The 72089-nt window shown below is 42.2% G+C and overlaps 2 protein-coding genes across 3 annotated transcripts in view; both read right to left on the bottom strand.

The window, feature by feature from the left end:
- ercc6 (excision repair cross-complementation group 6) overlaps positions 1-1327 on the bottom strand; it is a 23312-nt gene extending 21985 nt beyond the window's left edge. Inside the window, exons 1-2 of the mRNA XM_036547475.1 lie at positions 1260-1327; positions 1-322 (exon numbers count right to left, since the gene is read on the bottom strand). The exon at positions 1-322 is cut by the window's left edge and continues 85 nt beyond it. Coding sequence (XP_036403368.1) covers positions 1-313 — 313 coding nt within the window. The 5' untranslated portion in view covers positions 314-322; positions 1260-1327. The remainder of the gene's footprint in view (positions 323-1259) is intronic.
- A 47545-nt stretch (positions 1328-48872) lies between these two features.
- cxcl12a (chemokine (C-X-C motif) ligand 12a (stromal cell-derived factor 1)) lies at positions 48873-56401 on the bottom strand. 2 transcript variants are annotated; one of them, XM_036547408.1, is made up of 4 exons: positions 56234-56401; positions 53810-53927; positions 50767-50873; positions 48873-49123 (listed from the first exon to the last, which is right to left on the bottom strand). In XM_036547408.1, the coding sequence occupies exons 1-3, from the start codon at positions 56298-56300 to the stop codon at positions 50786-50788; spliced, it is 273 nt and encodes a 90-aa protein (XP_036403301.1). In that variant the 5' UTR covers positions 56301-56401; the 3' UTR covers positions 48873-49123; positions 50767-50785. The 2 variants fall into 2 exon arrangements, with proteins under 2 accessions (XP_036403301.1, XP_036403300.1); XM_036547407.1 differs by having other exon boundaries at positions 50790-50873; positions 56234-56392.
- Between the last annotated feature and the right edge of the window lie 15688 nt (positions 56402-72089).

Genomic DNA, 72089 nt, shown 5'->3' with positions numbered 1-72089 from the left:
CCTGCTTCAGCACCCCCTGCTCCAGCACCTCCTGGTCGTAGACGTCCACCCCCAGCCCCTGCAGCTCCGCGGCCTGAGAGCTGTGGGCCACCGCCTGGATCTGCTGCCGGTCGATATGGAGCAGGGCCTGGGGCTTCCGGGAGACCTCCGCCAGAGCGGCTGGATCCTCCCGGCTAGTGCCGGCCAGTGACGGGCCCGCGGTTGCCCCGTGGCTCGCATTTTCCTTCCCGAGCCCTGTCTCTCCAGGGGTGAGAGCACTGACCGGGTTCGGCAGGGCCGGGAGGTCCTGGTCTTCACTACCATCTACTGGCATATTTTATTACTGCAAACAAACACATGCAATACATCATCATCGTAGGTCTGATTAGCCACGCTGACTCCGAGAAAACATTAAGGACCGCACAGTAACTGGATGTTTAAACGAGTCACGTTAAATATAAAAAGTCACGTTAACATGGTACAGCGCCTTGGGTGTCAACTACTCTCACTTGCTACAAGCGACATACTGACATAGTGAACCACAGACTTGGATTAGGTAAGAGCTATTCACCACTGTCCAGGAGCATCAATGCAATCTTACGAAACTGCTATCTTCACTTAAAGATATGTTGTCACTGTACCGCCTTAATGGAGTCTCAACATGTAGCATTACTTTTACCTATTACAGCATCTTTATTTGAATAGAAAAAAGAAGCTCACGAAAAAGAGTGGGCTAAATTAAAGCCAGATAGAAAATCATTATCCGGCAAAGTTTCAAACCATGACATCAGTAAGACTACAACATTATAGATAATTTGTTAGCCATCTAACGTTCCACGTTTTCCCACTGTTATTTAGCCTAATTAACTGCATACTAGTATGACGAGCTCTCTAGCGACTGTCAGTTCAGAACTTCTTTCGCTAACGTCAGGATATATGGCTGGCTAACTCCAGAAAAAATCTAGCTACAAGAGGTAGCAAAGACAGCAAGCAAGAACTCTCGATAAATAGCTAGCAAATCTGCATTACAATGACTGCTCTAGCTAGTGTTAAACTATTACAAATTCATAAAGACTGAACAGCTGATGTTGGCTGGCTCAGCTCGCTATTGTTTTGTAAACGTGCTCAGATAGCTAGCTAACCAGATTCTAGCTTCTATTCTGGGCAGCAACATCCTCTCTAATCTATACCAGCGAGCTGCCACAACAACTTTTCACACGATCTCATTTCATCGATACGCCGTTGTCTAATGTTTCATTCAACCGTTCTTTCTTACTTACATATTAAGACGTTACACAACACATCCGTCTATAACATATACATAATCAATTACACACTCGTTTTCCGGTGTCAAACAAGAAGAAGAAAATAAGACGACAAAGTACGATGTCAATGGCATTACAATCGCAGCGCGCCCTCTAGTGATACGGAGACTATAGTGCTGACTTAGTGTCTACCGGTAGTCACAGCGTTACATACAAGGACTGTGTATCTATGCTTTCAGTGTAAATTGAAATGTTTAACATGGGCTAAGGTTTAATAACTTTTACATCACATCCTTAAATATGATCTGTGGAAAAGTTTCTTCAATTATGTTATTGCATAAACAACTGGCGCAGTTATGATGTCGTGACAGCCAGGTGCCTATGTGTACACCATTTAAAAGCAGACGTTTGCCCTCGTGAGATAATGTTCCAGCAATTACACTCTAGATGGCGCACGCAACCTTCTTAAGAAGTCAAACATTATTTCAAATTAAGTTTATTTAGAAGTGAAAAGTCACAATATAACCCGCCATGTAGCAATTCAAGCGACCAAGTGAGTTTCTAAACGTTCACATCAGCACAAAACGGCACTGTACTGACAATAGTCCAACCTTATTTGGGTAACACTTGTAACTGTGCGCCCACACCCTTATACAGGGCAGCAGGCCAAGACAGATAGTTTACACTGTACATGATTAAGGAGAGTGTAGTTCACTTATGTTAAAGTCTTTGTTAACAACAGCAACAAAACAAAACACAAATTGTAATGCATCCTGCGAAACTACATCTTTCAGCTTAGCTCAGTGCTGACATTTGAGAATGTCATATCTATCCTCCACTTCCGCTCCCTGTGAATATATCCCACGTTTGCCTACAGAGGCTTGATTTTATGCAATCACAGCAATAATCCTTAAGTGGAACTCCAGGAGGAAACATGATTTTAAAAAATGATTATCAATACAATAACAACCAAAACACCGTGGAATAGGACACACATTCTTCAGGCCTGTATATGACAGATTCAGGCAGGTCTGGGTCCAATGTGTCTTCAGAGGGCAATCGTGAAGTTGCATGACAATAACAATTTTTTATGGCCTGAGAATAAAAGCAATGTGAGTAAAATATTAGCCCAACTGGCTCTGCGTTATAATTAGGACAGGATGTAACTTGTCTCCTCTGGCTGGTAAGGTGCATTTGAGTTTTCACAGACCAGCTGGAGTTGGCTGTAGCTCACAGGTACTAATTACAACTAATGAAAGAACTCACGAGGGAAGTGGTCCACGAAGCACCGGGGCTTTAAATAATAATAAATGTCAGATGTGCCGATGCATTCAATGCAATCGGGTGGGTGGAGGGAGTTCCACTGGCAACCTGGATTCAAGTTCACCTTCAGACTGACAGATGGGTGCCGGTGCAAACTGCATGCACATTCTCTACAGGATACAGTCTTCTCAGCTTGGCGCAGTACATTGCCATTAATTGTTATAAGGGCTCTAATAACTCTGGCTGATATCTAACTACAAGAAGAAGGAACTTTCTGCCATACTGATGGGGTGTTCATCACAAATGTTGTCACTTTTGGAATGCCATGCACAAGTAGGTGTGAAAAGAGGCGACACCATCAGCGTGTTGGAACAGAGCAATTGTCTGTGCTTAGGTATGGTAGCTGTACTGACATTTCTTAGCATGGCAACAAGGCAACTGAGGGTAGTTGATTTCTACATGGGTGTAGCAGGATGCACAGCTTTGAGGCTCTACTTCAAAAGGCACCTGCAGTGGTTTTATATGAAATTAAACCAAATGGGAAATTAAAATGTGCTCATCTGACCATAACAACCTCAGCCTTTGTGACTGATTTGGGTCATTTGTTTGGAGAGTGCTTGGTATGTCCACATGAACACTTTCCATTGGTTTCATTTTCAATTACAGATGAGCTGTTTTCCACAGGGAACTCAGAATGAATTTCAAGCTCAGATAAGATGTGTGTAGAAAATGGTTATTCTAAGGTACACTGCAGATAACTCTGTCTCTAAATACAGCCCAAGATATTGATTTAATCAATAGATAAACTCTGCTAAAGTAATCATTCACTGTTGAGGAAAAAAAGGAAAACTGTCAAAGAATCAAAAGTCTCACTAGACTAACAACTGTATTGTCCTCATAGAGAGTGAATCTGAACTTCATCAAGAGAATGCAGTCATTCAAAAGGTCCCATGGTATTGAATCTGTTCTCATTCAACTGCATGCTACTCCATAGTGAAGTGCAGTAACCTGCACTGCAGGCAATACTTTAATGTAATAAGTATCCTATCATAATGACACATTGATCTTCAACTGCCTCTCACAGGAACCCCAAGAGTGAATATGACTGGGACAATTTGAGAGATAGAGCCAGTTTCAATAAACACAGTGTGTCAGTCTTCATGAATGGGCCCTTGTCCTTAGGTCCCCTCATATCTCAAACATGCTGAAGGGATCGCATGAATGGGTTTCTTTGGAAAAGCCCTGCTGCCTAAAATGTAAGAGAAACCAGGTCCCAAAAAGAGCAGGGATTTCATTAAGAGGCCTTCACTCCAGCCCTTTAATGAACTGGTAATCAGACGTTAGAAGCAGATAATCCACTTTGCCAATGTCTGCGCTTCCCAAATCACAGGATAATGCCTTTTGAAAGGAGACCAGGCTAATTCAATCCAGCGTAGTGCAAAATGACTCTCTGCACATCCTTCCCTGTGATGGCCATGTTTGGCACTCGCAAAACGTATGGAAGTCATTACTCCCCCCGGACTCTCTGAAGTGCCTGGCTCTCAGGTTCAGCTGACCTTAACACGGCCAGCCACTGATGATGCTATCAATTAAAATGACACGCCTACCTATTTTTTAGACATCCCTCTCCCAGGTTGCCTGCGTGGTCCCTCATTGAAGGGAGGTTGATGTGATGCATTTTAGTCCTTAAATGCTGCAAGATAGATTGCTAGTCCACTGGGGATTTTCAGCAATGCTCTGAGCACATGTGGTGTGAAACGTTTTATCAGCGTTCCTCATTGAGTGTCTGTTCTGAACAAGGGTGCAGAAAAACTACTGAAAAGCCCTCTGTTGGTTCTGTCAGAACATAAAACACAGGGAAAACCACTGTACTGCACTGTTTACTGTACCAAGCAGTTGTGAATGGGTCTAACAGAGGATGACATAAACACTTGTTAATTTTCAAATACTTGTTGTCTTTTTCCAAAAGACATGCTTCTAATTTCAAGCTTCATTTAGAAATAGCAACAAGTGTAGTGATAATTGCAATGTAAACTGCCCATAATTTTGTCCTCGAAGGCCTTGAAGGCAGTTGTCCTAACTGCAGTTGCTGCTGGTTAAAGTGGCTGCCCCAGCTGTAGAGGATTTCCATGTTCACCCATCTGCTTTATTATTTCTGCATGTTCTGATTTTGCATTCTAAAAATAAAAAACCAGGCACACCAGTTAAGTTGCTCTGCCTTCTTGGAGTCATTTATTTATTTTCAATTTGAAAGTAAATATGGACTTAATTTAAAAAATCTCATCCACATTTCAATGACACATTGGTGCAAAGGCCAAAGTCCTGACCAAACAATGTATAATTTGTTCAAATAAACATTAACTGTAAATACATATTTTACCATAATGCACTCACACCCGTTTGGGGAGGCATTAGCACAGAGACATATTGCAAGGCCTTTGTCATTACTGAAATTAAATCTATGAACAATTAGGGATGCTAACACTCCTTGCAATATTTTGAAGGGCCTCAGGAGTGGTTTTCTTTTAAAAAAGTATCAATGTTTAAAACATAGTTGGCACAGTTATTAAAAGTTAAAAAACAGTTAGCATTTAAAACATATTTGAAAAGATCACTTGAAAATAATTGAAATTTCAAAACTTTTCTGGAAAATTTTCAGTAATCATTCAATCAGAGTTTGCTATGTCGGATGCTTGCTACATCCAACAAAACACTTTCCCTGGGTTATATTGTCTCATAAAACAAAGGTGCATTTTAAGCAAAGGAAAATGGCAGGATGACGAGAATTCTAAATCCAGCCAGTGCAAATGGACAGGACCGGCGCTCTGGGGGTGCCTCCACCCCCAAACGGACCTCAGTGCACCCCCAGTTGTCTTCTTACATCCCGAAGTCTGCATAGTATTTATTACGTTTTTAGGACATGATGTGTTGTGCCCCCCATGGATTGCACTTGCACCCCTCTATATGTTCTCCTGGCACCAAGCCTGCAAATGGATGCAGCTGTCATCACTCTTATTTTAGTTTTTGCCAGGTGTAAGAGGACATCCATCTTCAGAGTACATGCTCTTGGCCAGTATTCCTCAGGCACATACCAATTCTCCATCTAACATCTATTTCTGGGTGTACAAAGCCTCCCAGGCCTCTACTCTCATAAACACCCCATAACGGGCCATTGGTTTTAATTTGACTGAAAAGCCTAGGTCCCGTGTAATGAGCGCGAGGGCAATCGGTTAGACCTGGTCATTAAGTAGGTGATGGGTGATCTGCAGGTATTGTAGTTTCTCAGTTAAAACACAGCGACACGCTATAGAGCGACTCCGGTAGTGGATGCCGCAGTGGAGACACGCGGCACCTGCGCGGAGACGACGCACTCGGCCGCGGATCAGGCACGAATGTCGGTCGCGCACGAAACCGGGAAATCCCCCCCGGAACACCGTTTCACGGCTTCCCCCCCCCCTCTCCGGATCCTTTAGACAGTAGGAGACCAACAAAAATATTTCTTCTGCATGTACGGTACGTGTTTCGGGCAGGAATAAAGGCCGGCCTTTGAAACTTTAGCCGGGATAAAGGGCAGCGAATACCATTTCGTGCAGCGCTATTTCGTCAGTCGACAGCAGCGGGGCGGATACGCAGGTACCGGGAGTTGGCTCAAATTAACTATCAAACAGATGATTAATAGCCCTATCAAACGATTCGCTCATCGTGTAGTTTAGATGGCAAGGCAAACCTGCTGTGAAACGTGTAAACTACTTCTCTCCTGTTTTTTTTTTTTTTTTTGGAACCTGTAGTAGTGCCTTGGCCTTAATTCCATCGCCACTATGAGCTACTGTGGCCAACATTCTGATGATGATTATTATTTTTATTTATTTCCTTGGCAGACTCTATTTTCCAGGGAAATTACAGAGCTTAAATCTTACATGTTATCCATACTCACAGCTGGATCGTAACTGAAGCAAGTCTGGTTAAGTACGCTTATCTTGTTGAAGAGTACAGCAGCCTACCATGGGAACTGAACCTGAAACAATCTGGTTACATGCCCAGAGTCTCGCCCACAGCTGTAAATTGTTACGATCATTTCAGAATCATATTCAGATAAAATCCGTACGGTCCCTGGCTGGTTCATTCATCTCTGAAAGGACACCGCAACCACTTATCTAAAATGATTATCAGTGTTGTTCCTTACGATTGGCATGTAGCATGCATGTCCAAATGACTTATATTGAATGAAATAAAATGCTATTCAAAGAAACGGCGACCAGAACTTCTGTTTTAGAAAAAGGACAGTATTTGAAAATTCGTTCTTTAAGGTTTTAATTAAAAATACAAAATTAAACTCGAGGAAAATTGTTTGTAAGGGTGATAGAAATTCTTGGCACGACCAACCAAACACTGTATTCTAGATTAATTTTCACATTATCTGAGTTTAATTACATATACTGCCTAGTAGACACTTTTTTTCAGCCATGAATGCCAGTCATTAATGTGATACCTGATACATAAAGCGACTTGGGACTAGAAACTTTTTACTTTAAAGTTAATTATAAAGGGCAGGCATACAAGCTGAAAGAACTTGTAATGGTTGTTTAGATATGTGCTGTTATATGCAATGTATTATAATGAATGGCATTTATGTTTCTGACTGAATACAAAGCAATACAATGCTGCATTTTTGAAGATAAAACTTAATGTGTGGTCTGTAACACAGTATAGTATTTATATATTCACATTCCTAGTGATTTGCTGCATAATCAGTCCAGCTTTGGTTATTGGTTCACACTGTGATATACAGTCAGTAGTTCCTTCACTGGTAGTGGGAGTGAGAACTGATGACAGAGTTTGCCACATATATCTGATCCCAGGTCAGTGTGTCACCATGGAGTTCTCTTGCCTTCACTATAAAGTGGCTGTGCTTTTGTCCAGCGGAGAAAAGTGCTAATTTATGTGCAGTGTGAGGTGTTCTGTACAGTATCCTTTCCCCTCATTCCTTCCCTGAAACACACAACACCAGTGTCACATACAAGAGATAATGTCAGAGAGGGCAGCACTGTTTTCTGTATCCCAGAACGCTTCTTCTCACCTTCCCCCTCAGGAATTTGCAGACTAGCACAGGGTGACAGGGTTAGAAAAACCTAGCAGAAGATGCTAAATAAACCGAAGAACAAAGTACGACCCTTGAAGCACCATGTTGCCGGTAAAGACTTCGGCTGCTCTGTGGCCGGCCGCATCACTTGCACGTAATCATTTTTGGAGCCAGTTCCAATATTCTGTTATTATTCCAGCAGGCGGGATTCTGGATTTATTGACTGACCGCTGAAAGCGTGACGGCAAAGACCCACACTCTGGTAGACATGAAATAACAAAAGGATAAGCATTCGAGGGAGGAAATGAAAGTCATAACTTTATATGCAGAAAAGCTAAAATATTTCCAAATCTAAAAGCTACCAAAGCTCATCTCTTATTAGGGCTACTGACAGGTTCATGTGTAAGCTGTCTGCGGGTCACCTCATATTTTTTTTCGGCCGTGAGACTGCCGTTGTGCTCTACATTGGTCTCTGGTGACGATGCATTTGAAAAGGCAACGGGAGAGGGTAGGGCTGAAATTTCGGCTAGCAGAAAGCGAAAACACCCATTAGGAAGTGTATCTGTTAAAGGATTCATTTTTCACGTTTGGTGCGGTTTCCTTCCTGAAATACATATCTGAAAGAAAAGCTGTGGAATTGTAATGAAGTAGATTTTTGATAGGGTTTATGAGCCCTGAAGAAGCAAATTTGATAGAGCAAATTTTCACACTATATGCATGTAAGCACTTACTTTATGTAATGACTTTAGCTTCAGAATCATTGGAAGGTACAAAAATGTAGCAACAATTATGGGATGTTAGTATTTAATTGTCACTTTGCAGATCTGTTGCGCATGTACTCTCAACGTATAACATACATATAATTGCAATTACACGGGTTGGTGACATTCCATTCCAAGTGCATCGGTGGCGTGTTGCGTATGGCAGGGTCAAATGTTTAGACATGTGGTTGAGTCACTCTTGGCACCATGATGAATGAGGTAGGCTCTGTAAAGTGTTTGACTTGGATGATTACCCCCCTCTCCCCACCCCACCCTACTCCCCCCCCCCAGCTTCTAAAAAAACACTAAGTGACTGGAGTAGTGAGCGCATCTGCTAGCAATTTGGCGCGCCGAACATGCATTGGTGCTTCCTCGCAGATGCGCCGGTGAGTGTGTAACAAGGCGCGGGTGCAAGCGGAGTTTCAGCATCAAAACACCTGCAGCAGCCGCAGCCGCTCTCCAGATGTCACAGCTGCGCATGTCTCTCAGAATGCAGCTGATCACGAGCCCACACAGCCTAGGGAGGGTGTTGTGGTTGGACATGCCTAGCACATATGACTCAGCCATATAATGGTTGAGGATTTTCCTTGGGACTAGTCTTCTAATGCCTTGATGTACTGACATTTTTTCCCAGAAAACTTTGCGTGTCTTCAAACTCCAATTGCATATCTGTGTTAAATGATAACTGTGTGGTGACAACAAATATATATCTTTTCAGAGAAATGCCTTAATTTTCCCTTTAAGCTGCTACCCAGTCCAGTAAGAAGAATAAGGAATGAAATATGACTAGCATGATTAGTACAAGTAGTAATCAGCATGGCAAGACATCTGGCTTGTGTGGTTTGTATGTGCGCGAGTGTGTGTGCACGTGTGTGCGCGGGTGTGTGTGTTTGTGCCTGTGTGGGGCTAGCAGTGCCGGCTTCGTGATGAATCTGCTCTGCGGACAGATGTGGCGTGTTGGACCCACTGGCAGCCCGAGGTTCAGGGTTCAAGTTACCGTTTCGGCGGAACACCTCAAACGGGAGATTAATAACCACAAAAACGAACACATTGCCGAAACATAACAGGCTTCTAGCTGCCGTCTCACATTTTGTCGGACGCTGCACAGGTCATAATGATTTACTCTGTGATACAGGGCTCTTTGTTCAGAAGGCCAAGGACTTTTGGCTCGTGAGGGGTGTGGTGGTTTATCAGTGCCAGTTGAGAGGATGCAACACTGCAGAAAGGAAAAGAGAGATGGAATTTTCCATCCACGTGTCTGAGTACTGCTCCCTCAACAGGACACTTGTTCTGTATCTCCCATGAACTGGTCAAGCATATAAAACATAATCCGTAACTGCCATAAATATGGGCAGCATTCAGTACTATACATCAGCACATAGTATTGAATGAACTCACATGGCTTTAGCTGAACCTCATCCCAGTTTGAGTACCTGGAGGTTTAAGCCTTCACTCTCACATAAGTCAAACTGTCCATCAAGCAGTCCTGTCCAAACCAATGGACAAAAGGGTTGTATTTTTAGCTTTTTTAAGCGTCCACTCGTCGAAAAGGATTCTGGATTTTATGGCCCTGTTGACAAGTGCTTTGTATTCCTGTCATAGGAAGCACACTTTCATTTGTCATTTTTCTTCTGGGCCACCATGGCAGTCTCTTGTCAGTGGTTTTGTTTTTCAGCATCAGTGCAGAGTGACCTCATTTTGACACCTTTATAGACCTCCCTGTCACCACAGTTCTAATAACAGATTTTTGTTTTCTGACCATGATGCACACAGATAAAGGACATGCAGCGTATTATTATCTTTGTACTTTGCAATGTGGAGGCATTTAAGCTTTGGGAATCGCTGTTTTAAAACCTGAATTATTGCAGATTGCAGTATTCTTGCGCAGACATTTAGTTTACTTTACGTTAAAACGTGTGTCCACCTGTGCTCGTTAATATATTGCTCCCAGAAGGAAAAACTGTTTCCAGCAGCCCCTGCGGCACATGCTGAAATCATTGATGGATCACCGTTATGAAATTCCTGCGAAAGAAAATACATTAGCGGGATTTTTTTTAACCATCATTGGTTATTGCCTGATTATTTTTGGCACAATATTGTGTCTCTTATTTTACGAAAGGGAAACCTTCCTGTCGACCGGGGATCTGTTTGTTTTCTTTAATAAACAGCCAGTCTGGAAATAATCCACTGGTGTATTTTTCTTTTCAAGTTCAGATAAACATATAATTACATGTATCCCCCATGTGGAGTGTTTTTCTAGTGTGATTATAGAGACCTGCGGTTGACCGTTTCAAGCTGACCTGAACTTTCAGGGGTCCGCTAATGGCTCCTATGCAAATGGAGGCATTCCTCACAGTGTCCATGCTGCGCTGTAAAAAGGGAAAAAAGTGATTTTAATGCATTTAAAAAGTAATCTGTAATCATGGTGTAATCCTCATGTAATTCATACACATTTCACATTCTCTGTGGATTTTTTGACACTTGTCAAATCTGAGTTGCATACTATGTGGAAGAACTGTGTGAGAATTCAGTGCTGAGAGAAGGTTGACTGATGAAAAATACTCCAGACAGACGTTAATTTCCCCCGTTGGAGTCCACTTTAACTGTCCCGTGTGTTACGTCGCCAGCTCCTTTGTTTATTTGTTTTCCCTTTCTATAATGAGAATGGCGTGGTCTGCCCTTGACTGACTTTGCTGAGTAGACACAATGTGCTTCCTTTAAGGAACACAAACCTCAGTGACTGCTGTCTGTGCAATTACATTTATAGCAATAATAAATAATAATAGCAATAATGGTGGTAATAATTAAATATATTCAGTGGGTGGGATAAGCCAAAAACCTGCAACATACATTGCTCAAAAGTGGAGAAAATTGAATGGATTCAAAGCCAGAGTTGTTCCTTCCATGATCCTTTTGACGAGAGAGCTGTATGTGGCATAATTCAGCATAATTACTGAATCAGCAGCGCATGGGTCTTATTGATTCATTTTTTCCGGAAAGAAGCATCTTCCTGAGATAAGACAGGGGTTTGGGGAGTTGGGTTGGGGGGGGGGGGGGGGGGGGGGTAGGTCAAAGGAGCGGTGCTCCTTCATCCTCCTTTGTGGCTGAGGGAGGCTGTACTTCGGGGAAGAGGTTTCAACATCTCACAAAGCCTGCCGAGTGTCCACTGAGCACATTCTGTGGAAGTTGAGCTGTTTTTGTAATCGTGTGGTCGTTGACATGCTGTTCTGACCCCTTTGAGCATGAACAAAAGGTTTTCCGCTGCTCTTAGGACTTCTGAACGCAATGATCGCAACACATCTGACCTCTTTGTGTTTCAAATCAATTGATAGACACAAACAGCTCTGACAAAGGACTGGAGAGGGTTTTGCAATGTATTTTTTGACAGCTGTTTCTATTTTGGGACTAGAAAATTAGGCAACAATCAAGGCATAAAAATAATCAACATTGTAAACGTATTTGAGAAAAGAACTAAATGGCGATCTGAAAAATTGTATTGTCAGTGTATCATACTGGATGCAGATATGCCGCATGTGCAGATAACCACTTTCATCAGTGGATATCATAAAAATATTAAAGCATAATCATAAGTACTAATGCACAGCGTCACAGTTTTTACACTGTTATAGACAGACAGACCGACAGACAATCCTGCATACACAGTGACGATGGGGCCACACCGGTCTCCCCCTGGTGGGTTGTAAATTCTCTCCGTACATGGCGGAGTGGGACCGCGCAGCTGCTGATTTATCAGAGTGGAATCAGAAAGCGTGCGGTCGCCAGGCGCTCGCTCGGCGCCCGGGGGTCAGGATGGGCTTTGTCCGGAGGATTATAAATCAGGCCGGCGCAGCGGTCCACAGAGTGCTCTCGGATTTATAATTAGAAATGCGCTCAGCGTGGCCTTCAGGAAACAGGCACCGCTTTTGTGGAGCGCGGCAACAAAAGGAGGAAGGCCTGCAGCCCCCAATGCGCTCGGAGGGCTGTTAATTGCCTCCTGACGTCTCTGCACCGATTAATAATGCGGCACTTTATTTCCAGGGTGTGTGTGGGCAGCGCATGACTCGCTGGTGCAGAACAGAAATTTTGGAATGGCGGTAATTTGCAGTGATGACCTTAACTTATCTTACTTCTCTTTCCATCTTACAGTACAGCCCTGCCTCAATACCCCCTCACAGATTCATGTGTATGTGTACTACATCAAAGAAAAATCATATTTTTTACAAATGAAATGGCATTCATAATAAGAGAGGCATATATGAGACGAACAATAGTCTGTGTATTAATGTTACAGCACAGTAGAGGGGATCTTTGGCCTACATTGCCTGATGTCCATGTGAAGGCCAAGTCAGTAGCCTAGTACTGATACCTGCAGGTTTAGGACCAGTTTTAATCAAACACAATGTTCATTGTCCTTAATTTAAATGAACATAAGTCTTTGTTTTTTTTAAATTTTGGTTAATTGTTGGGCACTTTGAATGCTTTGAGTTTGGGAGAAGAGTTTTTTATGCCTATATTAAGCACTATGTACATGACCACATCTTATTGATTGTGTTCCTCTTCTGGCAGTGATTTTTAGCTGTTTGCACCTTCTGTACCTATGTCACAGATCTTGAAGTCCTTATGATACACTAAATGTACCAGAAAAGAAAATAAATATATTCATAAATACCAATAACTATATCTTTCATTTCAGCTGCATCTGTAAATGTAACCAGTTTAACTTGTTTAACTGTGTTATTTTTTTTATGATAAGAGCAAAAGTGCACTGCGGTGAGACATGAATACGGGCTTTATTGAGTGTGTCCTGCAGTCACCTGATGCTGTCTGTGTGGAGCGCTTTGTGCAAGCTTTGCTCTGTGGAGCTCTCAATGGCCAAGTTTAGCCTTAACCCGCCAATAACTCCAAACAATCACACCAATCTAAGCTCCAGATATCACAGCAGCCCAGCACATGACTTTCTGAATTCGCTATGGGAAGGCTAACCTGCCCTAATTTTCAAGGTATTTCTTTGGAAGTATGAATTCATGGATACATTGACAGAGGCAGTTTGGTAGTCCCATGTGTCTGCTTAAGAAATTGCACACCATTTTCTATAAGTAAAATATTCTAAAATTGTTCCGAAATCTCAGAAAGTGTTCCTCAAGGCAAAGGCATACAAACTGTACAAAATATATAGCAATGTTGAAAGTGTGTTTTTTAAACTCAAACGTGATATTGCAACTCCTGTTAATTGCAAACGTTTGTGTGATCTCATCCATTAATTTTAATCATTAGTTCAACAGGTTCATACTTCATTGATTACTGAAATATACAGTTGTGAGTATAATAACCATTTTTTGCCATTAAAAAGTTTAAACTTAGAAGATGTGGGCAGTAAATAGCAGTTGCCATGAAATTACCATATGTAATTGAATTTAAGATTAATTTAAGAATAAGATAAAAAAAAATATATATATACATATATATATATATATATATATATATATATATATATATAGTACTTTAAATTAGTGCTTAGAAAGTGCTTTAAAGTAGCAAGCAAAAGGTATCCATTTTTGTGTTCTGTAGTATATTGCATATCAGCAGTCATATGTACACCCACTTTATTTTATTTAGGTGCTGAATGGGGGACTAGCAATGTAAATATGTCTTATTTTAGCTCTTAAGTTTATTATTCTGCTGTGAGACACAGTGACATACATAAACACATGCACAGGAGAATGTTCTCATAATTTCATATCCAGTGGTTTGGAGCCGTTCTCTGGTGTCTGTCTCACAATGAAAAACAAACTCAGGAGCTGCATTAGTTTTTGGGGCTTACACTTTATTTGTTTTCAGCCTTTTTTATTTTTAATTGCAGATTGCTATGCCAATGAGGTTAAAAGAACTTGGGTTATACATATGGAATTGAAGGGCTGAAAGCTCTGTGCAGAATGTTCTGGTGGGCCAACAGCACCACCACTTATGTATTCTGAATACTTCTCTTTCAGGGACATGTATTAAGCACCTCACCCCTCCCCAGCTGGTCCAAGTTAGCAGGTGTTTCAGACTGTTGTCACTCTTTCCTTCTGTGGTCATGCCCCACATCCCCTGTGGCCTCCCAGGTGTCCCCTTACGTAGTTTCGGGGTGTCCGATGCAAATCTGAGTCGGACTGGTTTTGTCTCCTCACCATGACGCTATTGACACTGGCACGTCTGACTACGCGGGCTGCTCGTCTCATGTGACATGTATCGGTTACATAACTACCCTAGGACAAAATATGATGATGTTGTCCTGTGTCAAGGGCTGGATGAACAACCAAGTTGTGAAATGTTACAGCAAACCCAATATTGCTCAAAGTTTCAGGCAAAATTCCTATAATAATGTGCCCTTAAACTCCATAAACAAACCATGAATGGAATGAAGGTCAGAAACTGTGAGTATGAGGGTTTATCAACTTGACATGAATACAAGTTGAATGCACTACTAATTTTTAATTAATTACCTTAAAGTGACAGAATAAACACAGGGAACAAGCAGAAAAAATAGCCATTCATCATTAATCTAAGGATAGAATTAATAACTGTGCTCAACAATCAGGCTAATAACCCTCAGGCCTTTCAAATCAAATTGAGGGGCAATAACTCTCACAGTGCTCGATGTAAGCCTTGCCGTTGGTTTGCAGCTGACCCTGCAGGAATTTCATTCCGGCTCAACAAAATAACTGTCAATGGAGTGTGCATGGAGCTCTGTGTCCTAGCTTCACATTTTTTGGTCAGGCCAAGGTTAAGGGAGGCTGAAACACAATGTGAGAGCCCTTGCGGCAGGCAGGGTCAGCTGCTGCGGCAGACAGGAAGCGAGAGGTGACAGTGGAGGCTAGGGCTGGCAGAACGGCGGCTTCGGCCGGCGCGGGGCGGGGCGTGTTCTTGGACGCTCACCACAGCACGTCCTGTTTTCACGGCTCCGCTTCCAGGGGGTGTCAGCTGTCAGCGCCTCGCCTCGGTGCCAGGAGGAGGTCACGAGGAGTCACGGCTACATCCATTCCGAGTATCCGCTCATTAAAGCCGCACTCTCCCAGGTAAGGCCTGCTGGAACTTTCCTTCGCTTCAGAAGACACTGGTTAATGCCAAAATCCCAGGCAGGCTCTGACTACATCCTCTTCTGTTCCCTCTCCATAGGTTAAAACCTGATGCCATCATCACAGACACCCCTGCTTCATGGACAGCGGTAAGAGAGAGAGACATTGATGAACTCTTGCACAAGGTTCATGACTGGTTAAAACTCAGGCACCCTCAGGACACACACCACCTCCCAGTTCACTTTTGGCCCCCTTCGTCAGTTTATACAGTATGTGTTCCATTTGCATGGAACCAATTTAAAGATTTTCTTTCACTGACCCCTTTTGCTGGGGAATTTTTAATGCATCTGGAGTTTTCATTTTTGTTTCATGTTACTGTACACTTTTTTGCCAAGAAGAAAAAATCTGCTCACGGAGATCAGCGTCCACTCTCAGAGCCCTGATCAAACTTGGCTGACATGTGGATGAGACAGTATTTGGCTGTATATTGTTAATTCAATTTTCATTCACCTTTAGGATACATAAAGTCCCTATAGCACTCTGAGGTATATGCCAGTCCAAGATCAAAAGGTCAAAAAACAGCAGACAGTCACGCAGTGAGATGGGAAAACTCACCATTCTTATTATACTTAGAACAGTTTGTGAAAAGGTTTTGTTGGAATGAAGTTATTTAATGTGTTGCAGGACTCTTTTTGTAGGTAAGGAATTGCACAACAGAGGTACTCTACAAAATGACCAACCAGTTGGTTAACATCTTACGGACATCTCACATCTGGTTGGCAGTCAAATTTAATGTGACAATTTTAATGGAAAAGAAATTTTCTGAAAACAAACAACAGAGAAAATGTTTAAACCTACCCAGCACTAACAAGTCAGGTGCCATTAGCAGACACAGGTGAAAGTGCTTGCGTTCATGCTGAACAATGCTACATGGCTTTCAGTTGCTCTTACAACAGAAAAGCGGAGATGAAGAGTGAATTTGAATTTGAATTTTGAATTGCTTGGGAGCACATTCCAATTTGCTGCAGGGGTTCCCAAGCAAATAGTACTGTTGCTTTGGCAAAACCCGCTAACTCGGAGAGGGGCGGAGACCCGCTGACCCCTTCCCGGCTGGATAGACAGGTGGCCGCCGATTTGCTGTGTTTGCTTTGGCCTCCGTCTCTAGACGATAGGTCTCTAACAGCAACTGGGATTTCCGTACAGCTAGAGTCCAAGCCAGGTCAGCAATGCTGTGTCACCATGGGATGCTAGGGAAAAAAAGGAAGAACCTCTTCAACGAAGGATGAAATGTTTACACAGCGGCGTCGAATGACTCGCTGAGGAGTCTTTGAAAACTTACCTGTGTTATGAATATTACAATGCACTGGCAGCCGTCGCTATTTTTCCATATTGGCATGTCTGCTCATTCTTTTTCTTTATAATCTTTTTTTCTTCCTGTCTCCTTTTTTGTATCCTCTCTTGCTGGTCTTTCTCATTACCATTTCTTTCTCTTATTTTATAATGAACACTTTTATCGCTTTTTTCCCCCCATTTTTTCACCAAACAAAAATCTTAAGGCATTCCATAATTCACTCTTTGGAAACAGTGATGGCAAGCATTTCGATACAACTAACAAACACACACGCTACATAACCTAAAAAAGAAAACACACAATAAACAAGAAAAATACATAATTAAAGAAAAATACACACATAGCCAACATACCACAGTAAATGTCCTGACATGAAATATAATATAGGGAATGTGTCTTTTCCTTGTTTTATTACAGAGCATTGTTAAAAAACAGTGCTATTCTGAGCAGTATTTCCACAATGCAGGCAGTGGTGTGGTGTAATGGTAAGTAACAGGACTCATAACTGAAAGGTTGCTGCTTTGATTATCTGATGGGACACTGCTGCCTACATTTTTTCATGTTTCAATTTAAAGGGCTCAGATGTAGGCCGAAGGAAATGCCACACCCGGTAAAACAGAGAATAACCTTGATATTGAAAGGCAATGATGTTGCTTTCTGGTCCTTTACCCTCACAGCAAAAACAAGATAACAGAACACATGAGCACTGTACCTCATCAGTGGCTTCCACCTGCCAACAGCTTCATGTATCACAGTGGGTTTTATCTATCTGTCTTCTTCAGGTGGCAGAACCTTTTGATATTTAGGCCACTCACCTTTTTACTCTTTTATTCAACTTCAGAAATAGGAAATCTTATGCAATTCAATGGTTGAAATCTGCCTGAAAGGTCACTGTCCTAACAGATGCTAAATACCCATATCTTAATGAGTTGTTTGAATTTAAACTGTTAGACATATTTAAAAGAAGTGTGATATTGCTTGGCTGTGAGAAATATATCCCTTCTTTCAAAGACATAGTATTTTAGTAACACAAAGGCATTTTAGCAACACAAATAAATTGGAAAAATGACAGTTTATACAAATGGGCTGAGTGTATCAGCAATATTTCAATATCAACCACTATTAGTTACATCTGTTTGAGTTTAAACATTTAAGGGCAAGTAAGGGTTATATTGTTGTGATTAATGCCTTAAATTTGTGGAATTCAACAATTAAATATTAGGTCAAAATAAATTGACAAGATTGCACGAATGTATACCTTTGTTGTTAATTGGAATCAATGAGTCATGTTTGAACTTAAAAAGACCACTGTCATATTTTCGTGTAAGTTCATATAAGTTCATATTGTCTTATAAATTTCCCTCTTACACCAATGTAAGAGGGAAATTGATGCAGCATAAAACGTCTGTTTTATGGCACAGCTTTAAATGGTTTAAGGGTAAAGTTACCTTACTATGCAGATGGTGAATAAGACTGACTGAGGTAAGACTATTTTTTACAGGGATAAATTGTGCAACAATTGTGTTCCATGTCAGTATTGAAGTTAGAAATATAACTGCGTGTCAAGAGGGTCAATGCTGTGAAAATGTTGTTTGGCTTTTGACTCAAAATTACGTACTTAGTGGAAAGTCTGCATCATCTGTCATTTGACATTTATGAGGATTTCACCTTGTATTCAGCCGTCAGGAGGGTCTCAATAGCAACAGCTTGGTAAATTATTTGCTGAATAGTAATACCAAGCCTGAGCAAGCCTACTTGAATTCTGGGTTTCATGTGCACTTATACTGGGCAGCAAAGGCGGACAGATTTGTAGACTTTGGTTTCAGCAGTTAATCTTACAAAATGGGCCTACTTTTCATTGAGAAAGAAATGTATAGTCTTGCGCTGAAGCCCAATCCCAAATCGCATTGAAAACCTGGATGATAGCCCCTTTCCGTCTGATTTGCACAGCCTTACTGGCATTGAATACTCCTCCAGGAGACATCAGCCGATGTCTCATATTTTCTTTTATGGTTTTGTCAGGCTGGATTCTGGACAGAGGTAGAGTGGCACTTCCTGCATTTGTCCTGGTTCCTGCCTCCCACAGTCGCCCAAGTTTCCAAGCTCCACAGCGCGCTGGCGCTGCCCCAGAGAAAGCGGGAACCTGCACCCCACGGTTTATTGTCCTGAAAACCCTTGCTTACCACTCTCACCAAAAAACAAAAATAAATCAATGCACAACCCACCGCTCTCTCCGAGAGACAGCCGACTTTCCCTTCTAAACATCAGTCAGGGTAAACAGACCACCGGCCGGCCACAGAGCTGTGTGTTTCTCATGGTGAGTCAGTAACACTCTGTCCCTGGCCAGCGTCCTTACCTCACAGAAGAGCCTCAGTCACAAAGGAGAGACGCCTTGGAGCAACTCACAAACAATATCCGACCGCCTCATCTATCAACACCACATGCCAAACTGCGAGCAGAACATTTGTAGAAGAACTCGAATTTGTGTAATAACTCAATCAGACCAATGCTTTCTTGCAGTAAATATTTGGACATTTCGTTTGGTAAGGGATAGCAGTCATAAAGGAGACAAAGGCAGTAGGGTGAGCAATAATTTTCTGTTCTCGGTATGTGGTACATGTGGTTCAAGGACAGGAATGTGGCCTATTGGTAATAAGCAGTGCTCATAACCCAAAGGTTGCCAAAGCTTGGTTTCCCCAATGGGGTACTGCTGTTGTGCCCTTGAGCAAGGCACTTAGCCCAAACTACCTTATTGAATACCTAGATGTAGAAATTGATAACAAGTAAAAATGGTACGATATGCAATTTGTTCTGGATAAGAGTATCTGCTGAGCAAAGTTAAAGTAATGTAAGGGAACTGCACAAACCTGAAGATTGTAACCCCAGATATGGCAATACAGCTGTACCCTTGAGCAAGGTACCTTACCTTATTTGAATCAGTTAACATCAAGGTGCATAATGAATAACATATAAATTGTATGTTTTGTAAGTTATTCAGAATCTACAAAGCAATACTGAGCAATATTCATGTATATGATATTTCTCACTAATGTGCATTTTGTGCTGTTTGACCTGTATTTACTCTGCAGACCAATTACAGTCGCACATCTTTTTTCCAATTGTAGAGCTTTTTCTCTTATCTGTTGAACTGGTGACGGTTTGTTTGAGGATTTCAGGATTGCCCAACAGCAGAGTGAAACTGTGCCCCCATCCTGGGATTGGAACTCGTGAACCTAAGCTCCAGAGCTCTTCTGCATCCCCATCTACACCATCAGCATGGGAATTTTGTTGAACTTGTCCTCTGTGTAGCACTTTAAGTTTTGGCACACGGTGCTCAACAGAGACTGTGGTGACATATTGATGTGGACAGCTATATACTGTAACATAAGCTCAGACAGCAAACAATAAAAATGCCTGGAGGTTAATGAGAGAATATAAGGGGAAATGCATCATTTTAGCACATGGTCCCAGAGAGAAAGCCATGACTTTATTTCATTTCAACACTCGATACTCAAAAGGACACATTTGTGTTACGGGCAGACACTTTCACGCTCGTTAATACAAGTAAATGGGAAATGGGTTGTCATAAAACATAATTTTCATTGGGTAATTCATTGGCCAATCTTCCATCTATGGTTCCCCTTCTCTTCCCCTGATAGCCTCATTATAACAGTTATCAGGAAAAGCTTTAGCTATCACAAACACAGGTTTGTTTGAAGGCACATTAAGCAGCAGGGTTCGCAGAGTTGTTTTTATGGTAGTTATTCTGACTGTTTTGATAGTCCATAACAGAGGCATTCTCTATTTGAATTTCTTGCAGTTGGCCCTTACTGTTGTTAATTGTAAACAAATTGTGCCACACAGAACAACAAGCACAGTCACCAACGCATAAAACAGTCTCAACGCTCGGATGTTGATGTGTGGAATCCCGAGGAGGAAGTTTCCCCTTAAAGGACAGCTGACTTTGACTTGGAGAGAGGAAGTAAGCAGCTGAATATGAAACCCAGGGATGGTGTTCAGTTGCATGTCCCATTTATCTGACAAAGAAATGGGCCTCATAAGTCTGACTGAAATATTCTTCTCTCAGTGTCAATTGGAAAACACCATAAACAATGCAGAAAAGTCAGCATGGCTTGGTATATTGCATCATATGTATTTGCTTAGTCTTATCTTTTTCCACAGTGGCATACAGTGCATCACTGTATATGGCTAGATATTCACTGAAGCAATTTGTGTTGAAGTGCTTTGTGCAGCGGTACCAGAGCAGTGTTCCGCATGGAAATGGAATGAGCCACCATCAGGTTACAGGACCCGTTGTGTACCGCCATGCCACACTGTCTCACTTGGTGGCATGCGAGCGAGGCCAAACGTTAGGCTGACCGTGTGTCTGGAGGGGGCTCTGGAGAAGAGGCCCACAGACAGTCTGCCAGACGTAAGAAATGCGACGTGATGCAGACGCCGCAGTCATAACTCAGTGTTCCCTCTCTCCCCTTCACTCCTCCCCAGGGCAGGGCTGTCTCAGTCCTCAGGAGGGGGGCTGACAGATAGCCCAAAAAGTAACAGCGCTCACTGACTTTGACTGTCAGGAAATCCTGATGAAGTGCTCAAGGCAGCCAGAGCTGGGAGCTTTTCTCGAGGCTGCTGTTGTGAGTAACCAAACCTTTGTGCTGAGATTACGGTATGCTGGGGCATGCTGCGTGACTGCTGGATGATGTGGCAGCAATAATGACCGCATCATGTAGGGTTAGGTCACCGTGTCCACTGCCTGACCAGCGGTTATGTTGCATTCGGATGCGGCAAAGTTTTCAGCATTAACCCCAGTCCCATTCTGCGTAATGCTGGACTGTGACCAGAAAACATGGCCTGTCTGACGGGAAGATCTGAACAGACATAGATTTGCTGTTGCAATTCTTCAAAACCAAACAATACAGACCAACATACCGGGCACAAAGCACAAAGTGGAGTATCATCTCTGTGTGTGTCTGTGTTTAGTTTACTGTTTGTTTTGGTTATTTCTTTGTGTGTACATGTTTGTGTGTGTGTGTGTGTGTGTGTGTATGTGTGGGTGTGTGTGTATGGGTGTGTTGTGTTGCGGAGCAGAGAAATATGCAATATGTGCATGTGTTTTCAATCAGCGACAAAAGAAGCTGTTTAATTGAGCCCTGTACCAGAGTCCAGCCAGGAGAGTGTAAACATGGACACCACGGGAAGGACTTGGAGCTGTTCTGTCTTCCATCAAGGCAATCTGTTTTATTTAGGCTATGAGAACAGCATAGATACTGGTAGAAATCTAGCCACTGATATGTTAACAGTTATTAATCATGGTTGCTTGTACATTAAAATGTAGCATAAAAATTCAGACACAGATATATTGACTTCATAGTATGAGGTCAGTTTTTAATGACCTCAGTGAAATATAGTTCATTGAAAACTAAAACGCTACAGAATCCAAGCCCTGTATTCTTATTAGACTGATATAAACTTGCTGTAATTGGAAACTGAGGAGCAATTACTTTCCATCAACAGCTCAAGAATGAATTCTAAAATGAGCATTTACTGGCTGTCCTCTCTGAAAGGAGGGGGCAAGGCTAACAGTGTCTGCTAATGTTATGGGGTCACAAGTACAAAACAACATTTTCTGAAAACTAGGGGTTGGCAGTAACCTTTGATACCATGATACCATGCAGAATATATCAAAAGTCATTGGACAAGACAGAACACAAAATATGGTCTCAGCTATTCCCATGACTCCAGAGCAGTCACACATTTCGTCAGAAAAAATTTATTGGATACATTTCCACCCCCCAATAATAGATTTATCCCTATAATGGAGGGTGCTTTGGGTGAGAAAACAACGTTTTGGAGTGTTTACCCCTATAAATCATTTTTGAAATTGCTTGTTGGCAAGAAAATACACTCTATCGTTTCCTAATGTGTATAGAAAAGAAACTGCTAGCTGCTGTTGTCGCAGGTCAGGCTCCTGCTGTGGTGTAACTGTCTCTAATTTGCACCAAGCAGCCCTCTCGGTTCTCTCTGAGAAGCTTGTCTGACCCCAGGTCATTGCGTGGTTGCTCCTTCCTGTGTAACCTTTGTCAGGTAGCTTCAGTTCCTCCTTCTGTGATATTTACTCAGCTGTTTGGAGCAAAGTGTCGCTCCTGGAACATGGAGGGTCGCGAAACTCCAAATCTGTACTGCAGCTAAATGCAGCAAAGCCCTGCTAATCCTCGCATAAGCCTCGCTTTATTATCCTTCGCACCTACAGAATGGCGGCCATATGTTTTGGGGGAACCCCCCTCTCCCAAAAGCACGATGGCATGCAGGCCTTCGGAATTGCACGGAATTGCCACACGGGAGCCTTTTCAGGAAACCCTGGCCATTGGGGTCGGGGCTGGGGCCGGGACCAGGGCTGGGGTCCGGGGGGATCCACAGGGTCTGCTCGACAGAAATGCCCTGAAGATATTTTAAAGGTCCACAGAAGGTGACTGAACTTCCTTTAAATTCCGCACATTGGGAGCAAAAGACACCAGAGGTGTCTGAGCTGTCTGGGCCAAGGTCCGCTCTGCGCTACAGACAGCATAATCGCTCCCCCCCATGTTTGCATTATTTGGCAGCAGCTACTTTCAGTAATGTGACACATACTTTGAGGAAATCCCGACTTAACCACAAGGCAGATACACTGCTACATAAACAGAACACTGAAGGCCTCATACCTCAAGATACCAATATGTACATAGACTTTGTTATTGTTAAGGCAATAAATTCAGATCTGCTGCACTTCATTTACAGTTACAATTATTTACATCAAAAGGAAATCATTTGCACTGGCTTTCTGCTGAACACATTATGTTTGGTTTATAGTGACATTAGCAAGCAATGTAGTTGGTGGATTGTTAGGCATTTATTTTCCGGTATGTTCAATCACTGAGACACCATGTTTCTGTGCTCCTCTAGGCTGTCTTTAACAGAGCCAGGCCACACTCATGCAAAACACAGATAGTGCTTTCCATAAATTCACGCATAGGCCTCCATCTGGATGGCTATGTCATGAATGTTAGATATTTCCAACAAAAGGTTGCATTAGAACACTCTTGTTTTCTGAGCACATTGGTATTTACTGTTAGGTCATAGTTTTCTACAGTGATTATGAACTGACATTATATATTGGTATTTACTGATTGCTCTTAGTTTTCTACAGTGATTAGGAACTCATATTATTTTTCTGTTGAGTATTATCTTTTGCCATGAATGTGTTCCCTGCTTTTGAATCCCAACTTAGTCTAACTTTGCCAATTCAGATAAATTACTAGGACTAAATCATGGGACTAAAACTCACTATGATCAGTAACAAGGGCATACTCCTTGTCTGGGAGATGGCAAGCACACCTTATGAGCTCCTGTGGATCGTAGTGCAATCATATCCTCTTTCCCATATCAGGAGACATTAAAACAATTGCCTCTGTTTCTATGAGCATTGTCCAACCTTTTGGATGTCCATAACCTTTGTTATTGTTTTGTAAAATTTCACAACCTTAATTATTTAAGCTGTCAATTACTTCTTCCTTTTCGAAATCTCCACAACATCCCTAGTTTAGGGACCTAAACTTACTGTGGAGTGGTTCACGGGATAAGGTGAAGAGCAAAGGCCCCTCTGTGTTACCCAGTAGTTTTGTAAACACCGAGATGCACGCCTCAGTCAGGGAACTCAAAGTGTTTTAGTGCAACACGTGGCCATCTGAGGTGACTGGAATAGTGTGTCCGTCTCTGCGCGACCGTGATGCACATCCCAGCGCTTCCGTGGCCCAGAACCTTTGTGTGCGCATAATATCTGATGGAAGCTATCTCTTCCCTGGAGTCCTGCATGGGCGCTGCGACAAAGAACACAGGAGAGAAGCCCCAGTGCAACGGCAACATGAACCCTGCTTTCGATATTTATAGTTGGATTCTATTTCCTGGGTTTGTCTCGTTGGAAGGATCCCTCCATTTTATTCCAACTGTTTTGTTTTAGCTTTGTGCTGTCTTCTATAACAGTACATCTGGTCATTAAGTGTGGCTTACGTGCTGTTTTGAAAGTAAACTTTGGGCTGGAAACGGGTTTTGGTGTACGGTATCGGTGCTGGAAAAAGGCTTCTAGGGTATTTAGTTAGTCAATCACTATGAGCGCACCAATGCTGGAAACAGAGTCAGACTGGAGGTGGGTGTTTGTGAATGCTGTCTGCTGCCAAGGGAGAGAATAAACTGGACCAATTTAACGGCCGTAGTTTGGAAGGTTCACTTGGACCGCTTGCCTGTTTCATTCATCCTAAAAAGCCCAAAGAGAAATCCCTCTTCCAATTCTTCCAACTCATTCACCGCCTTAGTTCAAAATAATGTCTTTTATTGATGATTTAGTACTTACCAATGGCAGGAAGGGAACCAAGTAAATATTTTGGCACTCAGCTCAAATATTCAATGTAAATGGATTAAAGAAAACCCAAGATTATCATTCGCTTAGTGTACCGCACTTAATAGAGTAAAATCAACTTTGAGAAACGTTATTAATGTAATTGGATGAAAGCTGCGAAAACATGGTTTTCAGTGGCTTTATGCGCACCATAAAAGACAACCTCATTTTCTTTCTTGCTTTTGTTGTGCTGTCTGTTTCTGTGCGTGATGGTTTGCGTGCCAGTGTGTTTGGTTATGCTGAATGAGTGTTCGACTTGACTCATATCCTTCATAAGGCTGAAATATTCATACATCACCGTGACTCTTTTGATCGTGATCTCGATCTTGATTAGGGTGTTTACTGTAGGGTATCGGCATTCCATCAACGCCGCAGCTCTTCCTGGCTTTGGAATACAGCCTGTCCTTGTTATTCGCTCGTTTTGCCACATACTGCCACATTGGCCCGCTCAGAGAAATGCGATTTTTCTCACAGGGGCTTGAGGACAAATGAAGTCCCTTTTTGTCCATTTTGGAAGATGTAGGAAGGAATCATAAATCATTATACCAGCAAAATAAACTGGGACCGAGAGTCACCAAACAAACTCTATTCTGTATTCATTCAGCTCTGTTATAGCAGCACAGCATTCCAACTGTATGTGGGGAACTATGCAGAAATTGGATAGATTGTGTATGATTGTGTATGCTTACAGCTTGTATTTGCTGTTTCTTGATGGGATTCAGTTTAGAGTAATCTGGCAATTTCTATCTTGTCAGGTGTGTTTTTCATGACTCTTTCTCAGTCCTCTTTTAGAAATCGAATCAAACTGAAATGTACTTTCAAATTACATTAGAACTTATTTTAGTTTTGTAAAGACCTGAGAAATGCTGCGTCGATGGCAGTGGAAAAACACACCATTGCAACTCGAAGCAATTACCCGTGGACCCTCCAGTACGACTCTGCGAAGGTGACCTTTACTCCCACAATCCTAACAAGATCCTCAATTGCCTCTCCGGGGCCCTTAAGAGGATATGGCTGGCGTTCCCCCGGCCTTCGTGGGACAGCCTTAACCTGCGTGGAGGGGCCTTGTTTAAAGCAACAACCCAGCAAAGGTGTGAAAAGCTCTCTCACCCTGAAGGAAATGGCACACTTTGTGCACGAGGGAAGCAGGCCCCGCCTGTCAGCCCGCCCCACCCCCTCGAGTCCGGCCACATCGACGGCAGCTGCAGCGGTCCAGAGTCAGTCTAGCCTGCCGCCGAGCAGATAATTGGCCCGCGGTTGATCCCAGCTTAATCTCACATGAAATCGCACATCTGTTTATCGCATTGGCTGCAGGCACTGGAGAACGCTTGCGAGGGTGGTTATATTTAAGTTGTTATTATGCTGTTATTTTCTTTTTTCCCCCCAAGAGTCATCCCCAGTGAATAAAGCTCTGCCACAGCTCAGCATCCGGAGCATCGAAGTCCTGCTGCTTAATGCAGTAGTGTGGTGTAGTGGCTTATGGGCTGCAGGTTTGAATCCTGAGTGGTCACTTCTCTCTTTTGCCATTGGGAAAGACACCAAGCCTCATTTTCTTTGGAAACATATTGAGCAGCACAAAAGGTCAACGTATTAAACAATTAAAAAGGACAATGCGTTAAATGTAATATTTGCCACCTCAGCTAAGGTGTTGTGCAGATAAATAATAAAACAAGAGCTGGGCTGGCATGGCAATGGATTTTTCTAACAAAGTGTAATGGCTTTGTATTGTATTACCTCAAACGCTTTTTGTCCCCACAATCCTGATTACAAGTTAATTCAGTAGATTACCCAGATGGTTCTTCTGAGTAGAGTTCTGACTGGGAAGATGGTGCCTTACCAGTGACATTTCATTGGCTCCAAATTTTTTGCTTTGTGAAATTTGTGAGCGAAGATACCCAGCCCATATTAAGATCTGCCAAATCCGCGCCTGTTACGTGCTTTTCTTGAATTCCTGTTCTGTCAAATAACACAGCGAAAGGTTGTAATCCTTTCAGAGCTGCAAATGCATGTCGAAGAGGGGCACTCCACACTGCTGCATGAGTCCTCTGAGTAACCCAAGACGCTCGTAGAAATGGTTGGCTGGAAGGAGACCCGAGGCTGCTGATTTATATGAGATTGAAGTGTAATAAGCTTGATAAATAGACCCAGCAGGGGAGCAAAGAGAGAAGACGGGATATGGAGCTCGTTCTGGTCTCCAGACCGTGAGCTCATGGTGAAACAGGCCTGTTTTATTAAACCAAGGGAGCACACATCCACATAAGGACCTTATGTGGCTTAACCATGATACCATGTGACCAGGGTGGTTGGATTTCAGTACCTCTGTTGCTCGGCTTTCACCAGGACAACATACCCTCTTAAGTTGATTTCTTACCATTAAGTACTTCTCCCTGTTGGATAAGGTTCCCTCTTATCTGCAAGAACCATGTTTCCCTTAGTCCTCATAATCTCAGATCAAGTGAGCTCATTGCATTGGTGATTCCAAAGGTCGTAACTTGTTTCATTTGGCAGTGTCTGGTGACTGAAATGAGCTGCAATGGAGATTGAAATTATGCATTGTTATAACAGATTCCTTATAGTTTGTGTGCCACTGTTTTTAAGTTTTTATGCTCAAGGCCATGTTGCTATCAAAAACTGAGACCTTACTCTCAACTTAGTAAAGTGAATGGACGTTGACCTTTTGTGCTGCTCAATATGTTTCCGAAGAAACAATTCCCAAATTTTTTGCTAAATGACTAGAGAACTTGATCAGAAGCGTTGCATATGTTGATGAAGGCAGTTTAACGCTGCAGTTGTTCAAAAAAGGAAAAAAAAAAATCCTAGCATGCACAAGTGACAGTTCAGCTTTTGCAGAGCCACTCTTGGCCGCTTTTCCCGCCTCTCCCCCTGTGTCCCCTGTCAAAATCTTGACAGATTTCAGCAAACGTTTCACCGTATCGCTGGCTTTGTTCCCCCTCATCCTGGACTGCACTGACCCCTTGCCGCCCACCCTCAGCTCTGACTCATGGCATCAGCTGCCAGGTCTTACCCACTAGAGACTGTTCCTCTCCTCCTCCCTTTCCTCCTCCTCTCTACCTCTCTCTGAGGTCCTGTTTTTGTAGTCTCTCCCTTACTTCTCTCCAAACAGCTCCACCCACAGCTCAGACCCTCTTACCTGAAGCCACACCCATTCTGTCAGGCCCTCACATCTGCAGCCATGCCAAGTTTCTCTAGCTCCCTCACCTGCAGCCACACCTGGTCTGTAAGGCCACAGCACTCCCCTTGACACTCCACTGACCTGTTCTCATTATGTCAGTGCCTACCAAGACTCTCTGAGGAGAGAGGACTTCCCCCTCCCTGGACTCAACTGTCTCACAGGCAGCAAAATGTGAGTATCCCAGAGGTCATCTCAGAAGATTCACTTACTCTCGGTTTGAATGGCCTCAGCATGCCTCAGGCCTCCATGTGGCTGGGGAGCTAGACACTTAACCAGAAAGCTGCATATTTGAGTGTCTGGTTGGATGATGCTGTTGCACCCTTGAGTGAGGCACTTAATGAAGAAGCAGTGCTTCAGAAAAAGTCCTGCTGTGCACCGTATGCACGATAAGGCCATCTGCTAAGTAATTAAATCATTTAATGTAATCAGAGTGTTGCGAAAGGTTGAGTTTGCCTGATGAATGTCCTGAGTTTACTTTTCCTGGATCCTTTTGGTTTCATTTTGAGCACTCCTGCCTTCATGTAGTCTGGGATAGCCTTCACCTCTGACCTGTGTCCTTTTCTTGTCCCCCTCTGTTCTCAGGGGTCACCCCTCAGGCTAGACCCACACAGCCTCACTAAATGCAAAAATGAAAGGAGGGTCCAATGCCATTTCTGTGGTCTTGCATCCTGTAGACACCCAGTTTGAACACTGCTTCCAGCTCTTCTCATCCTACCAATAAGCTGTACTGAAAGTAAGCATTCAGATCAATAATCAGCCTTCAAAGCACTACATGAATTGACATTATGAGGCAATATACCCAGCAAATTAAAAAAAAAAAAATTCTTACATATTATCTCTTTACAAAGTTAGATATGTATACTGGAACAATTTAGGTCAAGTGCCATGGTATAGGTATAAGATGTTATTCCTTTTGTAGATCCTTCTCTCTTCAAGATTTCAGCCAGGAATCTCATGATTATCAGAGTGTAATCTGATCCCTCCCATATGTATGGGAAAAAGCAGTGCTTCAGTCTCTGCCATGGTTCAGTAGGTTACATTAAGTCATTACTTTGTTTTATTTTACATTTGTGACTGTGATACTCAGATCCTGCTGCATTTATCTGATCTTTGCTGAATCTTCTAGATTCAAACTTACTCACCACATTACTTAAAAGGATCTTTATCATTAAATATTGCAACATTGTCTGGTTCACTGGAATCTTTTTATACATGGTTGTGTCCCAATCTCATGCAATACAAGTTCACACTCTAGCTACATACTATCAGCGAGTGACACCAGTCAGCAAGAACAATCTCAGTCACGCAATCAAAGAACAGTAATAGAATGATTGACAATCACGTCCAGAAACATAGGTCCTCCATCACTCAAATTGTACCAGGCTTCAAAGATACCTATAAGACATAACAACCATGGGAAAGTTTTTGGTTGGATATACTAAGCCCTAAAAAGGAGATCCAGGCTACACTCAAGCCCACCAATTTGGTATGCACTTGGTGGGAACATGTAGACACCACCCCCAGGGTTAATCTTCAAATTTTGACTCACTTCTTCTAGAGAACACAAAATTAATTGCAATTTCCAGTCAGAAATGTATGTGACATGATGATTGTAAAATTTATCATTAATACTATTTGTAAAGTGTGCCAATAGTCTTTGGCACACATCAGATATTTATTCATTCTAGATAACATTTCCTGTTGCTTGGAGTTCAAGCGGAAATATGACTCATTTTACTATCATTGTTGCAGTAAGGGACGTCCTCTTGTCTTGGTTACATTCTTACATTCAAAATGACTGCTTCCTTCCCAGTGTTTGAGGTCCCAGATGGAGAGAGTGGGCAGGATGTGTTTTACAGCTTCACTAGAGAGCCTCAAGGACAGCAGACATTAATCAACCACTAAATCAGGCACCTTTACTTTTATATAGTACGGTGGTCCTTAACAATTAAACTGTCACAGAACACCTTACAAAGCACAAAGAATCCAAAACCAGAAAAAAAAAACAGAAAAAAACAAAGTGAGACTGAATGGGAAAAACTGAAAAGTCAATTGAGGTATATACTTGTATGTGAGAATAGACATGTAAATGTAATTAATAAATAGGATGGTGAGGTAGGACATAGGGACTCAAGGCTGTGAGTGGATGGTAGCAGGTGATAGGTAGGGCTGAAGAGCAGATCAGAGTTGATCAGAGTTGATCAGGTCCCCTTCACTGCTGATGTTCATTGGCCAGGTGTGATCCTCAGTGCTCTGTTTAACACTGACAGGCCCCATCGGGCACTGAGGACGCAGATGGGGGAAAGTTAAGTAAAATGTTAAGTGGTAAATGGAAGTTAGTCGTAGACATGGAAAACAAGGACACATTTTCCCTCAGCCACCTGTGGATTTTGTGTGGGGCCTGCATTTACAGATTTACCACCACAGAACTCATCCCATCAAACATAATTTGGATTAAACAATGTTGTTTTATCACTGCAGCTCCCTATGAGGTGAAGGGGCAGCATGCCCTCCCTGAGTGATAAATGGGAAGCAGCCCTGGGAGTGATGGGCAGGTTAATGACTCCATGGAATGGTAGCTATGAAGTAATGCCAGGCCATGCCAAAAGTGGTGTCATGCAAAAGCTGAAAGGTACTCCCCCCACTGAAAGCATAATCTCTTCGCTGAAGGGGAGCTTTACTAAAGGACAGGTTGACATGAATCAGTGCTTAATAAGCTCTAAGAGCTGGCAGCATGGGCTGGTGGAACTAACAGCTTCCTAAGGACCAGAAACATCTGCATGCTGTTTAAGGTCAAGTGCGCCTTTGCCTTCACACCGGTTATCGCTGCTTTGTGTTCTCCAATAAAACTTGTGTCAGACAACAAACCAAAAATAACAGGGGATATTATCATTTGAGAGGCTTGCTTAAATCAAAGTGGGCTGGAGCCAACAAGCTGGTCCTGTTGAAATGTGAATTTGGCTAACAAGCTGGCATGAAAAAAGCACCGTTGACGGAAAGAATGCGGCCTGTTGTTCGTCAGTCTGATGTGTGATTGGCTCTGAGCGCATTTACATTATCCTGAATTCCCTCATACAGTAATTTTCCCCATCTAAGCCTTGTTCCAGCTTTCATCCAATCGCTCTGCGTCTTGTCATAAAAACATCCCCCGTCCAGGGCTGAAGCCCTGCCAGCTGTGAATGAATTATTGGGAGATCTCACAAAGCGATTCTCATGATGGTATCCCATCAGCCTCCAGGGTCTGAGTCCGCAGCAGCGATGAGGCATGCCAGGGAGGGCCAAGCAGGTTGCTCCCTTGGTTTTTCGCACACCTTCCCAGCGGATGAGCCCTTTTACTCTACCATTCAAGTCAAACAAATCTCCACGATCAGAGACACACTCAGACCAAGCTCCGATGTTTTCGCAGGGGCCACTTCTCAAAGCCCAAGAAGCCATGAGAGAGAGGATATCGGTTACAGCAGCACACCTGCTTAAACAGTTTGGAGCTTTGAACAGGCAGACAAAGTCAAAGCAGCAAGCATGTTATCAACATATACAGGGGTGTGCCAAAATTACTTCATAAAGTGCACATTGTTACACCATATGGTGCAGCTGTCAGATGTTATAATTAATAAATCATACGAGCACTATTGTCCAGTGGCAGTTACCAGACTGTCCTTGAACAATAAAATAATTTAGTGGAAATGCAGGTATTGTGCTATTCATCAGAATGTACAAAGGTGGTTGATGCTGATCCAGCTCTAGATCAAAAGAAAAGTGACATCTTATTAACAAACGTATTTTGAAGCTTCCTGTCTGTTGATTTGCCCGGGGGGTTGTTTTAAAATGCTTCTTTGCCCTTGTCTTTGATCTGAGTCCTCAGCTTTGAAACTCGGCTTGAATGTGTATTTTTTTACAGACCGAGTTGAGAGGTAAGCCCAGACAGCAAATATTGATTCCAGGGTCAGCTCATTACATGTTGAAGCGTTTATGGGTGTAAATCAAACGCTGATTGTTCTTCCTAACATTCAGGATTTCCGTCAGTGGCACATCATCGCAGGCCTTTCCTTTCTTGTATTCCAGAGCATGAATGTGTAAGTCTATTGCCATTAACCAGAGCATGTCTTCCAGACTGCTTTTTTCACACTGGTTTGACTACATGGAACATGGAGACAGCTGCACATGACGTGTCTTTGTGGCCACAATAGTTTACAGTTCTTTCAACAAACATACATGACATAAATTATTGTACAAATGCATTAAGATAATGGCAGCTAAGTATTTTCTCAGCCAATGCCCTTATTTGGATATATCTGACATTTCATCCTTTCATGATTTCTCTACTGCTGTTAATTGTTTGATGAAATTTGAGTTAAATATCTTGTCCAGGGGTACCATTGGCAACCTTTGGGTTACAAGCCCTGCTCCTTTGCTCCTACACGGTACTGCTGACTCTTTCTGATTGACCTGATTAATCACATGTGGCAGATCAAGTCAAGGCCTAATCAGGCTCATTAAATCTAATGAGGGGAAACCAACAGCTCTAATACCTTGATGTCATGGCCCTGTGGTTGGGCACTGACCCAGAATGTAGATGTACTGTATCATTTAGCTGTGTGAGGCATTTAGTGGGTATTTGAAGAAAAGGGTGTTGTACCATTTTCAAGGACAGGTTAATGGAGTATGAACAGGTACCTACTGTATCTGGGTTGGGGCAAAGGGAGGCAAATTCTGACTAAAACCATGACAGACTGTAATTACCATGCAATCAAATCCTCTATTTACTCAATATGAATTTTACATCATACATCATGATGACTGTGAAATGACTGATCATCTTCAATCTAAACACAAAACACTTGTTGACTTACTGATTTTTGAAAACATTATGATTTGTATTTAGATTTGTACACAACTTTTTGTTGTTTTCAGGGAACCTCTGATTTCATAATGTTACCTAAACATGAAAAAGGGAATACTTGCTAAAAGTTGAGCTTTTTGGGGGTAAAGTTGAGTAGCGCTCTATATTTCTCATGTCATATGTAGAGTGTCTTGGTTCTACCCTTCTTTCACATTTAACACCAGACTGAATGACTTTTGCGAGCTCTGTGTTGATTCATAGACTCTTCTGCTAATGACAGTGCATCCATATCTGCAGCTATTTTAAGTCCCTGCGCCCCCTCTGTCCCAGATACACATGGTTCCCACCGGCAGCGACGTGTGACCCCGGTGGGGAATAATAAACCATGCCACCCAAGGCAACATCACATGACCTTTGACCCTCTGACAGGAGGTCATAGGCCTGTTTCTGTGGGCCACTCATGAGATGATTTGCATCAGTAGCTTAAAACCACACTCTCATAACGGCTTTTTAAGCCCCCCCTACAGGATTGGTGATGTTTATTTGTCCACCAATGCTTGGTTCAGTCCCTATCCAATACTCGGGTCCTCCCCTAACGACACTTGCATGCTCTCCTTTGCTAACCCGATGGCAGTTTTTGCTGCTCTCAGGATATCTGTTGTCTTCGGAGGGCCCATTTTTCCCCCTCTCTGACCCTACACTGAGGCAGAGGGCTGCACAGACAAATATAAATATTTCATTTCCATTTTCACAGGTATGTTTTGTTTCCTGTTGAAACAACCTTTCAGGACCTGTAGCTGTGGGATTGTTGATTTTGTAATCGGTAAGGTGCTTCTGACAGCTGAATTATGGTACAGGTTTGCGTGTCCCTGTGCTCTCTCCTTTACTGCAGTCCACAGGGTGGCTTCCGCTCCAAACACTAACCTGGTTCGAGTAAGACCTGAAATGGTCCAAACTGCTGTGCCTGGGGAATGTTACCTCCATCCTCAGCACTACAATGTTTTCATTAATTTCAGCAACAACTGAACTGGTAATGTTGTTCTGAAATGGAAAAAAAAATCATATTTGCTTAATTTCATTTGGTCCAGAACTAACTATACTGCGGTTGGATTGAATCTAAGTCTCAATGATGACTGCATTAGATGGCTATGTCAAGTTCTGTCCTTTGAAAAAGCAACCCATCAAAAGCGATTTCACTTGCGCGCCTCAGAGTTGCTGTTTTACCGCCGGCATTAAGAAGGGCTTATTGATAGCAGGCTCATGTTTCATTTCATTTCAATGCGTGACTAATTGTGATCTGTTGCGCAGGCTAAAGAAATAATAACGCAAAGCTTATGCAGAGTAGCCAGGGCCAACGGCCACATTCTCAAAGGTGCGATTACCATATATTATTCTGTCATTTTAGCCCAGATTTTAATCAGAAGCATCTGGTGAATCAAAGCCCACAGAATGCACCCGAATCAAGACGTTCTCACAGCTGTCTCGGAATATTAAAAGTTAAAATTCTGGCAATCCCCTGAGTTGTCAGATAAGCAACACATCATCGAACGAAGGTTGGTTTTTCGCAGCACGCCTGGGTCTGTCATCTCGCATCTGGTCAGAAGCCGATTCCAGCGCGTTATGAAACGCGATTTTAATCTCTTTCTCCAAGAATGAATGTGCCTTCAGAGGTAAAGAGTCTGTAAATAGCGCTCGCTTTATTACTGTTAAAGAGTTCCTTTGAGACCGTCTCCTCGAATCAGTGTAACAACGGCTTCAAAGCCAATTAAACTGCAGCAGAAAAGGCGTGTTTGGTTGAAAATAATCTGCGGGCAAAGTGTAAAAATGTCATTGCAATAATTGATTTCGTGAAAGTCTTAGTAATTGCAGACTTCCTTTGTTTGTGTTGAGTGCTATTGGCTCTGAAGTATTGTATTGTTTTGAGGACTTAGACTTTAAAAGTGAATTTAGAGCTTGTCAGTCCCCCACCCCCCGGACAGTTACATAGTTTCTCCCTGGTATATTTTATATGAACAATCACACACGTGGGTTTCAAGTCATTAAACCCGTTTCACAAATGCTTTAAATAACTTTTTAAGAAGTACATATTGAACAGATACAGAGTATGTTGCCTTATTGGTGGAGAAATCCATATTGAATAGATCTTGAATAGGTTACATTCTTGGCAGACAGAACAAAGCGAGCCCAGATCATTTGTAAAGCACAGCACATGCCTGCTGATTTCATTCTCAAGGACAGAAAAGACCTTTTTTGGCTGATAATGAGGCCCACCGCACAGTACCCTGGAAACACATGTGTAGCCTGTAGTTTGACTGGACAAAACAGTTGCTCTTTCTCTGAAGATGTGTAAGATATAAATGGTAGGACTGTTTTTTTGTTTTTGTTTTTTTTTTTTACAACAAACCTACAGTCCAATCAGCCTCCCACTGTAAAAACAACCTGGACACCTGGAAAATGAGAGGAAAAGGAAGGATTGTCTTTATCAGCTCGTCGCTTGGGATTCTCTTTTCCATAACTGCGTTAAACACCTGCCTATTTCAGTCTGATTTCTGAGGTTATGAAAAACGTTCATCCGTTTTCCCAATTTCACAGTTCATCTACCCAATCATTTTGATCAAGCAGAGATTGTGCATGACTGCATAATACTGCATTTCTTTGGTAAATCTGTCTTTAGTCTCTCTCTTATCCTGAGAGCAAGAGATACCAATAATATCACAATAATACCAGGACAAATTACTCTTGTTCTGGTATGAGTATGGTATTATTGACATATCCATTTGCCATAATCATGTTTTTTTGTAGTTAGATTTTAGTACATGTCCATTTCAAATGTTGAAAAATAATAATTATAAACTCGGGGTGTTTTAAAATAGCATGAGAAAAAAGAAAAACACTGTTTTAGTTCATCAGTTTCATCCAAGCAGTGGTCAGTTTTGTATCCCAATAGGTCAAGGTATCTGGGGAGATACAACTTGTAAAATTAAAAATGAGCACAATATTTTGGAAAAAAAAATAAAACAGATGATGTATTATTTAGACCAATTGAACTTAAAAATACCAACTATTTTTCATTATATTTTTCACATTGGACATGGAACACGACTGTGAAACCTTTCCTTTGGACAGCACTTCTCTCTTGACAGCTTAGTATGTGTCTCCTATCCAGACGCTAACCATATGCGTGGGCGTACAAGTAAAGCTGTAGCATGGCATTACCACATAGCTTTGTCATTTCGGGGCAACAACCCAGACCAGCCCCAGACAATAAAACTACAGGCAAGTAGGCCATTGCTATTTCTGAGCTGAGCACTGGAAGATTTTTTGTAACATTCATTGAAATAAATGTGATTATTTTACTGATTTACCCCAGCTACTTTTCACTGCATGAGTGTTACATAACCTCTGTTTATCTTCAAAGCATCACTCTTTTGCGCAACCAAAAAATGACACTTGGCAGCAGTGTGTATACAGAAAAACAGGAAATGGCACTCATGGGGTCAATCAAATTAATCAAATTATATATTATCGTAAGTAACCTCAGATTTGCTGGCTTCGGCGTTTCTGGAATGGCTTAGTTGGCAGGAACCATTGCACTGATTCCTATTTCTTGAGAATCCGGTGTTCTGTTTGTAAATATCAAGGGAAATGTATTGGTTCCAAGCAAGGGTGTAGTTTTGGTCTCAACATTGGTAGGAACACAACAACCGAGGGTACATCGGAATTATCTAATATGACTTCACTCTAAAGATAATGTGAACGAGTTCGCTCAAATAATGGTAGGGACAATTCTGTCCTCCCAAAATATTGGTAGGGACATGTGCCTACCATCCATATGCAAACCTTAGCCCTTGGTTCCAAGTGGTCTTTTAGTCCAGCTTGGTGAGGATGCTTATCATCTCAGAAAAATGTTTAGATGAGAACACTAAATATCAACTGTCTGTATAATAGTGCAAACCTTTTTCAGAAGGTCTAACACGCCTGTTAAATTATCCAATCGTGTCCAATTATCCAATCATAACTTCACATCGTACCCCTATTTTAGCTGGCCATTGGTTGAAGCAAACATTTCATTTTACAACTACACCATTTGCGAGAGACTTGTTCATCTGAAGTATAAGATGACAAAAAGAAGAAATGTTTGCTCACTAAGCCATCATTTAGACTTCACTTAAGTTCTTGTTAGAACACGATGATGGTGATTGAAGTGTGGGGCAGGAAGATGCAGCAGCAAGATGCCTTACCCTCAATAAAATGTAAAGTGTAATGACCTTATTTTTATCTGTTAGTAAAAGTAATGCCGTTCTAGTGAGTATTTCTAAGAAGAAGATACTCTGCCACAAATACAGAGCAGAATAGAAAAATGTCACAGCCTACAGCTGGATTTGAGAATGTGCATCCACAGGCAGAATCCTTGAATTATCTGAACTGGCTGTGTCTCAGTTTTTTGGCCTCACAGTTGACCATAAACGGCTAATCATATCAGTGTTTGGGTAAAACCACCAAGTCATATGGGAAAGTCCAGCCTGGACAACATCTGAGGTGTGAGTCATCCAGTTCTCCTTGTTCTGTGCTTCACACTGGGTCATCTCTCCATGGGAATAGCAGCTTTTTGAGGCTGTGACTCTTCTGATTCAGGTTGTGTAATGCACGAAAAAAAACACACAGACTGTTGTCTTAATTCATCATAACTCTTGCTGTCTCCTTGAGGATCAACAACGAACTTTTCATTGCATGAGCAGGTTGAGGGAAAGCTGAGGCCTGTTTAATCACTGTGTTTATGATAATAAATGCACTGTATATTTGTGCAGGTATATTTACATATGTCAATACACTGTAGTTGTGGATATATTCTTACATGTGTTAATACACTATATAATTGTTTATGCTTACTTACATATGGTAATATACTGTACACTTGCATATGAATACTTACATTTGCTCAATAATTGTTTAAATTAAATGGTAAAAATGAAATGACCTGAGAAGATGGAAGGACAGAAGGAGATGTGTGGACAGATCCCATAGTGTCCCATACTCATCTGCATATGTCCGTAATAAAAGCTACCTTGTATCACAGAGATGTGTGTGTTTTCAATTGGTTAATATGACAGTGCGTAAGTCCTTTATCTTATAAATGCTTTTCACTTGCACTGACAGTTAAATGTGATGCACTCCTTCCCAACATAGCGTCACAAGTGTTTTGACTGCAGTATAAACTCAATGAAAACCAGACGAAATATGGTTCCTGGGGATTTCAGGGCTGTTGGAGGCAAATGGCACATTTCTGTTGTAATCCATAAGGAAATAATTACTTCCTAATAAAGGCAGAGATTTGGCGAGCCCTGGTGACAGAGTTCTCAGTCGGCCCTTGTCACATGGCAGGGGAGTTTGGCAGAGGGGCCTGAGATGGAGGCTTTGAGGGGGAGAGTGCTTTGCAGGGGCAGGTTCCTCCACGCCCAGAGCCACATTAAAAATGCTTTTGTCTCCTTCATATCTTGGCATCATAAATGACCACCAGCGATCTGAGGGCAACAGGAGGGGGGTTCTGCAGATGAATAGGGGCCCTCACTCTGGGCAGCTCAATTTTGAGCTGAATCATACAAAAAGAATGCGGGGCCCTGACGGCTTTGTCTTGAACCCCACCCCTGCCTGTTGCCTCAATATTCTCCCTCCCATAATCCTCAGGCCCTCGTCCTCCTCTCTGTGGGCTCATAGCGCAAGCATACCATAACTCCTGTGTTACGTTAACACATGAAAGGTAAGGAGACCACAGGGGACAGTTTTAAACACTTGGACACCCCTCCCATCTCCATCCCTACACTTGAAACTGTTGTCTATGCATCCTGGTGCCATTTAATTTTTCCTGTAACTTGTTGCACAATTGAGTTCTCTGGAGACATGTTGAACCTTACTAATTTACTCCGCCTTTGGCCCCAGTGTGTGTCCTTTGGTTTATTCCCTACATTAATGGAATTGCATAGCTTTCAACCCGACACTATCAGCGCAGTTCCAGGTCGAACCGTTTTTGGCTCATTACCCCGGGTTCAGGAAAATGAAGGCCTAGGGTCGGATCAGGGGGTCATCAGATACAGGAACTCCTAGCACTCAGAAACGCAGCGACGCTTCCCATGGGACAGGGACAGGCACAGCAGTTCGGGGCGGTAATGAGCACGCTTGTTTCCAGAGTCACAGGGAACGGGTCCAGGCACAGTGAAACCTGGGGTAAATACCAGCAGATGTGGTAATCATGAGCACAATAGGGGCTCCAATGAGAAAACGCAGTAGCCCAGCCATATTCGATCCCCTGGGACTGAATCAAAGAACTTTCAAACGGGCTGTGAGTTTGTTGTTTTTTTTTTTTTTTTTTTTCAATCAGATACAGCTTGTTTGAATGAACTGTTAGCGCTGCGGGCAATGATGGTGCAGACTTCAAATGGTGCTGTTAAGCTGTGGCATGATGGACATCAGGCTTCTTGAAGAATGATGTTACTGAGGCTCTAAACCACTGCACAGTGACAAAAACTGCTTGACATCTGTCAAAGCTTTTGCACCACACAAGAAAATGCTATAGGAACTCATTTATTTAATACACGGATGGAGTTGATCCACTAAATCATATTACTGACAGTTTTAATATTTCACGTGAAGGTGGACAGAAATATATCATTGCATTATTGTCATTTAGCAGGTGCTGTTATTCAGAGTGAATCACATATGTGGGGGTTACAATTTTATCCATTTATATAGCCAGATATTTACTGAGGTAATTATGGGTTAAGTGTACAACTGCAGTGTACTGGCAAGGAATCAAACCAGCAACCATTTGGTTACAAGCCGTGCACCTTACCACTTCACCACACTGTTGTACCACTGATTAATTTGTTGTGTCTAAGAGACATGTTTGACCTGTGACCTCCCAGACGAAGAGCTGCTGCATGAAGTTAGCATTAGGACAGCTTAACCTTTGCCAGCGCTTTTTAAATCGACTGTGAACAACTGAGGGCCGATCTCTCATTTCCCCCCCTGCTTTTGAACGAAAACATCACAATTGACTAATTGACAGGAATTTAAGCAAGTTCACAATAGTCTTCTGGCTACATTGTGATCCATTTACCTCAGTATAAGTCAACACGTTGTCCTCTGTCCTGACAAATCTAAGAACATTCCAGAAGGTCTGTCTACAGTTACAGCGCCACCAGCTTGCTTTGAATTAAGGTGGACGTGGAGCAGTGAGCAGCTGTGGTGCCGAAACCATGAGCAGTTTGGTTACTGTTCACCCAAGCCACAAGTGTTTCATCCTTAAATTTGAGTAACAAATCTGGACCTCTTCCCTCTCTTGCACAATGCTGTGAGCTCAGCAATGTCTCAAATTAAAGTGATGTTGCACATGAAATGACAAGAGCATTCAGTTGTATGAATAGCCTATATTCAAATCTGAGGTCCAATGGCATCGCATGGAGGTTGAATCTGGCCATTCCGCGCTGTGCGTTTCTGAAGACATTTACACAGCTTCTGATTTGCCAATAGCTTGTCAGATGAAAAATAATCATTTCAGACATGCTGGCAAATGCACAAAATGATCCAAGTTTTCCAGTGCATGTGTTTGCATTATAATGTGTGCCCCAGACTGACAGCTATCTGGATGCTTGTGGACAGGAAAAATGCACCGCGGTTTGTCTTGAACTATGAAAAATGAATTTGAATAGTTTTCAGAAAGTTCAAGGAATTATTGTGTCAGATTAGCTGTACCTCTTGCACTCCAAGGCTTTTTTTTACTAACCATTTCAATCATTTTATCTTTCACTTAATGTCTACCTGCACAAAAAAATGTATATATTAATAACATATTGTAGAGATTATATTTTTTAGTTCAAACAATATAGTGAAAATATGTAAATTACTGCCAACTGCCATATGTCTTAATAATTTTCTACTTTGCATAAATATATTTTAAATGTATTTGCAATATATTATCAGGCTTAAAAACTTTCTCTTAAAGTTTAAAGTTTAAACTTAAAAAATTTCTCTATCTGTCATAATTTATTTCTTTTTCATATGTGTATTCTGGATTGGTATGTAATAAAAGCACTTACCTGACCAGATGCACAACTGCATTTTTAACTCATTCACCATACCCATTGATTTTATTAAATGCAAATGCCTTTTTTACATGTAAAGGTACACCATAGGTAAATGTAATAGTCCAGAGGCAACACACTGTAACCTACATGTCTGCTGTCATCACACCTTGTATAGAACAGACCAGAGTCTGAAATGCTTCATCTCTGCCAAACCTGAGGCTGTTTCACAAAGCCCATTGTGCCAATGGTTGATTTTGAACAAATTCCAGAACAAGATGTCTATTATTACAAAATGAGGGGAAGAACCTGTCTGCTAGAACATGCAGGGTACACTCTGAAATTGGACTAGACAGAACAGACGCGGAGGCTGGTGTTCCTTTGCACCAAGCAACAACCTCTGAAACAAAATATAACTTGCCCCCCCTGAGTGGAAATTTTTTTTTGAAATTCACTTTCACTGCTTGGGCATTATGTGTTTAGCACTGCACCAACTGGTTTCAGCTCACATCCTGAAGCTTTATAAAAATAAGGTTGCGCATATACACTTACTGTGTGAATCGACTTGCCCCTCCCCATTCATACATTATTTTCATCAACGTTGTACTTTTGTTGGCTGAACTTATTTTTCAGCATGAAAAATGTCATCTCTTTTGTCGCCTTGCCTTGCCTTTTGAGGATGACTCCCAATAGATGCTGCAAAGATTTGTGTGATATCTGTTTCACAAAGAGTTTTGAATGTCAGACTTTTTCTGTTGCCACTGAATTGAGGAAGGGTTAAATGCATGCAGGGTGTAGGAAAGAGACACCGGGCGTATCTTCTTCTGAGTTCAACAGCACAAAAGCCATGGTGGGTAATGTAGCAGAAGGTCACTTCTACTCCTATTTTTACTCTGCTATTTCTTTCCTTTCTGGGCCCACGCCTTTGTCCCAGGTACACATTTTTTGCTCGTTCACTCCTCTTTGCTGAAACACGGTGCACCTGTTTATGAAAAGGATTTATGACAACATTGTCCTGTACTGCGCGCTCAGTGTAACAGGTTGTGTCAAGTATGGTTGAAGTCCAACTGGGCGGCTCAGTTTGCTTCATTATTCCACTACATTGGTGAGGTTATTTTATATCTGATTGCACTGTGTTGTGTGAAGAATTTGCAAGACTTTCTTTTTTGGCTTTCTATTTAACTCCCAGGTTGTCACAAATGTATATTGCTTTTTATTATTGATTATGTCAGAAGGTACTTCAGTCCAGGGAAAATTGTAATACTGGTAAATTTGTACACATTTTCCCAGGCCCTTTACATTTACCAAAGCTATTGAGGTTAAGTACCTTGTTCAATGGTGCAACAGCAGTGTCCCATCCAGGACTCAAACTTATAACCTCCTGGCTACTCCATACACAGATATACAGGTGGCCCAAAAGTCACAGCCCCTAGGGCCTCTAAAGGAATAATGAAAATATGCGTTTTCTCACCAAAATGTCTGCAAATTTAACACAGGAGAGTGAAGCTGTTTCTACACACAGTGGAGAATTGTATCAATCTTTGTCTGTAGAATTCAACAAATGAAATCCATGAGGGGCACCAACTGGTCACAGAACTATGTAAGGAATAACTACATATACAGACAAACAGGAAGCTTTAAGGCATTGTATCTTTGAATGAATGGAGAAGTGTTCAAATGTTAATATCCCAGAAATCAAATAATAATTAATGATGAATTATTATGATTTTTCCCTTTTTTCTGTTTATTGTAGTCAACATAAAGGAGTGACTTTCGGCTCACTCTGTGTATTTCACATGAATAGTGAGCTCCATTACTCCAGCGACTGACATGCACCCAAACAGACAGAAACATAGCTGTGGTTTGCGGCGGTTCTCCTGCCTCTCATCTTCATAGTCAACACAAATTCCCAGCATGTGTTGTCACTCCCACTGTTCTCCTCCCAGAGGTACACGAGCCACACAAACCTGTTAGGTGCTTATCGCACATGATGGGTGATGACATACTGATTCAGGACGACAAATGATTCCACAAGATGATAGGCCAGTTGCCAGTTTCTCTAGGAGCTGCTCGATGAGCCCCTTACGCAACTCATGTCTTTGCAACTGCTGCACTGGTGATTTTGATTTTAAAGTCAGGACCCCAAGAGGTGGAACACCTTGCTCAAAGCATTGTTCCAACATCATTCTTATCTGGGGGTTTTGTTTCTCTCTAGTTTTCCTGTGTACAGGGCAGACAGAGTTGGGGTTAATTCCATTTGAATATAATTCATAAACTGGAATTCAAGGTCATGGATTGAAAATTGCAACTAATTTTATATGGAGATTTTTCAGTTCAGGAATTGAATTTCAGTTCTGTCCCTAAACTGACTAAATTGACATGGAATTGACCCAGCTCTGATGTGAAGTAATTAAGGGGCTGTTCTGTGGATTTTCTGTAAAAAAAAAAACAGTCATTTACTCTATAGCTATCAACGTTAAGTCTTCATTTTAAAAAGTCAGCAAACCTTAAAAAGATTTGTTGGCTGCATTGCATGAGGCATACAAGAAAATTGCCCTAACAAAGGTTTCTGAATACTTTCCCTGGATTGATTTTATATAGAACCACCCAAGGAGAATCCGGCATATACAATGTTGTTGTTTATGCAGCGTAGTTACAGGAAGGCTATATGAAATTAATGTTGGGTTTGAACCCAGCAAGCTTAACATGCCTCACTGTCAGTAATGCTTCTAATCACGAACAATGATGGCTGAATGAATGAATGAATGAATGAATGAATGCCAGAGACCCTGTGGTTTTCTGCTAGCATGTTTTCTGTTATGCTGAAAAGAACCAGGAAGATCCCTGGTTTGAGTTCAGAGGTAAATGGGCTTGAATCACAAAGGATTACCCCAGTCTTCTCAGACCGCACCACACAGGCCTGGGACTGTTAAGTCACATTATGGTCTCCATCTCAGGTTATATCTCGCAATCTCATGCTGAAGACTTCTGGACTTTCACCCAGCAACTCCTGGATCAAAGACAACGGTAAGCACCGCAAGATCCTTCAGGATGTTGTGCGACATCCTCACACCTACCATGTGATTGATAGTGTAATCTTTCTCGAATGAACTGGGTTTTTGACAGATGAGGACTAGCTAATCAGCTCTACAAGTATGAATATATACCATTACTTTTACAAACAAGGACTTGGGAACCATTCATGTTCTGTAACCAATATGAGGTCGTAAGCTGTAGGTGGAGCGTTACGCCCCTTCGGAGAACGGGTTAATTGAAAACACACACTGCCATTTTTGGAGTATTGTTCCAGTTATCAAAAGCATTCTGGCCTCCCCAGTGCTGTAATGTGTAATCTGATTAGAGCTCTGATTATTGGCACTGACAGATTTATGTAGTGGTTTTCCCTCTTGCACTATGGACCTCTAATGAAACTGTTATAGTGAGTATATTACACCTCAGGTGTTAACACATTTTGACTTCTGGATGGAAAGCTACTTGTTTTTCGCTGCTTCAACAGATTTGTTTGACCACCTTAAGGGAAAATGTTGAGCGATGGGCCATATTAAGTTATACAGCTAAGACAGAAATGTTTTATTTAGTATTTAATGAGACACAAGGTATCCTGTAACAGAATAGTTTTGTGGATTAAGAGGTAAATGTTGGCAGTTGTCCTTTATACCCCGAAAGGCAAGACTTCCAGTATTTCTGAACTTACACTGAGTTCTCTGTTAAAGAAAATGTGGCCTCTCTGATATAAATATTTTACGTACAGAGAAGTCACTGTTCTGTTTTCAACCGGTTTATACTACCAAGGCTATGTTGTGCATTTAAATGGACATACGTGTCAGTCTTCCAGCAGCCAATGAAAACCCTCCTAAGTTCTCACATGGTACAGCTTTGTATCTGTGAATTCTAATGCCATTTCCTTATTTCTCAAAGTCATTTTCTCAAGTTATAGACTAGCTGAGATGCAAGCCAACTCTCTTGGTGGTAAGGCTGGAGGGGGGCATCTTTCAGAAATCTAAATAAAGGGTGCATATGCATTGCATTTTCAAACCAACCATACCGAGCAATTCCACAGAATTTGGATTGTTTAGCTCTAAAATCAAATCATATTCATGGTTTAAAAAAGAAAAAAAGCAAAACATGGATTTTTTTTTTAGTTTTTTATTGAAAATTATTTTTGTTTATTGAAAAATACAGGTGTGAATAGAAAAATGACATATACCAAGAGTTTGCATACAAACAGTAAAATATAGTTTGAAAGCTAAATCAAACACCATAGATGTGATATACTTATGAAGTAAGCTGCCTTACAGGTTGTCTTTCTTCACATTGAGAGGGAAAAATGAACAAAAAGGCATATACTGATACACATAAAAATGATATACAGTAAAAAAGAATGAAATGACCAGACATGGTGATGAATTTTCCAAATTCCACTGGATTTTGATTCTGTTTTTAGCCTGCAAAATAGGTTTGAGAGTGCCACCTTTGATGAAACTGTTTTTGTAAGTTATTGTATCTTTGCATTGTTTTTGCTCTCCTGCATTTCTTTGATTGTGTGTTCGTTTAAGAACAGTAGCCTTTACTCACGTTAACTATTATTAACATGGGTTAAAACACATGTTCATGTGATGGACAGCAGTTTCTGTTAACTGTTTTGTGACCATGACCACGAAATGTAGTGTCTTAAAGGGCCCTGAGGGTTGCTCTCTGAAAACTATCCTTAATTTGCCTAATAATCAGCACTTTGACTGCATATCTTTTTGTAATTTTTGAAAAAACCTTTATTGTTGAAGAAAAAATTGCTAAATATTTAAAATGAACCATGAGGAAAAAGTTTTGTTGTACTTACAAACTCAAACCAAGCATGTCTTACCAGGCTAATTTAGACATGCTTGGTCTGTACAACTAAACGCTTTCCCTGGTTTGTTATCTCTCACAGAGCAGCCCTACATGCCTTCTCTCCCACCAATATTCACTGTGCAATAGAGTTCTGCACAGTTCAGGTACAGTTCTCCTGTGTCCTTAAATGTATGCATATTGAAATGGTTATGTTCTGCAACATAAGCACATCCATTTTAACATGGCAAAACTAAACCACTAATGATTAATTTTAATGGCGGTGTGTTTTATCATATTTCCCTGCAGTTAAACACTCGGAGAGGACAAGAGATTAGTCATAGTTACCGCCAGGATGGAAAGTTCGTAGTTCAAAGAGCAGGGTCTAATGTTTTCTTAATACCCGCTCATTACGTTAATGGTTAAATAACAAGCGAAATCAATCTCTTCCCCTTTAATCTACTCGCATTAAGTATATGCTCATCGACATTAAAGGCAGCTAAAAGATAACACAACTGGTCATGCATACAGTACGGTTACAATATCACTATTGTGTACAAAACAATTACTCTGACAGACACAGAGGGCAATTTGTGTTGCGCAAGGCCATATTGTAGAGTTTAAAGGGTCAAAATTTCCCATTGATTTGTACAGGGCTGACTGTAATGCTCCAATCCCTTGTACAGTTGTTAAATCCTCTCTCGATAACTGCATTAAAGTCTCAAATTTCCTACTTCTCAATTTTTCCAATGGAAGCTCAGATGTTTGGCTAATAGACGTTACTTGATTCAGACAGTGAAAGAAACAGGTAATATTACAACAAACAAAGCCAACAAAAAAGATGGCTACCATTTTAAAGGACATTAAGGGTTCTTCCTCTGACCATCAGAAACCCGGGGAATGTGTTTGGTTGTATGCGCCAAGTATTGATAAATCAATCTTGTGGAATCCATGCACTTGGTACATGCCTGGACAGGTTTGTCCAACCAAACACTTTCCCAGGGATTCATTTTCTGGTCATGTCATGCTCCTTTAATCCCCATCTGGAGGCTGAAAAACAATGTCAATCTTCTACTAATATACATGTATGATAATAACAAACGGGTGAGCTAGTTATCGTTTTTTGGGGAGAAACACCCATGGTGCACAGGGAAAAGAACAAGCAACCATTGGGCTCCAAGCCCTGCACTAATCTTTGGTATGAAAATTGGGTGGATTTTGGAGAAGCTTTGAATTTGAAGAATCTTATTTTGTTTGCCAGACCGAAACTATAATTGTGTAGATTAGAATCATATTTTATATACATGCGTGATTTTCCTGTATAAATTGATAGTAAAGTATGATTTGGAAATATTACTAAATGCTCCAAAGGACTCTATAACTATATAGGATGACAAAACCAGTCCCTTGTTTTTTTTTCTGGGATTACCTTCATATTGTACTGTCCATTCAATAATTCTGTATATGGTACATCAAAGATAAAACATACAAAAATAAAATATGCATCTGTAATATTCCTCAGAAATCAAAGTAGTTAAGAAGAGAGGGAAACGATGTTTTCTGTTGCTCTGGAAATATGTAATTTTATATGAAAGTATTTTTGCCAATATAGTTACAGCTACTGAAATTGTATATTACAAAACAAAATGGAAAATTCATACCCAGAAAAATGTTGCCTGGTATGGTTTTAAGAGGCCTTTATTAACCACATTCAGTGAAAGTATCACTTTGCCAGACTGTTTTGTTTATCGATGAATGCATTGAATATAAAGTGCATTATAATCTGAGATTATACATCAACAAAATAATTTTCATTCTGAGGCATATTTTTGTTATTATTGCTATTATAATATTATAATCTAATATTGCTATTATAATAACATTATGTTGATATCAATAATAATATATGTTATTATATTATCATTTTCATTTTCATTTTCATATTATCATTGCCCTCATCATTATTGTGCTGCTGTTGGTAAAAGCCCTGTATCTGTTATTAATGCCTGTTAAGTTTGATATCATCCCCATAAACGTCAAGATTAATGTTTCACATGCCTTTATGCTTCAAATTCCACTGCTGTTATCTCTTTTACAAGCTGCATTCCAATAGCATGACTGTATTCCCTACAATAATTCAAGGAGTAGTTAGATTAGCATGAGACATCACATCGAATTATCGTCGCAAAGCCTTATGAAACATCTACGCTGACGTTTTCTGGATCGGTAAGCTGCTCTGCATACTTGAGTACATCGGAATGCTGCCGGTTAGGGAATAAAAACAGAAGCATCCTTCTTTCACCAACCCCTTTTTCTTTAATAAAATACTTTGCGAGACAGCACATGGCTCGCCACATAATCTCAAAATAGCAGTCAAACAGGACGATGCTGATCAAGGTCCGTTCGTTTCTGACATGGCTTCATACTACTGTTTCAGCAGCTACAACGGCTCAGGTCCTTGCTACTGTCCTGGCCCAGACTGCGCCTGGCGAAGCTCGTGACTTTGTCAGAAAAAAGCGGGAAGCGTGGAATTGTGATGCGTGACTTGAATGTGAAGTCGTCCCCTCCCCCCCTATTGGACGGGCTTGCCTGACTGGTCGACATTTACGCACGTCTGTGGTCTGGAGATTTTGACGCCTGACCAGCCCCTCCCAGTTCATTATAGCAGAAAGCAAGTCATTACTATTTTCAGTAATAATCACATATATATAAAAAAAACTTTATAACCATCAGACACACATTACAAAAGCACACTCACACATATATAATTGCACTTTGCGCTAATAGGAAAAGTGTCTGCATCGGCAGTGGTGAGCCATTGGTGGGCTGAAGGCATGTCTGGCAGGTAAGTGCTGGTTCAGCAAGCATTCCAGAGGAGTACATGTGTTACGTATCTGTGCGGTGGGCTTGGAAGGCGGGCCGACGCCTCGCGGGGGTCCTTAATTAGGCTGTTTTTTGTTTTTCTTTATCCTGAAAGACACAATAAAATGATAGTGTTAGCATGGTGAGAAATAGCTGCACGGTCCACACCAAAGATGTCACAGTGGCGAGGCCAGAAAGCAATGCAATGTCGAAATGGGAACTAGTCACTTTTTAAAAAATGCACTCTGTGATACTGCCAACAGTTTCAAGCAAGGCATTTCCATTCAGCATGGTCAACTGTTTAAATCCTTCCAAGCCAGTAAACAATGCATCAAGAAAGGATTGACCTTTTCCTGTTTAGTCTTTTATTTTCCAATTTCTCCTTCTTTCAGTATTCCTCCTGAGGGGAACTATGTGATTGTAACACTGTCTGCCTAATGTCTAATGTAACAGCCACTTGGTACTGAGCCAAAAGTGTTGTCTGGCGATAGGGTTCAGCAGACAACCCTGCATTTTTACTGGCAATCTGTAGCTTTAACTGTGCAACTCATTTGGGATAATTACACAGAACCTGTGACATTCTCCCCCACAGGACACAGTAAATTTATTCTCCTGCAGTAGAGTTTTCCAGCTACTGTAAGACTCAAGGCTGAGGATTTGACTGAAACATAAGCAGCTGATTAAATCTTCATTGCCTTTTTTTCTTGCTGTGACCACTAAAACCAGCGAGGAGTTGAAGAGGGAGCAGTGACCCACTCTTTTGATAACGATCCTAAGGTTAGTGGACCCCTATCAGAGCTTTAGTGTGTGCAATGATATGATTAGCCAGCTTGCAGTTTAATCATTAAGTACAATCTTGAGCACGGATGGCCTGTTCCGCGGCCTTCATTAACTGGGCAGCGCATGCTTATCTGTGTCTAGCGGCTATTTAAATGCGTCCATTCTGAGGAGCCGTCATCTGTGTCTTACCGGAACTGTTTTGTCGTGCAGAGGAACTGTTCACACCTCCCTGCATCCTGGACAATGCAGAGTTGTACCAAGATGATAAAGACCCACAAATATGTTCAGTTGGGGGATGGGGGCAGGGGTGGGGGGGGGTGTGTGGATTGATTTCTGCATGCATACAGCCAACCCCCAACACTAACCCCCCCCCCCCCCCCCCCCCCCATTTGCACAGATGTGTCTTATCAGCGGTACTCAAGCCCAGTGCACTGTTAACTGCTCAGCAGCTCAAAAAGTCAATTGTGTTTAGGAAAATCATAGCAGTGCCCCCACTGTTCGGGCTCTCCTGAAGCACACTCACGTGCTTCTGAGGCAAAGGAGAGCAGAATGTCCAGCCAGTGCAACAAGCTTATAAAGCAGGCCAGAGAAGGCAAGCAAATGTGGCCCGAGCTCATATCAAAGAGAGGGCACGTCAGAAAAGCGCTCTCTAGGCACCATCTTCAAACATGCGCCTTCGGTGAGATACGTGAGAAACACGAAACAGGAAATACAATGTATTTAAATTCTAAATCCTGTTTTAACGTGATGATTGTGGTAAATCTAGGTTTGAAGATTATAGAGGAAAAAAACTTGAATGTCAATACTTTGAAAGAGGGGGAAAAAATCTTTGGTGTATTTCCATCCAAAAATGGCATTTCCCCATAAACATTCAGCGCCGACAAAAGGATTCTGAAAGGCGCTGAGGCTCACATGAAAACAGGGGTGTATTTCATTTCGTGTTTCTCACAGTTACCCATCTCTTCTCTTACTTGTCAGAAACGTTTCTCCTTACTTGTTAAGGGCATTCTTCAAATACTGCTGGAGCCACTTAGTCTCGGGGTTAATGCACACTTCTCTGCTGTTCTTCAGTCTGGCACTGTGGGGAGAAAAACAGGGTGAGAGGGGGAAAAATGTTTCACTCTGAGATCCACATCAGTGCAACTGCTCTGTTACACTTACATACATGCCAGGACATATATATAGAGTGAGAGGGAGAGGGAGAGGGAGAGGGAGAGGGAGAGTGAAAAGGGCGGGGGGGGGGGGGGCATTTCAAACAGCACACAAGTTGAAAGTTTATGTTTCTCAGTGATGGAAGTTATGAAGCAATACCACTAATCTCACCAATCTCACATATGTATGTGTGTGTAGTGAGTTGTACAATTTTTGAGTTCTTGTGTATGTAGAGGCATCTGTTAGTAATTGCCTGTTATTAATCAGATATGCTGCGGTAGTTTCAATGAGATTCACTCTCCACGCTCTTGATTAAAGAGCTGTAGATCTCCCATTAAGGGCCTGTCGACCTTGCCTCCATACAGATTTCTAAAGGCTGAATTAATTGCACAAATCGTGAGCGCGATCCACCAGGACAGACACCAAGCACTGCTGGCCGACAGCTTCTGGGCTCTCTGTCAAGGGGCTCGGTGAGGTTTAGGGAGGGGGTAGGGGGGTTGAGTCATGAATTGTGATTGTCTGGATTCATCTCTCAACCTCACACACATTCTTTTGTCATGGTTAGGTATTACTCCCCTGCCAAGGCCTGGCATTGTTATCAAACACCTTTGGTGCTCTAGCTCTGCGATCACACAGCGGGTGCCTCATCAATGTACAAAACACTGAAAAAAGCACTGTGCTGGTCGTACAGAGGCAACCTTAATCACTACCGCTTGTCCCAACTAACCATCATTAATCTTGTTTCCCCATATCAAATAACCCTACTGTATGGAGCTGAAAACTGATAGCCAGTCTCTGGAACCGGCCTTGATTCATAGATAACAAGCAACTTCAAAACATATGATTTTGATAGAAATCACTTTTTTTGTTACTTCGTTACACTTTATTGAGTTAGCTGCTGGATTTGCTGTGGTTGATGGATGCATTCCGCTAGAAAATATGCTTTAACTGAAAGTAGAGATGAGAGAAAAAAAACTGTAGGTCCAAAATGTGTTTTTCAAACAATCATTGTCAATCTCTCAGATAACATATTCACAAAGTGTACAATTATTGACAAAATGAGGAGTGGATTGAGGAAATGTTTCCGCTGAAGCGTCACCACTGCCAGAGGTTTCTGATAAACGTTAGCCCCCAGGGGGTCTCCGCCAGCCCTGCCACCAGGACATCGCCCTGACACTGCTGTTTGTAATCTGGGAGGCGGGGACAGGGGGGTGTCTTGCTCACCGAATGAGATTTCACACACAGCTGTCAAAAGGTCACGCTTAAGCAAGCGGCTAAGAGGGATGGCACCTCCAGTGACCCACCAACCAAACAAACTCCTCAAAGGCCGGGTTTTGGCTTCATCGGGGCAGTGCCTGGCCCTGAAAACAGATGGAGGCCGTGCTCCAGGGGAAAGAGAGCGACCCTCAAAACGAATCGATTCAACCACTACCTGCCGTCAGAATTGGAAACGCCCCAAAAAATAATGGGATCCCTGCTTATCTTGATAGGGCAGACTCTTGCCTGTTGTGGAGGCATGTTCATTCCGCTTTGGCGCGGATGAGTTTTCAGCTCGCCAGCCTGGCCCCTGCCTGTCTGTGTGATTGAGTCGGCGGGTGTCTCAGGTCTGGCCTGAAGACAGCAGGTAGTAATTACTTCACAGCAAGCTAAGACCAACAGCAAACGGGGAGATAGCATTACCGGCCCCTGTCATCAACGCAGTTGGAGATATCAAGGGGCCAGGCCAGGAGCCCTGCTGCTAGGCCGACTCTCCGCCTTTGACTCCTGTGTCAATCACCAGGCCGGGCGGCTTCCCTGCTAACCTTTTGCCACACAGCTGATTAAAAGCCCCCCCCTCCCGACTTTTACAAGAGTCCCTTTACAGGTTGTTACAAGAGGCTATGTTTTGTAAAAATGTTTTAATTTGAATTTAGTTATTATAAAATGTATTTAGTTAGCAGACACGCTTGGCCAGAGTGACATACATTCCATCCACTTATACAGCCAGGTATTTACTGAAGCAATTCTTTGTTGAGTTTCTTGCTGAAGGGTACAACAGCAGTGCCTCACCTGAAAATTGTCCTCCTTACCACTACACCACAACGCTGCCCTGTCCTACCCAACAGACAATAGTGTGTCAAAAGCATGAGAAAGGAACGCACAAGGCAATTTATTTTGACCCGTCATTACTGTTTCCTGTGGAAAACAGGGCTCTCCAAGGCCCTCTCCCCTCTCTCTCCATCCCTCCCTCTGACTCTAATTATGCAGGCGCATTTGAGGCTCTCAGCCATGAACAGCACAACCCAAGGCGCAATCCTTTCACAGGCTGCCTCAGTCCTGAAGATTGATGGGGCGAAATGATTGGTAGCACAGAGGGACCCGTCCCCAGCCACCTATAAAAGCGCTCCGAGATATGGGCTGGGTTAAAGGGTAAAAGCTGTAATTCACACCATAGGTATCGTTTTAACATGTATATCTAACTGGAGCTTGAAATTAATGTAACATTTTCAGGAAAATAGCACTGAGTACCTGTAAGTGTGCTGAGAGAATGGAAATCTTAAGTGCAAAGGGCACCCAAAGCTTTTCTCTAAAAAAAAAGTAGCAGTTATTGCTACAAGTATCATTTTGACATGACTGAAATTCACTTTTAATTCTGAAGAGAAATGAAGGGATTTGTGTATGAAAATGAAACCCAGGGAAAGTGTTTGTTGGATGCACTCAGAACATTTTGAGTCATTCATACTTGTGAGTTTCACAAGCACTTGGAAGCACCAAGCAAGCATTTTCCCTGCATTTCCTTCCCTCAAGGGGACACTCTGCTTGACCTTTTGGGGAGAGTGGCTGGGTGGGGGGGGGGGGGGGGGGGGGTCAGTTTATACTCACATGACTTGGAAGGGACAGTTGGGGGTGTTCAGGAACCTGAGCTCACGGATGGTCCGCTGCGGGACAGTGTTGACCGTGGAGCGGCACCAACACCTCTCCACCAGGCTGATGGGCTTGGCTGGAAACGCAATTTGAGACAAGCATTAGTGTCCTTCACCCGCAACACACGTCAACCAAAAACACCTTCACTTGGAGGGGAGGCTTTCATCTGTACACTGCACATGCTCAGTAAGGCTGCGCGCACAGCTGGGTTGTTACTGGAACACTTAAGGTAAAGCACCTTTGCTCCAGGGCACGGCAGTAACGTTTCAGCTGGTCAGCCCCACAGGTCCGGAGACCCGCGCTATAACTGTCTAAGCACAGGCTGCCCTCCTTCTGCTGCTGTGGGCAGGGGGGGGGACCACCCAGCTCTCAGTCGCAAATCACACATTTCATCACACTTACGACTTTGCCTTTCTGTCCAAAAGAACATTCGCAGCACCTCCTCTACCAGTGCACTTATTAAAAAATAGGAAAACTGCCATCTGAACAGAGAGAGGCCTTAAATAAATCAAATCCTTTCAAGAAAAAGCAAATACACAGCAAAGGGCCGATAAAGAGTTTAGTTTCTATGTTATTTATTTATCATTTATTCCTCCTTTAGTTGTTCGCCAACTGGAAAAATGATAATCCCACCACTGCATGAAACAACTCTAGTTACAGCTTTTACCAAGTTTTTTTTTATTTTTTTATGATTTAGTGTCCATGTTACATCACAGCACACTGTAACATATACGGGTTTAAATGGGGTTGCCCTCTGAAATTAATTCAGGCAATATGTTAATTTCTCCCGTATATTCTATGATGAATGCACATTTGGTATTGGTACACATATAAACACATTTATCCAATTTTTTAGTCACACAAATCTTATATGTTATTACAGCAGTAGGGCATATAACACAAAACAACGTGTTTATTTAATGTTGCATTCTGCTCTCAAAGGCATAGGAAATTTAAGACTCCTTGTTAGAGATTTAATGCCCTGTTTCACAAGGATATAGAGAATAGTGGTTGCAGTGAACATCTGGAGGTAAACTGCTTGTTTATGGAACAGTGTCTTTATAATTATGCTTGAGAAATAATTCAACTTCACGGGACCAATACGTAACACACTCACAATGGTGTCGCCGCTAATCGTTTAATATAATAAATTAGACTAACCTGTAATCTCTGTAATCCCTTCACTGAAGTCAAATCTACGGTGAAGTACCACTTTGAATTTACAGAGGAGTGCAGAATAGCTGTGTGCAAAGACGTTAACTAGTCTGTATTCTCAGACAGTGCAAACATTACACCTATCGATTCTTTCCTCGGTTCGTATTCTAAATGCGTCCAAAAGTATCGGATTAATCTCGCTTTAGTGTTAAAACCAGAAATGTCTTTAGTATGTTTTCACCTTTCATAGCGTTTGCAAATGATATCTTCAGATAGAATCAATAAGATTAAAAAAAATAGAGTAAGCGCATTCTTTAAATGATTCACACATGGTTTATGTACTTAAACTGGAATCACCTATTTTCAAGGAGACCAAATGGTGAAAACAGTCCTGAAGGACCAAACTGCAGCACACTCTCGCTGGCGCACGTCCACCCACTAGCTCGCAATCCCATCCAGCGACAGTACACTAGAAGTGTAGTTTTTTTTTTCTTTCGTAATCTACTGATATTATCATGCAAAACACAGGCTCGTTAAGATCTTACAAATGTCCGATTGAAGTGAACATCCACCGCTATCGCAGCGGTTTTGTTTCAACCCCCAATTTGTGGGTAATTAAAGGAAAACAAAGGCACGACAAATACACACATTAATCAGCAATGCAGCTGGGCTTTCTGCGACAGAGACCAAATGCTGACCTTTTAGTTCAACGCCGTTGCAAGTAGATGTTCTATGTACCGTTTGTGTATCTGCATTGCTTAACAAAATTATACTGTGTGCAGCATTATTGTGTGGTATGTACACCCAAGTGACCAAAGTAATCGCCATAGAAATAAAAAAAAACAATAAAAACAATAATTATCAATTAAATTAAATTATGCACTGACGACCGCATTACTAGTACTAACTATACCCTCAGTAGCAATAAAATCACGAGATTTGTTGTCATTAGAAAAGGAAGTTATGATAATACGTGCGCTTAATATTTGCCAAACATGCAAAAAAACGCATGAGCTGTGCTACTTTATGACGAAAAACAATTATCCAATTTGATTTTGACTGTGCTTAACCGGTGAATTTTTTTAAAGGAAAGCATAAGTCATTGTCACCTTTCGGATACCAAATACATCGCTCCACGCGCTGTGCAAGTACAGGGGTGGCGAATTTGTAACCGCATTCACGCTCTCAATTATGGGAAGCCACAATTAGTAAATCCGTTATACTCACCATATGATACGTGTGTATACATCGCCACCGTCAGCAAAGCCATTACCGCCAGCACTCTCAGATCCATGGTGGGTGGTTTTCGGGGTCTCACGTAGCTAGATTCCAGGGCGACTGTGACGGAGCGACCTTCTGCGGAGTGTTAAATTCAAGCACATTCAGCGACTCCCACTTTTCCTCAGAGAAGAGAAAGGGGGAGTGCCCTCAGCGGTGATTTATCGCCCTCGGCATGATAAACATCCTTCTATTAAAATCTTTGGCTCAAAGTCAAAGAGTAAATGTGTCAGTGCAACTTTCGCTGCCTACTTAACTGAATATACTGATTTTGGCTCCGTTGTAACTGTAGCGTCTAGCATCAGCTGAATGGGTTTTAGGACAGTTGCATTTGTCCGTTGGCGTTCAATCAATCGGGTTTGTGCCTCTTTACCATCCTGTGCCCCATGTTGGAACATTGCTTGATTTAACGGAGTTTTCGTTGCATATGGCTACAGAGGAACGCTGGCATCCACCTCTACATACATATGCATAGTTTTAATACATCAATGACGAGCTGGACTGTTGTGCACGTGTTGTTATTCAGTCACGGCATTTCGCATAGCATTTCCCAGAAGCTCATATCACTTTAGAGAGCTTGGAACATACGGTGTATTTCGAGTTAAACTGGGCCATATTTTCAGGTTTAGATTAATAATAATTTTAAAAATAACCGCTGAATGGAGTGTATGGACACTGTTACATCACAGGCTCCAATAAAACGAACAACTAGGAATAGAAAGGAATGTGTGAGAAATTGAATTATTGCCGTTAAGTCCTATACTCGACCCGCTGAATCCCAAAACAATTAGGTTTACCTTGAGGTAGAACTTTCCACTATGCTTTCCAATTTAATCTGCCAAAACACTTAATGGCTGGGAATTATTTGGGTGTATAACAAAACACAGATGTGTTCTCTATGTCCATGTTGGCTGCTGCCCACTTGTAAGAAACGGCGTGCTGCGACAGACCTACATTTGAACAAATCCGGACATGTTGGAGGGGGGTCGTCAATAAAAAGTAAAAAAAAAAAAAAAAAAATGTCTGCACTGATCACATTGAAAGGTCGGTTTTTACAGCGCCGCCAGACTCGCGAGCTAATCTATTTTGCTCCGTTAACAGTTATCCTACGGTGCAGTGTAGGTGTATTTGGCATACTTCAATCATTTCGCTGTCAATAAAATCTCAACGGTCCTTGTTCCCTACCGAGATCCGAAGGAGAATTCCATTTTGGCTGTTGTAAAATTAAATCGACGTGGATAAACGGGTGGTCTTATTGAAACTGAGGACTACGGAGACAGCTGGAACAAATCGTATTACTGTAGTTCCAGTGGAAATATCACTTAGTTATTCTTTATTTTGTTTTATTTATATTATATTATATTTACATTATTTACATTATATATATATATATATATATATATATATATATATATATATATATATATATATATATATATATATATATATAATGTTTTAAGGTTTACACCGATGTTACAACACATGTAAGTAAACGTCTGAGACACAGTTTAGTGTAGTTGTAACGTGGCTCTAACAAGCCCTTGGGTGTAGATGCTATTTTACAAGGTGGGAGCGGGAAAATTCACACCCAGGCTGAGATTACGCAGACACATTTGCCAAACTGGTCAGGGAATGCAGGGGGGATGTACTCTGCCTCCTTTGACTCTATAGGGATAGTACCGCCACTTGTATCACACAGAGGAGAAGGGGTTGTTTTTGATGGCCGGGTATAAGGTTTCAAGGACGCCAACACCCCATCCCCAAAATAATTTCTGTTCTGGAACTCCGCAAACTGACAACCACTTAGATTACAGATTGGTTATAACGTTATCTCGATTATATGCAAACGTAAAACTGAAACTGTGAACCATCGCACGACGGTAAGCTTTTAGAGAAAATAACATTGAGCTAACAAAGCACACACTTGCAGGCTGTGCTTGTTCTAAATTGTATAATGTTTTCTTTGACATTTTTCTATTAAGAAGTAAATTACCGAGTAAATTATTTTTGTTTTCCTATGCTTAATGGAATGTATTGGTCTCGGTGTCTTGTCGGTATAGCTGGGAAAGGGCAAATAATGTTAACCTGATATTTAAGAAATACACTGTACACTGTTTTCTCGTTGGATAGTTTGACCATATAAAATGTCACACAGTTAAAAACTGCTATAATATACAACATCTGTACCGTTTCTGATATATTTTAGTTTCATGTTTTATTAATAAAATGAATAGATTGAGTAGTTTTCTAAATATTTATTTTAATGTAATGGGTTAATTTAGAACATTGTAATGGCAGTTTCGTTTAGCCCATTAAATACAACAGTAATGCCACTTAATGTCTTCATTTAGTCTTCATTCATTTGATTGTCTCAGGCATAATTGTCATCGTCCATTCTATTTCCAAATGTAAGGGGGTTATTTGTCCATTTTGTGATGTCTATATGTCCATGCCTTTGGTGGAGGCTTACTTTTATTGTGATTATCGCAGTCCATAGTGTCTGGAAGGACAACCATTTCTTGTAGGATCTCAGGACTTCTTCAGGATACAATTCTTTCCCCTGGTCTGTTGGTTGGTTAAATAAACAGAAACACAATCACTGCAAGCTTCCATAACTAATGAAAATAAGTCTATATCATCTTAGAAAAGGCAGGCTTACATTATCTCTTGGGATCTCTTTCAGCGTGGATCATATAAATTGAAGGTAAACTCAAGAGAATTAAACCAAGGTCAGACGCCAAAATGTTTTTTAAAAAAAACTGGTGGTTTTCCTATGTTTTATGCCTAGTAGATGCCATTGATAACCCTGTCTCTTTATGAATAAATCAGATTGGTGAAAGCCATTAGTCACATCCAGAGTGTATCACTGTCCTCTCAATCCTGCTAATCTTCACAGGGCTCCAGTGGCTCTGTCGAAGGACACTCTTGAGGTCTGTAAACAGACGGCTCAGCGGGGAAGCATGGTTTGTTATCAGTTAACTCCACGGGAGCACCAGAGGCCTCTTCTCCAGATGAGTGGCACTGTCCCTTCCCTGTCCTCCAGCCTTTTTCACAGCCCCTGGCTGGGCCCTGGAGGGTTTAGTCACCGTCTGCCCTTAGCAAGTGACCCCAGATCACACTGAACATTTTATACTGAATGTTTAGGGTTTGGATTTTTGTTCGTCAAGCTGACCTGATCTAGGATCTTTTGTCAGAAAATCAGAAAGGCAGACGGGACACCGGTGTCCATGTTTAAGTCCTGTTGGATGGATGGCTAACCTGCTGCACCTCTTCCAACCATGATAAAGTTATTAATCATATGTTCAGGCAAGTATGTCTCTGTGTGAACAAAGGCTGCTCTATTCCATTTTTTCACCTATCTGCTTACATTACGTAAAGATAATGCAGAGATTACGTTCTTATCATCAATGTTCACGTCAGTATCACTTCCCTTGCTGATAATGTCACTATGTTACAGTTGATTGCAATAAAATCATCCAGCAAATATTCCTGCTGTGAATCATACCAAAACTGGCAAAGATTACATGAATGAAAATGCATAGAATGTAGAATTACTTATAATGCAGTTACGTAACTGAATCAGATTTATCTGGTTATTTAGCAAGATGGTGAGTGCATCCATAGCAAACGGAGATGTGAAATGACAATTCCTTTCAAGAAATGACAATTCCTTTCAGTCTCTCTGTCTAGCGCTCAGTCAAGGTCATAGCCATCTACATTCAGTTTCACATTCCTCAGAACTTAAAAAAAGATTTACTGGACCACACATGGGTACATTCAGGCACAGTTTATTCTTCCATTACACTTCAGATGCGAGCTTGTGTTGACTCTTAAAACACCACTCTCACCATTCTAATTCCATGTAAATTTGATGATTACTATAAAGCAAATCCTTGGTGAGAACATCGCTGGGACAATTTGTGTCCGGTTGGAATCCCAGAGGCTTGTATAACGACAGCAAAAAAAAAAAAAACACAGCTAAAATGACAAGAAAAACATTTACATTTCATGAGTTGCTGTCAGAAGTTGGCAAACCACCAGTGAGCGGTGAAAGGATGCTTTTTAAACAAAATAAATGCAGCCACCAGACATGTATATCAAGTCCTCCTATAGCATATTTATAGAGAGCATAGTTTGAATCATGCAGTGTCGCCATGGACCCCCTGCTATGGCCTTAGCTGTGCTCTGTTTGCCGTGTACACTTTGAATACGGCTCGGACAGAGAAACAGAATGAAGATGGAGGGTGAGCTATAGAAGCACCGTTCCGCTGAGTGCTGCCCAGAACAGCTCATTCTTCAGGAATTCGGCATAATGAGCAGAAATCGGACCCGATTTGAACGTGACATCAATTTACGGGGAGGGAGATGAGAACGCATGTCTCAGGGCAGTGGAGCGGCAACTGTCAGGATGGGTATTTTAATCGAAATGTCTGTCGCAATCCGACAATCCCACCTTTTCACTGCTGTTAACAACACCACGTGAGGGCTGCCACTAATGAATCAGAAATTGGCTTGGGACAGTTCATATGACATCAGCTAACTGCACCCTATTAAAGCACAGAGCGAGACTCGATTCTCCTGGCCTATGGTCCCATGGTAAATTACATTTGGAGCCTATCCTCTGCAATGATTGGATATTGTGATCAAATTGACATGAACCAAAAGTGAAAAGTGGCTGCTATTCAATCTAAAAATGGTCTGGTCCCTCCTCAGCTTTGAGCGATTAATTTACGCAAGCGTGGCATGTTTTATTTCCATTCTTGCACAACAGGCCGTATCTAGTGGTCACTTTTACGGGAATATTGCATCTGTAGACTGAAAAGGGGCCTAAGAAAAACTTGAAAATGAGATTCTTTTGCTGCTCTTGGAGAGCAATCACAAGATGAACTCAGGGATCAGAATCGGTTTGAGATATATCACCGTCCAGGGCCCAGAACAGTGTCCTGATCCAAAAACTTTGATTTAAACAATAAACAAATTTATTTCAGCTTCTTATGGAACTGTCATAGCACATAATTAAATCAGACACCCCTGAATAAAGTTTTTTTTTAGACAGAGCATCCAGGCATAAAGGGTCATGATGATATTAGGGCCCTAAGTATTGCAACACCTCCCTACCTTCACTGCTGTCACTCATCACTGCTGTTTTCAGTCTCTTCCCTGAGGAGGACAGTGTCCGTTCCATCCTTTTCATTCCCTGATGCAACAGTCAAGTATCATCCCCGAACATCACAGTAAACGCTATAGCGTTTTGGCTCTCGTCTTCCTCTGCAGACTCAACAATCATGAGGTCATCCAAGCTGTTAGCAATTTTGGAAAGGGCAGAGAAGCTGAATCAGAAACCGTACTTGAGGGGAGGGCTCGAGTCTGTCCTGGACCGTCGGCAGGGTCAAAGGGATCCTTGCCAGGTGTGGGGGTGGAGGCTGGGAAATGCATGTTCTCCTCATCTGAACCCAGATATGATTGGAAATGAACCTGGGGGGGGGGGGGGGGGGGTGGCAGGGGTTGGAGAGTGACAGTGAAACAAACCCAAGGGTGCTCTTTGACCTTTTTGCATGGCGCTGAAAAATGGCTCAGCATGGGATTCTGACTCGTATAGATAAACATGCCAGGCTCAACAGCATTCACCTCTCTCCCCTCTGATAGGTCAGTCTCACACTCAGAGGGGAAGATATCCGAGCCCAAGACACTTACTGAGGGGCTACTACTTCCTGATCCGAGTCTACTACTTCCTTAACGTGTGAGCCCTGACAGACAGGCAAATCCTAACATGAATTGTTCATAAGAGGAAGAGCTGTGGGGACATGCACCTGGCTTCAATAATAATGATAATAATAATAACAGATTACAAAGTTTTCAAAGTGCATTACAGTGAGAGAGGAGACTAACCTCAACCACTGGCAATGGCCGGAAACATCATCACCAGCAAACCATAGTCACCAAATTGAAAACAGGTGACACTCATTAGGCATCATGTGTTTTTGTGCTGGTGTGCACATTTGTGTATAGATATTTTCTTGGTCACTGCTGCTGGCCAGTGTCGGAAAAACCAGGCCAAACGTCAAATGGCTTGTAATCTTCTCTCCCGAGTGACCGCCTGAATGATCTTAAAAAGTAATAGCAGTAAAGCCTACAAAGTAATAGCGGCAAAACCTTTTGTTGTGTTCCTGATGAAAGCAATTAAGGTTTGATTACTTGGACGTGTGCAATGGCTCAATCATTAACATTTCCTTGCCCCCTCCCAATGTAAAGTCAAATTATTTCATGCAAATATGTTACACTTAAGAGTGACACACAGATTACAGCCAAAGCAGGACTCTTCGTAAAATGATTGGGCTACAGCCCAATCAGTGTTTGTTGACAAATATTCCATGACTTCTCTTTTCAAAAACTCAGTTTTATCAAATGTATTCTCTGCACTTCCCAATACAATCACAAAGGTTGATGGACTGCTGCATGGTTATATAAGTTTTTTGGCTTACTTTCCGAGTGTCAGTTGCTAAATCACATTCTTTCTTTGCTCAAACAAGTCTGTGGTCAGAGTCAATTACTACCAAATCAAAACATGAGAGAATGCTCAGCCCTCTAATCTACACAGGAAACAAAGGCTGCCATTGTGCTCTGGAGTTGCACAATAATTGGACATTGTCCCTGTGCCTACTGCTGTCCCTCAGAAGGTGCCATTTCCTGTTCACACAGCGATATCAGTGACAAGGACGGGCATGTGTCTGAACTGGGAGTTTACGTTCCAGCAGGTGTTGGTTTCCTATCTATTCCGTCTGTCACACAGCGTATCATGGTTGCACAATGTGGGCGCAGACAGAAAAACAGACGTGGAGCAGCAGTGGTGCTGCCATTCCGAAAGAGGATATTAAAATCGGTCTCAGCGGTCTCTTAACTCCCAATCTCTCAACAAATAAATTCAGAGCCCTTTGGGGGGGGGGTTAAATACTCAGTTTGAAAGTGAATGTCTTTTAGATGTAAACAGAGGATGGCTACTTATTACATGATAATCTTTGTTCTGTAAATATCTCCTGAGGGTTGGAAGAAAACTGTGGGAGGTTTGACCAAAACGGACCCATTCCTGGATTTCCATTGGCCCACGCAGACTTAATGGCCACCTAATAGATCTTATTGCAAATTTCTTCCTGCAGCTGGAGTGATTTGTTACAGTATTCTGAAAACACGACAACCTGCGTTTCCCTGTGCAGCTATCAAAGAGAAGTGGAGATTTGTTGCTCATTGTAATAACTTAAACCCAACCCAGATGTGACCAATCGATAATTCTTTACACAAGACTTAGGGTACAGTCCGACACATCAAAGTCAGCCCTAGCCATGAAACAGAGCAAAGGTGTCATGGATTGCTTTGAATTTTTCCTTTTTTTTTGTTCTGACAAATCTCTCCTTTACAGAAGCTGATTCCTTGCAATAATCTAATGATAGTAAGGAGGTAACCAGACAAATGTAGGTATTAGACAAATTGTTTGCGCAGTGACTACAATGGTGAAATGAATGTTTCACTCTGAAGCATACAGTAGCTGTAATTCTCGTATCCAAAATGCTGTAGCTGGCATCTTCAAAGTGCTCACATAGGTAGAGGTCTGCTAATAAACTGACCATTAATTTTGAAATGCAAATAAAAATAGCTATAACAACCAGGGTAGAATGTGCATGGCTGAAATCTAATGCTGATGACAAGCTTTCCAGATGTAATTAAAAGGATTTGAAACAAAGAATTCAACCTTTTGCGCCCAAAGATTCAATCAAAGCGCCCATTCCCACCAGATAAGCACACACAACATCATTTTCACTATTTATACTTCTCAGCCAATCGGGATTTAAGGAACACAAAGAATTCCTCCTTGAAAAAAAGGCCTCTTCACATACTTGAAGGGCATTCTCTCGATGTGACGTCCCATTGAACGCGGAGCACCCCACGTGACACCACCGGCCGCCCAGGCGCCCCATGTTTGGACGGCTGAGCGCACTCCAGGGGCAGCCATGTTGGCTAGAGTGAGGCCTGAATTGATCACCTCAGGGATAAAAAGCCATTCAGTCCTCGGGTTCCACTGGGTTACCGCTGAGTCTTAATTGTGGTTTTGAAGAGTTTTGGGGGGGTGTCTGGGGGGGTGTCTGGCTGTGCCTTTGTCCAGTTTCGTCTATCTCCTTCAGTGTGTCACAGGGATATGACCCCTATACAAGCCCTCCACTTGGGTGAGCCAGCAGATGGTTAAGTGGGGTGTTAAACATGGGGGGGGGACACATCAGCTGCCATAACGGTGGTCAAAAACACGACAAACTGTGCCGTTATTCCACAGGAGCCGAAAATTCTTTGCTTTTTCAGCCAAACACTGAACATAGTTCCCTTTAACTCGTGTTTCAGTGTCATGTGTGGTCCTCAGCTGTGTGTGCCACGCAAGAGGTAGGGGGTCCACACATGGAGCTGTTACTGAAAGTGAAGGGATTGAACCAAAAGGTGCTGCAGACTACTTCTGGTCCGTTTCAAGTAGGCAGTGAAAAACACCAACCGAAAGCCCATCCGGATTCAGTGCCAGCCCCTCTCACTGAGGGGGAATCTACAACTCCCTCTCAAGAGGAGCTTTGCATCATCAGAGTCTGGCGCTATAAACATGAGCTGTTTCTGCTGCCTGCTCTTCCAGGGAACCCATTCCTTCCCAGTGTGACACATCTCTTAGGGGTTGGCAGGGCTGCAATTCGAAGAAAGGCTTCCTGTGTCGTTCTCACTGCATCGTTTTCCCAGGCTATCAGAGCAGATCCGACACAGCTGAAAGGAAAGCAGAATTCTGGTAAGTGCTTCAGAACCTGGCAGAAGGAGAAGGAACGGTTTCAGGGAGCCCAGCGCCAGGGCTGCAGAGGATACGTATTTATTGATGCCTCAGCTTGGCGAGACAGCCCGGAACAGTAAACATACACACACTCACACACACACACACACACACACATACACACACACACACACACACACACGAACATACACACACACACACACACACACACACACGAACATACATACGCATACATAAACACATTCAAATACCAGCATACACACACATACACATACACACTACACATACCAGACTACATTTACACACACACACTCACACATTTACAGATGCACAACTCACATACTAACATACATTCACACACTCACACACACACACACACACACACACACACACTCACACACACACACACACACACACACACACACACACGAACATACATACGCATACATAAACACATTCAAATACCAGCATACACACACATACACATACACACTACACATACCAGACTACATTTACACACACACACTCACACATTTACAGATGCACAACTCACATACTAACATACATTCACACACTCACACACACACACACACACACACACACACTCACACCACAGTACATACCAGGGTGCCTTTACATACACTCATTCGCACATTTACAGACGCACAATGCACACACCAACATATATTCACACACACCCACACTCACATGCACACACACGCACACACTACATGTCTATAATCTATACACACACACTGCATACCAAAATACAAACTCACACACTGCATTCTTACATATAAACACACACACTCACACACACAGACACACTCGATCACGATAAGCAGCATGAAAATACATGCTGTATCCAAATAATGGACATTGGAATCATTCTTTACAATCCCATGTGCTCTCAAATAAATATGCAAAGGGAAATGTTTGCTTTGAATAATAGTCTTTTGTGACCTTTACCAGGCTGGCTGCTAAGAGTTTTTCCAGCGTACTCTCCTCTATATAACATCCTCTGGCACAGACACTGCTCCCAGGAGGGGCTAGAGCTCAGTTCCCTTTCTTCATATCCCATCCACAAATCATCATCCCTACAACACTTCCCTAATTCCACTTCCTGTTTCCTGCTATTCCCGAAGGTCCTTATGCCTTAAAACCTGTGGCTCAGTCAGTATGGATTGGGGAGAGGGGAAAGGGGTGATGGGAAGGGGGGGGGGGCAGTTTGTTTGCCTCCGTGAAAAGTCAACAGTGCGGGTGTAGGTTTGCCATCTGGTGACAACAGTAGTCACCAGCATGTAAAAAGGAGAGGGTAGAGGTTAGGGCAGAGGGGTTTGGGTGGAAGTGGGGGGGTAGAGTCTGAACCCTTGTGAGCTCTCTTACACAGATATCATTCGATAAGGCCAGACTTGAAGGAATGTGGCGACAGAAGACACCACAGGGGGGAGGGGACACAAAGTGTGGGGCGGCCGGCTTCTAAAGCAAACGCCGCGGCCCTTAAACCATCACTCCACACCCAGTCAGACAGTCCTTCGAAAACCAGGGCCTAATGCCCCAGCTAAAGGAAGCTGGAGATGAGTCCCATGCTTAGCAAGTAATACAGTCGCATTGAGCATTCGGTCCTAGTTAGCTTACGGTGCTCCTGCCAAAGGAAATGCCACAGGGTGCATCATGGGAAAGCAAACTGTAATGAGCATGCTGTGAGAATGGCAATAGAGCAAATGTTAAAAGGTTACACAATGACAGAAAGGCATGGTTTTGATCAACATTTGTCATTGACTTTGGCTCACAATTAAATGCTAGTGGCACTGTTTTTCATTACAAACTCATTTTTTTATCATTGTTATTCATTTTGTTGATCATTGATTTCGCTGAACTGTGTTTCCGAAGGGAACAAGTACTTTGCACTTATTATCTGCAATCACAAGGGCAAATGTTAATTGGATGCAGTCAAATAAAATGAGAATTTCAAGAACAAAAGCATATGTAAAGGCTAAACATTTCAGTATGTGGACATATTAAGTTAGGTTTCAAAATCTATCATAAGATGAGGTCATGATAATACATCCAAATTTACATAAAATGAATATGGTTTGATTGTCCTAGTTTGGTCCGGTTTAGGGCAGTAGGATAATAACATTTGTAGTAGAGCAGGTAGGTTCTACAAGCCGAATCCCATGAAAGTGGGGAAAAAAACTTTTACAAAGACAAACCTTGCACTAACTGAGGCACCCCATAGTTTAACTGAGGATGTAGTAAATGTTTCATTCCAGAGAATTTTATTAAGGGGACAAGCAAGGCAAAGAGGGGCTAATCCCTACAGCCATGGCCTACACACAGCAAAGCTGCTCAAACAGCAATTTAGACCACATCTTTCTTGCACATAAACATCCAGCCAGTGCAGAAAAGAAGTTTGCTTTGTCACTGAAACTAAAAACCCCAGCATGCCTCGCCTGCAGGTTTTGACCGCCGCTTTCTCGGTCCACAAAAGAGTCCCACCGTACGATTCCAAGCATTTTAAGCCTTGGCCGGCTTAGCGCTGTGTTTGCCGAATGTGGGAGATACTTTTCACCCCGGGGGCGCCTTCGACCGGCCCCTGAGTGAAGCTGACAATCGCCCCACGATTCCAAGGGCTGCCAGACCAACGGAGTGAGGCGAAGCGGAGTGTGACCCAAATGCAGAAAAAAATGGAGGTGGGGGTCGCCCAAACAGAGGGCCGCACTTAAGTGGCTGACTTTACGCATCTGTGAGTCTCAAAGAACCGAAAATGACAAAAATGCCATATTGGTGGGCCTTTCCGGCAGCCAAAAAACCCTCCTTACCCATTATGTCCAGTTATTTTTGCACACAGCTGTTTTTAACTGCCCGTGACTCAGATTTCAGCAACAGAACAGGCCCTCTATGAGATGGCTCACTCCAGAATGTTTCATAACCCTTATTTTAATGAAATTAAATCAATAAACAAGCAAATGAGCTCCCCCCGCTGGCACACCGAGGAAGCATGTTTGTGTTGTAATTACTGCCCCGCCATAAATCAGGACAGGAGATAAGATATGGTAACAGGAAGGGAAAATTGCCTCGCAGTTGTAGAGGAAGATGCATATTCAGAGGGACAGAGACACTGAGAACATATACAGTTCCAAATCAGATTGAGAAAAGCCCCTGAACTCTTAAGACAGCTTCACTGTGGATTAATTGAGGAATGGATATGGACTCTTGTTTTACACTGGAACTATCAATCTGGATGCCTTTTGGAGTAGCAAAACAAATAATGTCATTGAAGCAGTTGCATAAAATCCCTTAAAACAATGTGTGACTAACCTAAATCTATATAGCCTTTTCCACGGCCTTGTCCACTGTGAACTTTATGATGACCACTGTTATATTATAGCTCTAGTATCTGTCATTCCCTTGTTTGAATGAAATTCAATAGGACACTAACATCAGAGACCTTTAATATATGAACCACATACAGTATTCAGCTCAGTGAGTTCCACGTTGAAAATTCTGACATTGTTGACCACAGGTTTTCTGGTCTGCTGGCAAGTTGTGAACATTCTTGGAGGAACATGATCTAAAACAGAACATGCACAGCCAGCACAGGAACACAGACAGCACGGGAACCTCCCGCTATCCACTAGAACCTCCTAACGGGAGGAACGCAGGAGTTGAATACATGGTCATAATAGAACGTCTGTGCTAACATTCTCCTAATGCCATCTCAGAGGCATCACACTACAGCTGTGCCCTGTCTGTGTTCCCTGCCCTCCCCATATGACACATCAGCCCTATTTACAAGCACCGCCTCCTCCATAAAGCTACATCTGCTCACACTTTACTGCATTTCTGTTCATTTCTGGAGACATTTATGAGTCTTTCAAAGAACTGCGGATACCTTTGTGTGAGATGGCAGCTGTCAATCAAAGTAAGCGTGGATCAGAACACTTTGAGAATGAACAGACATGTAGACGTCAACTCCCTGTAGGAAAAGAGATGCTGCAGTGCTTGTCAAAGTTGGTGTTTTATAAGCACTTACTTGGTACTTGAAAGCGAATTCTTAAATGGTCTTCTTTGTTGTTGTTTGGAGGGCATTTTCTTTCTTTTTTAATTTTGTTTAATGATCACACAGTTCTTTGTGGATCAAATTAATCTATATTACCAGATTGCCAATTTTTCTTCTTGCGGCTGGAAGTGGAACACATTTGTCATTAAACTGAGCACAGAGGTTTGTTCAGCAGTGCAAGGCCTACATCTAAAAACCTTAACAATACATCTCTCGGCAGACTGTGAAGACCAGAGTGCGGTATACAGAGAAAGAATGCACTGAGGAGGAGTGTGTGTGTGTGTGTGTGTGTGTGTGTGTGTGCGTGCATGTATGTGCATGTGTGTGTTTGTGTGTGTGTGTTTGTGTGTGTGTGCATGTATGTGCATGTGTGTGTTTGTGTGTGTGTGTGTGCATGTCTGTGCATGTGTGTGTGTGTGTGTATGTGTGTGTGGGGGAGTTGGGGGGGGTGGTAGTTACCCTTTGCTGCAGTTTATTTTCTCTCTGTGTTAATGAGCGTTAAGATCCGTAGGGCTCCAGTGTGGGGGTGCTGTGTTTACACAATAAATCCTCATCTCCAAACCCTTGTGCATCTTATTGTAGTTTTAAGAAGCTCCCTGCCAGCACGCTTAGGCACACAAAAGCGGGACCGCCTACTTTTTCTTTGTAAAACAGACCGAACCTTATAAAGTCTTTGTGCGGTGAGACTGGAACCGCTGTTTGGTTTCGCGTTTCTAATTGTGTGTGCCAGATGCCGGGCAGTTTCCATACATAAAGCACACTCCCAACTCGATGAGAACGCAGCTGAATGGCGGCCGTTTCCAAAGCTGTGTTTGATTAGCCGGGGAGCCGGACTCTGTTCTCAATTAACTTCAGTTCGGGGAGGTTTTTCGTCCCTCTCCGGGCAGATCGAGAGATGTATGGGGAAACGTCAGCCTCTCGGCTCACGTACGGAGTCCCTGGAGATGCAGAAAACAAGTGTAATCTCTTTCTTGGTGATAATCTGTGCTGGTCGTGGACATTATCAAGGCTTGTCCTTGTGTCATGCCAGGCCAGATTATGTGATAATAAGTGTAATAAAGAGTCATTTGAAAACCATACAATTATGTTACAAGCTAAAAGCCATGATTATCATCAGAGTTGGACAACCCCGGCTTCAGAAAGTAAAAGTCCTGCCACGTATTTGTTCCACCCATGCACTACACCAGCTGAATTAGCACAAATCTTCAGCCGGGAAGAGGAGCTAATTAATGAAATCACTTTGTTTAGTGAATGGCTAGAACAAATGCATGGCAGGACTTTTACTTTCTGAAGCCGGGGTGTCCAACTCTGATTATCATACAATTATGTTGCCAGCTAAAATCCTTATTTTTGCACCAAATCACTTAATATACACGGTCTTAAAGCGCTACTCTTCCTTCAAAGGGAAATTTCTTTGTTTATGTTTACAGCAAAGCCAATAGATACAAATTTAACCTATTTGTTAATCCAGAGGGTCTGGCGGATCTGATTTATTTGCCCCTCAGACGCAAAGTTCTTTTTGACTGTATTTCTCTCCCTGCATTCTTTCGTAGCACACACACATGGCAGTCCTGGGTAGACAAATGAGTTTCCAGTTGTCAGAGTGCTAAAAACATAGCACACCAGAGAGCGGTGGTGGTCTGCATCTGCTTAGCCCCAGTTTTAAAATTTGTTCATGCAGGTCCATTTTTTAATTGTGCTATCAGTTGAAGGTCCTGGGAACAAGAGGAGCGGTTCTGCAAAGGGGTCTCCATATCCATGCAGGGGGAAAGGAGCAGCTGGAACGCTCCCCAGTGCTGGGTGGCACTCACAGTGACTGGGTGTACCCCACGACGGGCAGATCAACGCTCGGCCCCACTGGACTGCACGCGCTCTGGCCTACGTCAGGTCCATAAAATCTCAACCAGATCCCCATAATCTTATCAGGAGGCAGAGGGCCGGGGGAGGCACAGGAGGTCCCCACTTTGCACAAATTTGCCTCCCAGCAGGTGGCCTTTGATCTTGCAAATCATAGGCAGAGAGCAATAAATATGTGCACTGTTCAACCTAATGTTTCCACCACACACGGACCAGGCCCTCACTGCTGGGCCAGGGCCACAAACCCACCATAAGCCCTATAAACAAAACCCTGGGTCCAGCATGGAAACAAGTTCAGCAGAATAAACTGTTTTTCTCAGTTATGGTAACTCTGACAGGGGAGTTGCAAAACTCAAAACCACAAAACCTACACCACATCAGTGTTGCTGTCTAGTTTGGGAGAATGCAACCGCTAGTGTACACAGTGGATTCTCCTGCCTGTCTCACATGCTGTTTGCGCTAATAAGTGAAACAATTAGCATGTCCATCTGCTTTACGGTCCACATGCTGGAGTGCATCTGAGGTCAGCATGTCATCCTGATGCAACAGCTGCACGGCCATGCCTATCCATGCAGGAATTTTCTGTTCTATAGGACAATTAATATTTGTAATTGTGTGATCAACTTAAAAAAACTGGCTATGTTGATGAAGCAATTCAATTAAAAGATCCAGAACATTTACAAAGTCATTATTAAAATTTAAGTGCATTTTTAAGTCCACAAATGATGCTTAAACTCCAGTTAAAATCTTTGTTCCTTGTGCTGTTGTATTTCCATCTTTAACAATTACTGTATGCATATCATTAGCTTTTTCAGATAAGCAACGCTCATCAGCTTCTCACTATTTCTATCATCTGCAAGGCAGAGGGAACGGTACAATGTTTTTGTAAAAAAAAAAAGTTGCTGGGGATAATTCACAAGTCACTTATTTCATTGGACCAACTTAAAAATCCAGGCATGATTCCACGTCTGGGGATTAATGCGGTAATTGGCAACTAGTGTAGACTGTACCCTCCCTCCAGTCGCAGAAAGGGCATTGACTAAAGGCTGCTAAGCCTTTGTAACTATTAGATA

The sequence above is a fragment of the Megalops cyprinoides genome, chromosome 15, assembly GCF_013368585.1.
Source record: "Megalops cyprinoides isolate fMegCyp1 chromosome 15, fMegCyp1.pri, whole genome shotgun sequence".
NCBI lineage: Eukaryota > Metazoa > Chordata > Actinopteri > Elopiformes > Megalopidae > Megalops > Megalops cyprinoides.
This window is presented reverse-complemented; position numbering and strand designations above follow the sequence as displayed.

Coding starts and splice junctions, on each gene's coding strand:
- cxcl12a (XM_036547407.1), bottom strand. CDS start 56,300: ATGGATCTGAGAGTGCTGGCGGTAATGGCTTTGCTGACGGTGGCGATG. Junction 50,874..53,809: donor AACTGTCCCTTCCAAGTCAT/GTGAGTATAAAC, acceptor TTCTCCCCACAG/TGCCAGACTGAAGAACAGCA. Junction 49,124..50,789: donor TTGAAGAATGCCCTTAACAA/GTAAGGAGAAAC, acceptor TGTGTCTTTCAG/GATAAAGAAAAACAAAAAAC.